Here is a 72,089-nt window from a genome sequence, read left to right as displayed (position 1 = left end):
GGTTGGATGGGGCATGTTAGATATACTGCCCTGCAGCCTGGCAGTCTGATTGGACGGGGCATGTTAGATATACTGCCCTGCAGCCTGGCAGTCTGGTTGGACGGGGCATGTTAGATATACTGCCCTGCAGCCTTTTTTAGTTACATGTTAGTTATGTTTTAGATACATGTTAGTTACATGTTAGTTCCATTTAGTTACATGTTAGTTACATGTTAGTTTACATGTTAATTACATGTTAGGTATGTTTTTAGTTACATGTTAGTTACATGTTAGTTCCATTTTAGTTACATGTTAGTTACATGTTAGTTTACATGTTAATTACATGTTAGGTATGTTTTAGTTACATGTTAGTTACATGTTAGTTACATGTTAGTTACATGTTAGTTACATTTTAGTTACATGTTAGTTACATGTTAGTTTACATGTTAATTACATGTTAGGTATGTTTTAGTTCCATGTTAGTTCCATGTTAGTTACATGTTAGTTTACATGTTAATTACATGTTAGGTATGTTTTTAGTTACATGTTAGTTCCATTTTAGTTCCATGTTAGTTACATGTTAGTTCCATTTTAGTTACATGTTAGTTACATGTTAGTTACATGTTAGTTACATGTTAGTTCCATTTTAGTTACATGTTAGCTACATGTTAGTTATACTGCCGTACAACGTTAGGCAGTAAGACAGGCTCCAGACTGGGGCCTGCTCCTCTTGTAATTGGCCACAGAGGATGAGGGGCCGAAGTAGTGGGTGGGACTGGGGGGCCAAAGTAGTGGGTGGGACTGGGGGGCCAAAGTAGTGGGTGGGACTGGGGGGCCAAAGTAGTGGGTGGGACTGGGGGGCCAAAGTAGTGGGTGGGACTGGGGGGCCAAAGTAGTGGGTGGGACTGGGGGGCCAAAGTAGTGGGTGGGACTGGGGGGCCAAAGTAGTGGGTGGGACTGGGGGGCCGAAGTAGTGGGTGGGACTGGGGGGCCAAAGTAGTGGGTGGGACTGGGGGCCAAAGTAGTGGGTGGGACTGGGGGCCAAAGTAGTGTTTGGGACTGGGGGCCAAAGTAGTGTTTGGGACTGGGGGGCAAAGTAGTGGGTGGGACTGGGGGCCAAAGTAGTGGGTGGGACTGGGGGGCCAAAGTAGTGGGTGGGACTGGGGGGCCAAAGTAGTGGGTGGGACTGGGGGGCCAAAGTAGTGGGTGGGACTGGGGGCCAAAATAGTGGGTGGGACTGGGGGCCAAAGTAGTGGGTGGGACTGGGGGCCGAGTAGTGGGTGGGACTGGGGGCCAAAGTAGTGGGTGGGACTGGGGGGCCAAAGTAGTGGGTGGGACTGGGGGGCCAAAGTAGTGGGTGGGACTGGGGGCCAAAGTAGTGGGTGGGACTGGGGGCCAAAGTAGTGGGTGGGACTGGGGGGCCAAAGTAGTGTTTGGGACTGGGGGCCAAAGTAGTGTTTGGGACTGGGGGCCGAAGTAGTGTTTGGGACTGGGGGGCCAAAGTAGTGTTTGGGACTGGGGGCCAAAGTAGTGGGTGGGACTGGGGGGCCAAAGTAGTGGGTGGGACTGGGGGGCCAAAGTAGTGGGTGGGACTGGGGGCCAAAGTAGTGGGTGGGACTGGGGGGCCAAAGTAGTGGGTGGGACTGGGGGCCGAAGAGTGGGTGGGAGTGGGGGCCAAAGTAGTGGGTGGGACTGGGGGCCAAAGTAGTGGGTGGGACTGGGGGCCAAAGTAGTGGGTGGGACTGGGGGCCAAAGTAGTGGGTGGGACTGGGGGCCAAAGTAGTGGGTGGGACTGGGGGGCCGAAGTAGTGGGTGGGACTGGGGGCCGAGTAGTGGGTGGGACTGGGGGCCAAAGTAGTGGGTGGGACTGGGGGCCAAAGTAGTGGGTGGGACTGGGGGGCCAAAGTAGTGTTTGGGACTGGGGGCCAAAGTAGTGTTTGGGACTGGGGGGCCGAAGTAGTGTTTGGGACTGGGGGCCAAAGTAGTGGGTGGGACTGGGGGCCAAAGTAGTGGGTGGGACTGGGGGGCCAAAGTAGTGTTTGGGACTGGGGGCCAAAGTAGTGTTTGGGACTGGGGGCCAAAGTAGTGTTTGGGACTGGGGGCCAAAGTAGTGGGTGGGACTGGGGGCCAAAGTAGTGGGTGGGACTGGGGGCCAAAATAGTGGGTGGGATTGGGGGCCAAAGTAGTGGGTGGGACTGGGGGCCAAAGTAGTGGGTGGGACTGGGGGGCCGAAGTAGTGGGTGGGACTGGGGGGCCAAAGTAGTGGGTGGGACTGGGGGGCCGAAGTAGTGGGTGGGACTGGGGGGCCAAAGTAGTGGGTGGGACTGGGGGGCCGAAGTAGTGGGTGGTTTGGGGGGCCAAAGTAGTGGGTGGGACTTGAGAGTAAAATAAGTGCCACACATCTGTCTCTAGACCTACTTCCCCTGTACACCGTAATATCTATGGGGCTTGTCCTTGCGTTGCGTTATTATCTTGGCATAGCACTTAACAGTTAGTGGAAGTGGAGACGCTGAGAGGTACATTAGCAGTGCTAATGAAGACACACTCCCACAAAGCAATGAACTGACTCGGTGTTAAAATACAATAGGTGTGAAAGAAGGAGGGAGGGAGGGGGGCAGGGAAGACTACAATGTGTGATTCTACGCCTGAGGCTGTGTGCTGCCGTACAGCAGAGGTGCAGCAGCTCACACCTGAAATGTCTACAGAGAATGAAGACAATCTTGATGGAAATGTGTGTCGACTGCAGTATGTCGCCGCCCACTAATGTCCAAGAAAGATCACAAACTCAGTGAACTCACACAACCACAAATTAAGTTAAAGAATGTCGCCTGTAAGGTCATGATTTCATTGTACATCATATCACATCATATTTCTTTTTTGTTTAGATATTTTTTTAATATTTTATCGTAGGCTATAATAATATTTGCATGCATCATCAATCAACACTATGTCAATGACTAGATCATTGAATTCAGGTAATAACTGAATTTTATTCTATTCTATAATAAAGGAAAGCCATTTAATGAGATTAACAACTATTATCGTTTTTTAAATTTTATTATCGGGTTTTATCTTGTGGAAAGATAGGCTACCATGACCATGTTCTCTCAGCTCTATGTTCCCTCAGCTCTATGTTCCCTCAGCCCTATGTTCCCTCAGCTCTATGCTCCCTCAGCTCTATGTTCCCTAAGCCCTATGCTCCCTCAACCCTACAGTATGTTCCCTCAGCTCTATGTTCCCTCAGCCCTACAGTATGTTCCCTCAGCTCTATGTTCCCTCAGCCCTACAGTATGTTCCCTCAGCTCTATGTTCCCTCAGCTCTATGTTCCCTCAGCTCTATGTTCCCTCAGCTCTATGTTCCCTCAGCCCTATGTTCCCTCAACCCTACAGTATGTTCCCTCAGCTCTATGTTCCCTCAGCCCTACAGTATGTTCCCTCAGCTCTATGTTCCCTCAGCCCTATGTTCCCTCAGCCCTACAGTATGTACCCTCAGCTCTATGTTCCCTCAGCTCTATGTTCCCTCAGCTCTATGTTCCCTCAGCTCTATGTTCCCTCAGCCCTACAGTATGTTCCCTCAGCTCTATGTTCCCTCAGCCCTACAGTATGTTCCCTCAGCTCTATGTTCCCTCAGCCCTACAGTATGTTCCCTCAGCTCTATGTTCCCTCAGCTCTATGTTCCCTCAGCCCTACAGTATGTTCCCTCAGCCCTACAGTATGTTCCCTCAGCTCTATGTTCCCTCAGCCCTACAGTATGTTCCCTCAGCTCTATGTTCCCTCAGCCCTATGTTCCCTCAGCCCTATGTTCCCTCAGCTCTATGTTCCCTCAGCTCTATGTTCTCTCAGCTCTATGTTCCCTCAGCTCTATGTTCCCTCAGCCCTATGTTCCCTCAGCCCTATGTTCCCTCAGCTCTATGTTCCCTCAGCCCTATGTTCCCTCAGCCCTATGTTCCCTCAGCCCTATGTTCCCTCAGCTCTATGTTCCCTCAGCCCTACAGTATGTTCACTCAGCCCTACAGTATGTTCCCTCAGCCCTATGTTCCCTCAGCCCTATGTTCCATCAGCCCTACAGTATGTTCCCTCAGCCCTATGTTCCCTCAGCCCTACAGTATGTTCCCTCAGCCCTATGTTCCCTCAGCCCTATGTTCCCTCAGCTCTATGTTCCCTCAGCCCTATGTTCCCTCAGCCCTATGTTCCCTCAGCCCTACAGTATGTTCCCTCAGCTCTATGTTCCCTCAGCCCTATGTTCCATCAGCCCTATGTTCCCTCAGCCCTATGTTCCCTCAGCCTTATGTTCCCTCAGCCCTATGTTCCCTAGGCCCTACAGTATGTTCCCTCAGCCCTACAGTATGTTCCCTCAGCCCTATGTTCCCTCAGCCCTATGTTCCCTCAGCTCTATGTTCCCTCAGCTCTATGTTCCCTCAGCTCTATGTTCCCTCAGCTCTATGTTCCCTCAGCTCTATGTTCCCTCAGCTCTATGTTCCCTCAGCCCTACAGTATGTTCCCTCAGCCCTAGGTTCCCTCAGCCCTATGTTCCCTCAGCCCTATGTTCCCTCAGCTCTATGTTCCCTCAGCCCTATGTTCCCTCAGCCCTATGTTCCCTCAGCTCTATGTTCCCTCAGCCCTATGTTCCCTCAGCCCTACAGTATGTTCCCTCAGCTCTATGTTCCCTCAGCCCTACAGTATGTTCCCTCAGCTCTATGTTCCCTCAGCCCTACAGTATGTTCCCTCAGCTCTATGTTCCCTCAGCCCTACAGTATGTTCCCTCAGCTCTATGTTCCCTCAGCCCTACAGTATGTTCCCTCAGCTCTATGTTCCCTCAGCTCTATCTTCTAAACCAGGGATCGGCAACACTAAAGAGAACCCTGTTTGAGAGGGGGAAATGGAAAAGAGGAGATTATAGACAAAAACTGGATTTTATGTGATGACAAATATATAACATACTGTATATTTTTCACACCTTTAATGTACCACAGGTCTTTTGGTGAGTTGATCCACTGTTGCATGAATGAATGAATAAGGACCATCAATAATATAATATAATAATATAATAATATATGCCATTTAGCAGACGCTTTTATCCAAAGCGACATACAGTCATGTGTGCATACATTCTACATATGGGTGGTCCCGGGAATCGAACCCACTACCCTGGCGTTACAAGCGCCATGCGCCATGCTCTACCAACTGAGCTACAGAAGGACCATCAATAACAGACGCATGTTTATTGTAACACGTAATTTTTCAACAAATGTGATGGTCAGGCCATATATAATACAGTTAGGGCATTACCTCCAATGAACATTTCCGGTCACAGTGACCTTGACCTTGTGCCAAGTACATATTCTTTAGAAATGTTTTGTCTGTCCAATTGGCATTGCTTATTTGTGCCAAATATGATTGAAATAGCTTCTGTAAATGGCGAAATTAATAACCACTTAATTAACTTAATTAACTCAGAAATGTGTTTCCGGTCACCAGTGATTAAATAGTTCAGTAGGTCCTAGGCCACATAATTGTACGTATTTAAGCCAATCGTTATAAAAATGTATTGAGTAGATGTTATATATATATATTTTTTATTTCACCTTTATTTAACCAGGTAGGCTAGTTGAGAACAAGTTCTCATTTGCAACTGCGACCTGGCCAAGATAAAGCATAGCAGTGTGAACAGACAACACAGAGTTACACATGGAGTAAACAATTAACAAGTCAATAACACAGTAGAAAAAAGGGGAGTCTATATACAATGTGTGCAAAAGGCATGAGGAGGTAGGCGAATAATTACAATTTTGCAGATTAACACTGGAGTGATAAATGATCAGATGATCATGTACAGGTAGAGATATTGGTGTGCAAAAGAGCAGAAAAGTAAATAAATAAAAACTGTGGGAATGAGGTAGGTGAAAATGGGTGGGCTATGGGTGGTATAAGGTGCTTTAGTGACAAAACGGATGGCACTGTGATAAACTGCATCCAGTTTGCTGAGGAGAGTGTTGGAAGCAATTTTGTAGATGACATCGCCGAAGTCGAGGATCGGTAGGATAGTCAGTTTTACTAGGGTAAGCTTGGCAGCGTGAGTGAAGGAGGCTTTGTTGCGGAATAGAAAGCCAACTCTTGATTTGATTTTCGATTGGAGATGTTTGATATGAGTCTGGAAGGAGAGTTTGCAGTCTAGGCAGACACCTAGGTACTTATAGATGTCCACATATTCAAGGTCGGAACCATCCAAGGTGGTGATGCTAGTCGGGCATGCGGGTGCAGGCAGCGATCGGTTGAAAAGCATGCATTTGGTTTTACTAGCATTTAAGAGCAGTTGGAGGCCACGGAAGGAGTGTTGTATGGCATTGAAGCTCATTTGGAGGTTAGATAGCACAGTGTCCAATGACGGGCCGAAAGTATATAGAATGGTGTCGTCTGCGTAGAGGTGGATCAGGGAATCGCCCGCAGCAAGAGCAACATCATTGATATATACAGAGAAAAGAGTCGCCCGAGAATTGAACCCTGTGGCACCCCCACAGAGACTGCCAGAGGACCGGACAGCATGCCCTCCGATTTGACACACTGAACTCTGTCTGCAAAGTAATTGGTGAACCAGGCAAGGCAGTCATCCGAAAAACCGAGGCTACTGAGTCTGCCGATAAGAATATGGTGATTGACAGAGTCGAAAGCCTTGGCAAGGTCGATGAAGACGGCTGCACAGTACTGTCTGTTATCGATGGCGGTTATGATATCGTTTAGTACCTTGAGTGTGGCTGAGGTGCACCTGTGACCGGCTCGGAAACCAGATTGCACAGCGGAGAAGGTACGGTGGGATTCGAGATGGTCAGTGACCTGTTTGTTGACTTGGCTTTCGAAGACCTTAGATAGGCAGGGCAGAATGGATATAGGTCTGTAACAGTTTGGGTCCAGGGTGTCTCCCCTTTGAAGAGGGGGATGACTGCGGCAGCTTTCAATCCTTGGGGATCTCAGACGATATGAAAGAGAGGTTGAACAGGCTGGTAATAGGGTTTGCGACAATGGCGGCGGATAGTTTCAGAAATAGAGGGTCCAGATTGTCAAGCCCAGCTGATTTATACGGGTCCAGGTTTTGCAGCTCTTTCAGAACATCTGCTATCTGGATTTGGGTAAAGGAGAACCTGGAGAGGCTTGGGCGAGGAGCTGCGGGGGGGGGGGGCGGAGCTGTTGGCCGAGGTAGGAGTAGCCAGGCAGAAGGCATGGCCAGCCGTTGAGAAATGCTTGTTGAAGTTTTCGATAATCATGGATTTATCGGTGGTGACCGTGTTACCTAGCCTCAGTGCAGTGGGCAGCTGGGAGGAGGTGCTCTTGTTCTCCATGGACTTCACAGCGTCCCAGAACTTTTTGGAGTTGGAGCTACAGGATGAAAACTTCTGCCTGAAGAAGCTGGCCTTAGCTTTCCTGACTTCCCTGAACAGTTGCATATCGCGGGGACTATTCGATGCTATTGCAGTCCGCCACAGGATGTTTTTGTGCTGGTCGAGGGCAGTCAGGTCTGGAGTGAACCAAGGGCTTTATCTGTTCTTAGTTCTGCATTTTTTGAACGGAGCATGCTTATCTAAAATGGTGAGGAAGTTACTTTTAAAGAATGACCAGGCATCCTCAACTGACGGGATGAGGTCAATGTCCTTCCAGGATACCCGGGCCAGGTCGATTAGAAAGGCCTGCTCACAGAAGTGTTTTAGGGAGCGTTTGACAGTGATGAGGGGTGGTCGTTTGACTGCAGCTCCGTAGCGGATACAGGCAATGAGGCAGTGATCGCTGAGATCCTGGTTGAAGACATCGGAGGTGTATTTGGAGGGCCAGTTGGTCAGGATGATGTCTATGAGGGTGCCCTTGCTTACAGAGTTAGGGTTGTACCTGGTGGGTTCCTTGATGATTTGTGTGAGATTGAGGACATCTAGTTTAGATCGTAGGACTGCCGGGGTGTTAAGCATATCCCAGTTTAGGTCACCTAACACAACAAACTCTGAAGCTAGATGGGGGGCAATCAATTCACAAATGGCGTCCAGGGCACAGCTGGGAGCTGAGAGGGGTCGGTAGCAGGCGGCAACAGTGAGAGACTTATTTCTGGAGAGAGTAATTTTCAAAATTAGTAGTTCGAACTGTTCGTGTATGGACCTGGAATGGGGTGAGTCTGTTTATTCCTCTGCATGCGGCGACATTGATAGACCGGTCGTGGGTTGCGGTTTAGCTCGATAGCTAGTTGTGAAGATCCAGCTGAAAAATGTTCCGTTTGCGGTGGGAATCCGGAGATAAAAAATAAATAGGTCAGTGTTGGAGGCCGTGGAGTCAATACCTCCACATCAAAAGGACTTCTTCAAACTACAGTGTTGGAGGCCGTGGAGTCAATACCTCCACATCAAAAGGACTTCTTCAAACTACAGTGTTGGAGGCTGTGGAGTCAATACCTCCACATCTAAAGGACTTCTTCAAACTACAGTGTTGGAGGCCGTGGAGTCTATACCTCCACATCTAAAGGACTTCTTCAAACTACAGTGTTGGAGGCCGTGGAGTCAATACCTCTACATCTAAAGGACTTCTTCAAACTACAGTGTTGGAGGCCGTGGAGTCACTACCTCCACATCTAAAGGACTTCTTCAAACTACAGTGTTGGAGGCCGTGGAGTCAATACCTCCACATCTAAAGGACTTCTTCAAACTACAGTGTTGGAGGCCGTGGAGTCAATACCTCCACATCTAAAGGACTTCTTCAAACTACAGTGTTGGAGGCCGTGGAGTCACTAGCTCCACATCAAAAGGACTTCTTCAAACTACAGTGTTGGAGGCCGTGAAGTCACTAGCTCCACATCAAAAGGACTTCTTCATTCTCCAGGAACTCCTGGTCAAAAATATGAGAACAGGAAAAATGTGTCCCTAATGTCTGATGAAACGGCAATTGAAAAACACCTAGATTACAACTGCGAAAAGGGACGCTTAAATTTAACCATCAAGGGGGATGTTGCTAATCAAGCAGAGGTTGTTATGGTTAGGAGTGTCACATCAAAGTGGGAACAGGAAATTATGTGACTGAGCTATGAGACGACTACATCACTATTTGTTTAACTTTCCTAAAATTCCACTCCATAATAAAACACTTAATTCACTTACCCCTGCCTTGTTTACATTTCCCCACGCAGGCATATGGCTATTCCCATTTACATTACATTTAAGTCATTTAGCAGACGCTCTTATCCAGAGCGACTTACAAATTGGTGCATACACCTTATGACAACCAGTGGAACAGCCACTTGCATCTAAATCTTGTTGGGGGGGAGAAGGATTACCTACCCTTACTTACCCTATCCTAGGTATTCCTTGAAGAGGTGGGGTTTCAGGTGTCTCCGGAAGGTGGTGATTGACTCCGCTGTCCTGGCGTCGTGAGGGAGTTTGTTCCACCATTGGGGGCCAGAGCAGCGAACAGTTTTGACTGGGCTGAGCGGGAACTGTACTTCCTCAGTGGTAGGGAGGCGAGCAGGCCAGAGGTGGATGAACGCAGTGCCCTTGTTTGGGTGTAGGGCCTGATCAGAGCCTGGAGGTACTGAGGTGCCGTTCCCCTCACAGCTCCGTGGCGAGCACCATGGTCTTGTAGCGGATGCGAGCTTCAACTGGAAGCCAGTGGAGAGAGCGGAGGAGCGGGGTGACGTGAGAGAACTTGGGAAGGTTGAACACCAGACGGGCTGCGGCGTTCTGGATGAGTTGTAGGGGTTTAATGGCACAGGCAGGGAGCCCAGCCAACAGCGAGTTGCAGTAATCAAGACGGGAGATGACAAGTGCCTGGATTAGGACCTGCGCCGCTTCCTGTGTGAGGCAGGGTCGTACTCTGCGGATGTTGTAGAGCATGAACCTACAGGAACGGGACACCGCCTTGATGTTAGTTGAGAACGCCAGGGTGTTGTCCAGGATCACGCCAAGGTTCTTAGCGCTCTGGGAGGAGGACACAATGGAGTTGTCAACCGTGATGGCGAGATCATGGAACGGGCAGTCCTTCCCGGGAGGAAGAGGAGCTCCGTCTTGCTGAGGTTCAGCTTGAGGTGGTGATCCGTCATCCACACTGATATGTCTGCCAGACATGCAGAGATGCGATTCGCCACCTGGTCATCAGAAGGGGAAAGGAGAAGATTAATTGTGTGTCGTCTGCATAGCAATGATAGGAGAGACCATGTGAGGTTATGACAGAGCCAAGTGACTTGGTGTATAGCGAGAATAAGAGGGCCTAGAACAGAGCCCTGGGGACACCAGTGGTGAGAGCGCGTGGTGAGGAGACAGATTCTCGCCACGCCACCTGGTAGGAGCGACCTGTCAGGTAGGACGCAATCAAGCGTGGGCCGCGCCGGAGATGCCCAACTCGGAGAGGGTGGAGAGGAGGATCTGATGGTTCACAGTATCGAAGGCAGCCGATAGGTCTAGAAGGATGAGAGCAGAGGAGAGAGAGTTAGCTTTAGCAGTGCGGAGCGCCTCCGTGATACAGAGAAGAGCAGTCTCAGTTGAATGACTAGTCTTGAAACCTGACTGATTTGGATCAAGAAGGTCATTCTGAGAGAGATAGCGGTAGAGCTGGCCAAGGACGGCACGCTCAAGAGTTTTGGAGAGAAAAGAGAGAAGGGATACTGGTCTGTAGTTGTTGACATCGGAGGGATCGAGTGTAGGTTTTTTCAGAAGGGGTGCAACTCTCGCTCTCTTGAAGACGGGAGGGACGTAGCCAGCGGTCAGGGGTGAGTTGATGAGCGAGGTGAGGTAAGGGAGAAGGTCTCCGGAAATGGTCTGGAGAAGAGAGGAGGGGATAGGGTCAAGCGGGCAGGTTGTTGGGCGGCCGGCCGTCACAAGACGCGAGATTTCATCTGGAGAGAGAGGGAGAAAGAGGTCAGAGCATAGGGTAGGGCAGTGTGAGCAGAACCAGCGGTGTCGTTTGACTTAGCAAACGAGGATCGGATGTCATCGACCTTCTTTTCAAAATGGTTGACGAAGTCATCTGCAGAGAGGGAGGAGGGAGGGGGAGGATTCAGGAGGGAGGAGAAGGTGGCAAAGAGCTTCCTAGGGTTAGAGGCAGATGCTTGGAACTTAGAATGGTAGAAAGTGGCTTTAGCAGCAGAGACAGAGGAGGAAAATGTAGAGAGGAGGGAGTGAAAGGATGCCAGGTCCGCAGGGAGGCGAGTTTTCCTCCATTTCCGCCGGCTGCCCGGAGCCCTGTTCTGTGAGCTCGCAATGAGTCGTCGAGCCACGGAGCGGGAGGGGAGGACCGAGCCGGCCTGGAGGATAGGGGACATAGGGAGTCAAAGGATGCAGTAAGGGAGGAGAGGAGGGTTGAGGAGGCAGAATCAGGAGATAGGTTGGAGAAAGTTTGAGCAGAGGGAAGAGAAGATAGGATGGAAGAGGAGAGAGAGTAGCGGGGGAGAGAGAGCGAAGGTTGGGACGGCGCGATACCATCCGAGTAGGGGCAGTGTGGGAAGTGTTGGATGAGAGCGAGAGGGAAAAGGATACAAGGTAGTGGTCGGAGACTTGGAGGGGAGTTGCAATGAGGTTAGTGGAAGAACAGCATCTAGTAAAGATGAGGTCAAGCGTATTGCCTGCCTTGTGAGTAGGGGGGAAGGTGAGAGGGTGAGGTCAAAAGAGGAGAGGAGTGGAAAGAAGGAGGCAGAGAGGAATGAGTCAAAGGTAGACGTGGGGAGGTTAAAGTCGCCCAGAACTGTGAGAGGTGAGCCGTCCTCAGGAAAGGAGCTTATCAAGGCATCAAGCTCATTGATGAACTCTCCAAGGGAACCTGGAGGGCGATAAATGATAAGGATGTTAAGCTTGAAAGGGCTGGTAACTGTGACAGCATGGAATTCAAAGGAGGCAATAGACAGATGGGTAAGGGGAGAAAGAGAGAAAGACCACTTGGGAGAGATGAGGATCCTGGTGCCACCACCCCGCTGACCAGAAGCTCTCGGGGTGTGCGAGAACACGTGGGCGGACGAGGAGAGAGCAGTAGGAGTAGCAGTGTTATCTGTGGTGATCCATGTTTCCGTCAGTGCCAAGAAGTCAAGGGACTGGAGGGAGGCATAGGCTGAGATGAACTCTGCCTTGTTGGCCGCAGATTGGCAGTTCCAGAGGCTACCGGAGACCTGGAACTCCACGTGGGTCGTACGCGCTGGGACCACCAGGTTAGGTGGTCGCGGCCACGCGGTGTGGAGCGTTTGTATGGTCTGTGCAGAGAGGAGAGAACAGGGATAGACAGACACATAGTTGACAGGCTACAGAAAAGGCTACGCTAATGCAAGGAAATTGAATGACAAGCGGACTACACGTCTCGAATGTTCAGAAAGTTAGGCTTACGTAGCAAGAATCTTATTGACTAAAATGATTAAAATGATACAGTACTGCTAAAGTAGGCTAGCTGGCAGTAGCTGCGTTGTTGACACTACACTAATCAAGTCGCTCCGTTGAGTGTAATAATTTCTACAGTGCTGCTATTCGGGGGCTAGCTGGCTAGCTAGCAGTGTTGTTTACGTTACGTTGAGTTAAAAGAACGACAATAGCTGGCTAGCGAACCTCAGTGAATTAAGATAATCACTCCAAGGCTACACACACTAAACTACACAATTATCTTGAAACAAAGACAGCTATGTAGCTAGCTAACACTGAACTAATCAAGTCGTACAGTTGAGTGAATAGCACTACAGTGATGCTAATCTGTGTGCGTTAGCTAGCGTTGCTAGCTCCTGGGCGAATAGCAGTGAAGGCTACGTTAGGGCGACGAAATACGAAATACGATAATTATGCAATTATCTCTGATACAAGGACGGCTATGTAGCTAGCTAAGAAGAATGGCTAAGATTATGTAGCTAGCTAACAGTAAACTAATCAAGTCGTACAGTTGAGTGAATAGCACTACAGTGATGCTAATCTGTGTGCGTTAGCTAGCGTTAGCTAGCTCCTGGGCGAATAGCAGTGAAGGCTACGTTAGGGCGACGAAATACGATAATTATGCAATTATCTCTGATACAAGGACGGCTATGTAGCTAGCTAAGAAGAATTGCTAAGATTAGACAAATCAACCGTTGTACTATAATGAAATGTAATGAAAAAGTTATACAACCTGCAGAGCGAAGTGCGAATGCGACCGCTCGCTCCAACCGGAACCGGAAAAAAATTCCCTAGCTAAGTCGGCAACGCAAGCCCAAGAGGCTGCTGATATTGCGGCTGAGGTAACAATGTCTATATACATACAACAGTTCAGTTCCATCACTACTATATATTTGGAATTTACAGTAATTACTTTAAACGTGACAGGTCATCAATGCAATCACCCTGTGATATGAAAATCCTTGGAACAAGTCTAAATGCTGAGGACGACACTGACGGAGCGCACTGCATCACCGTTGACGACCACACAATCCCCATCGTCTAGGATGTTCCTCACTAGGAACACTAGGAACACTAGGAACACGAGGAACACTAGGAACACTAGGAACACTGGGAACACTGGGAACACTAGGAACACTAGGAACACGAGGAACACTGGGAACTTGCCTCACAGGATAATGAGAAGGGTGTACTTGAAAGGATGCACATAACTCTGCAATGTTGGGTTGTGTTGGAGAGAGTCTCAGTCTTAAATAATTTTCCACACAGAGTCTGTGCCTCTATTTAGTTGTCATGTTATAGTGAGGGCCCAGAATCCACTGTCACATAGGTACATAGTTGCAAAGGGCATCAGTCTTAACAGCGCAATTTGCCAAGGCGAGAATCTCTGAGTGCAGCCCTATCCAGAAATCTGGCAGTGGCTTCTGATTAAATTAAATTTTCACAGAACCGCTTGTTGCAATTTTGATGCTCTCTTGTTCAGATATTGGTAAGTGGACTGGAGACAGGGCATGAAAGGGATAATGAATCCAGTTGTTTGAGTCATCCGTTTCGGGAAAGTACCTGCGTAATTGTGCACCCAGCTCACTCAAGTGCTTTGCTATATCACAGTCGACATTGTCCGTAAACTTGAGTTCATTTGCACACAAAAAAATCATACAATGATGGAAAGACCTGTGTGTTGTCCTTGTTAATGTAGACAGAGAAGACCTGTGTGTCGTCCTTGTTAATGTAGACAGAGAAGACCTGTGTGTCGTCCTTGTTAATGTAGACAGAGAAGACCTGTGTGTCGTCCTTGTTAATGTAGACAGAGAAGACCTGTGTGTCGTCCTTGTTAATGTAGACAGAGAAGACCTGTGTGTCGTCCTTGTTAAGGCAGACAGAGAAGAGCTCCAATTTCTTATTCATAGCCTCAGTTTGTCCCGCACATTGAATATAGTTGCAGAGAGTCCCTGTAATCCTAGATTCAAATAATTCAGGTGAGAAAAAATATCACCCAGATAGGCCAGTCGTGTGAGAAACTCGTCATCATGCAAGCGGTCAGACAAGTGAAAATTATGGTCAGTAAAGATTCATTTTTCTCTCAATTAAAAAATGTGTAAATAATTTTCCCCTTGATAACCAGCGCATTTCTGTATGTTTTAAAAGCTTTACATGGTCGCTGCCCGTATCATTGCACTGTAGTGTCCAAAACGTCTTTCAAGCTGTCAGGCATTCCCTTGGCAGCAAGAGCCTCTTGGTGGATGCTGCAGTGTACCCAAGAGCCTCTCGGTGGATGCTGCAGTGTACCCAAGAGCCTCTCGGTGGATGCTGCAGTGTACCCAAGAGCCTCTCGGTGGATGCTGCAGTGTACCCAAGAGCCTCTCGGTGGATTCTGCAGTGTACCCAAGAGCCTCTCGGTGGATTCTGCAGTGTACCCAAGAGCCTCTCGGTGGATGCTGCAGTGTACCCAAGAGCCTCTCGGTGGATTCTGCAGTGTACCCAAGAGCCTCTCGGTGGATGCTGCAGTGTACCCAAGAGCCTCTCGGTGGATGCTGCAGTGTACCCAAGAGCCTCTCGGTGGATGCTGCAGTGTACCCAAGAGCCTCTTGGTGGATTCTGCAGTGTACCCAAGAGCCTCTTGGTGGATGCTGCAGTGTACCCAAGAGCCTCTCGGTGGATGCTGCAGTGTACCCAAGAGCCTCTTGGTGGATGCTGCAGTGTACCCAAGAGCCTCTCGGTGGATGCTTGCACCCGCGTTACCACTCTACTATGTCTCCCTGTCATGGCTTTTGCGCCATCAGTACAGATACCGACACATCTTGATATCCTCACCTGTTGTCCTGGTTTCCAGTGGTTTGCAGAAGAGAGTGTCTTCCATAATTGACCCCCCCATACGTAACGGACCTATACCAGGAGCTGTGCCAGGCCACGCCTGTTGACTCATCCAGCTGTAACAGACATATACCAGGAGCTGTGCCACGTCTGTTGACTCATCCAGCTGTAACAGACATATACCAGGAGCTGTACCAGGCCTGCCACGTCTGTTGACTCATCCATCTGTAACGCATATAATTCACTGGCTTGTATGTGAAGCATTAATCGTTACGGAACATCTCCTGCCATGTCACTGATGCACCGTGAAACAGTGTTGTTTGATGAAGACATTGTCTGTATAGTTGTTTGGGCCTTTTCCCCCAGCATTGTCCCAGCCATATCCTCTGCAGCAGGAAGAATTAAGTCCTCCACAATAGTATGGGGCTTGCCTGTCCTAGCCACTCGGTAGCTCACCATATAAGACGCTTCTAGACCCTTCTTACTTGTCTTACTACTCGAAAGTCGTCTTTATTCTCGGTCAAAAAAAACTCATGTGGCTTATTTTTCGTTAAATTTAGTTTCAAAATGTCTGCGCAAGAGTGAAGGTGAAGAGTGAAGAGTGAAGGAGAGAGTACCGGTTAATGTGATTGGATGAGTAACGGTTAATGTGATTGGATGAGTAACGGTTAATGTGATTGGATGAGTAACGGTTAATGTGATTGGATGAGTAACCGTTAATGTGATTGGATGAGTAACGGTTAATGTGATTGGATGAGTAACGGTTAATGTGATTGGATGAGTAACGGTTAATGTGATTGGATGAGTAACGGTTAATGTGATTGGATGTTCATTATTTGACTAGGCTACCTGTATTTGACATTGTGTTATTATTTAGCTGAACACTAAATAGTTTCATTTTTTATTTTTTTGCCAGTGAAACGAGGCTACTCAGGCGAGTCAAAAAAACAACCAAATGTATAGCTCCGTTGGAAAATAAATGTGAATCACATTTTTATTTGGCGTACCCCCGACGGCATTGTGAGTACATATCCCAGTTTGGGAATACCTGATCTAGATGGTATAGCTAACTTCCTGTCTTACCTGACACTGGAAACAAAAAGTCAAGTCTAGAGCCCTCCCGCTTAGCAGCCATTTGACAACTGATTCCCCGAATGAGGGAATTATTGAATTAGACATTTTTCAGTTCTAGGTTACTGTTCTAATGTCATAATAGCCCCAGGAGAGTGTGCAGGCTTTTGTTCCAGCCCTACTCTAACACACTCAACTGTTCAACGGGAACTTGTTAAGCTGACTCGGGCGTGTCTGAGCAGTGCTCGATCAAAAGCCTGCACACCAGGTGGCCTAGCTGTCCCGTTGCAGAGTTGACCACGTGTTGTATACTGTAACAGTGCTGTCTATTTGACATTCTTCCACAGTGGTATTATTATTATTATGGTATTGACTCATTATACTAAGCTGGTATTGTTAGCGAATACAAAATGCTGAACACTTAAGAGTTTGTGATCTTGCTAATGACTAGCCCATTGGGTTAGACTAAACAAATGGCCAACTATAGCCTAGCCGCTACACTACTACGTCCATTAGCCATCTATAGCCTAGCCACTATGCTACTACATCCATTAACCATCTATAGCCTAGCCACTATGCTACTACATCCATTAGCCATCTATAGCCTAGCCACCATGCTACTACATCCATTAGCCATCTATAGCCTAGCCACTATGCTACTACATCCATTAACCATCTATAGCCTAGCCACTATGCTAGTACATCCATTAGCCATCTATAGCCTAGCCACCATGCTACTACATCCATTAGCCATCTATAGCCTAGCCACTATGCTACTACATCCATTAACCATCTATAGCCTAGCCACTATGCTACTACATCCCTTAGCCATCTATAGCCTAGCCACTATGCTACTACATCCATTAGCCATCTATAGCCTAGCCACTATGCTACTACATCCATTAACCATCTATAGCCTAGCCACTATGCTACAACATCCCTTAGCCATCTATAGTCTAGCCACTATGCTACTACATCCATTAGCCATCTATAGCCTAGCCACTATGCTACTACATCCATTAGCCATCTATAGCCTAGCCACTATGCTACTACATCCCTTAGCCATCTATAGCCTAGCCGCTACGCTACTATATCCATCAGCCATCTATAGCCTAGCCACTATGCTACTACATCCATTAATCATCTATAGCCTAGCCACTATGCTACTACATCCATTAACCATCTATAGCCTAGCCACTATGCTACTACATCCATTAATCATCTATAGCCTAGCCACCATGCTACTACATCCATTAGCCATCTATAGCCTAGCCACCATGCTACTACATCCATTAGCCATCTATAGCCTAGCCACTATGCTACTACATCCATTAATCATCTATAGCCTATCCACCATGCTACTACATCCATTAGCCATCTATAGCCTAGCCACCATGCTACTGTGGACAATGTGGACTAATTTCTGGGGAGGAACATTAGCAGGAGTGTGGTATGTGCAGATCCCAACATTTGTATTAAATTGTATTACAAGTGGCATTAAAAAGGTCTTTAAAAAATCTTAAATTCAACTTCATGGAACCTGCAGATACCCCGAACAGGCTACACAATAGGCCTTGTATAACTATATTTGAGAAGTAACATTTAAGAATAGCGTAATTTAACCGACAAAAACCAGCAGTGGGCGGCACACTGAAGATTCAGTCCAGCACCTTGGGCGAGCGCCACTGCACCTGTCAAGCATGTAAAACCTGTCAATGTTTCAGCAACTAGAAAAACAAAGTAGGTTATCTTATTGTTTTCAAGTGGCTTGTCATATTCGTTGTCGAACTATGGTAGTAGGTTATCTTGGTAAGTAAAACCCGATGTTTGCAAAGTTTTGCATTCTGCTTATTTTTTTGGGGGGGCGTCATCATCTCACTACGTGTTGTAGTAAGGAGGCCTACTAACAGTATCAAGTAGTGCCCATATGTACTGGTACTTAAGTATTTGGCTACACTTAGGCTCTTGTGCGTGTGGTGTCTCTGCCAAAAAAACTAAATCAGGCAGATACACTAGAACCATTGAAGCAGTCATTTAAATTGCTCATTAAAATTTAAAAACAATATTACATTTAAAAACAATATTACATTTAAAAACAATATTACATTTAAAAACAATATTACATTTAAAAACAATATTACATTTAAAAACAATATTTACATTTAAAAACAATATTTACATTTAAAAACAATATTACATTTAAAAACAACATTACATTTAAAAACAATATTACATTTAAAAACAATATTACATTTAAAAACAATATTACATTTAAAAACAATATTACATTTAAAAAGAAAAAGTCATGCACCCCCCACCCCAACACCTCCTCCTCCTTCCTTGACTTGTCCTAAACAAGTCTATAAAGCACAGTGTCATTGTTAGAAATCTTAATATCACAAACAAAACTGGAATTATAAGCAGTTTTAGGAGGAACAACTCTGGTGGACGGACGTTCCTGTAGGCAGCATGCCAATTTGCACGCTCCCTCAAAAACTCGAGACATCTGTGTCATTGTGTTGTGTGACAAAACTGCCAATTTTAGAGTGACCTTTTACTGTGCCCAGCACAAGGTGCACCTGTGTAATGATCATGCTGTTTGAACAGCTTCTTGATATGCCACAACTGTCAGGTGGATGGATTATCTTGGCAAGGGAGAAATGCTCCTTAACAGGGATGTAAACTCATTTACATTTTAGAGAAATACGCTTTATGTGCTTATTTAAAGTATCTGTTGTGATTTTTTTTTGTGATTTTTTTTCAACTCATGAAACATGGGACCAACACTTTACATGTTGCGTTTATATTTATGTTCAGTATAATTTCACACATAACAGATAAAAACCAATGAAGTAGAAGTATGATGAGTGAGGGGAAGTAGACCATGTATTATTATGTAATCACCAATTGTGAATGAATAACAAGGCAGGCCGTTCTATTGTATCGATCTATTCAAATTATAATATCAAAATAGTATGTACCCTATATCAGTCCACCGAATCCAAGTAGTCTTATCAGTCTACTTCTGGTTTACTGGTAGTGCACAGTGAGAGCGTGCGTAATTTACAATGGCAAGAAGCCCAAGCCTAATGGATGCACGTGCTGCTACAAAATCTGAATGAAAATGACTCCGATGGAAGAAATTAATCATGACATCTCTGATGATTATTCTTCTGATTCTGAATCTGAGCCTCAGCTTTGAACGTCCAAAACGCACAAAAAAAACAGAACCGTGCGCAATGAGCAGCTGCTCGTGCCACCACCAACAGGGTTGGGGAGTTCCCGATGACATGTAATCCGTAGCATATAAGGGATTACAACAAAACAAACGGTAACTGTAATCTGTTACATTACCAGCTAAAATAATGTGTTCAGATTACAGATACTTTTGAAAAACTAGATGTTTACTTCAATGATTACTTTTAAATTCAGAAAGGATGTTTGCGACTCTAAAAACGTTGACACTTCTCTGTTTTCTCAATGACATTGAAATCAGCATTGACAAAAAAAAGGCGCACAATTTAAATTTGTTCCACCTGAGTGAGTCAGACCACCAATCAGAGATCACTATGATGTCAGAGACCACCACTGTGATGTCAGAGACCACTATGATGACACACCAAATGTGTTTGCTGGATCGCGGCAAAATAGCAGGAATATACATTTTTTTAGGCTACAGTCCAAGCTATGCTTTCCAATGGTGCGACTGCTGTCTGCATCAAAGATTATCCAACTTGAATAAACGCTTGGAGGTAATGTACTGTGCATTGCGCATCTTACATAGCGCATTGATGTGAATCACACTGCTGCTCTCTCATCTAGCTCTTTGCGCCTTACGGATGGATGGATTGTGGTTGTTGTGGATGGCTGTGTATTGGAACCCAATATTGGTTGAATTCAAGAAGTTTAAACTGCGTATCAATTATTGTGTTTGAAACCAGTAGACAGCCAGTGCAAAAAAAATGGCTCTTGCAAAAACTGTATAGTGTGGATCCCAGCCTATAGAATAACAGCTGTATAGTGGGGATCCCAGCCTATAGAATAACAGCTGTATAGTGTGGATCCCAGCCTATAGAATAACAGCTGTATAGTGGGGATCCCAGCCTATAGAATAACAGCTGTATAGTGTGGATCCCAGCCTATAGAATAACAGCTGTATAGTGGGGATCCCAGCCTATAGAATAACAGCTGTATAGTGTGGATCCCAGCCTATAGAATAACAGCTGTATAGTGGGGATCCCAGCCTATAGAATAACAGCTGTATAGTGTGGATCCCAGCCTATAGAATAACAGCTGTATAGTGCAGATCCCAGCCTATAGAATAACAGCTGTATAGTGCAGATCCCAGCCTATAGAATAACAGCTGTATAGTGCAGATCCCAGCCTAGGGAACAACAGCTGTATAGTGTTGATCCCAGCCTATAGAATAACAGCTGTATAGTGTGGATCCCAGCCTATAGAATAACAGCTGTATAGTGCAGATCCCAGCCTATAGAATAACAGCTGTATAGTGCAGATCCCAGCCTATGGAATAATTTTTTATTTTTTTATTGCTCAATCTAATTCATGCTGTTAAAACAAATGGATGGTCAGTCCTGTATAGCCTCATAACATGGTTAAAACTATAATGTTGACATCATGGATCACCATCCTTGCATCCATAGCTCTGGCCCATCCCTAACTCTAACCCTAACCCTAACCCATCCATAGCTCTGGCCCATCCCTAACTCTAACCCTAACCCTAACCCATCCATAGCTCTGGCCCATCCCTAACTCTAACCCTAACCCTAACCCATCCATAGCTCTGGCCCAACCCTAACTCTAACCCTAACCCATCCATAGCTCTGGCCCATCCCTAACTCTAACCCTAACCCTAACCCATCCATAGCTCTGGCCCAACCCTAACTCTAACCCTAACCCTAACCCATCCATAGCTCTGGCCCATCCCTAACTCTAACCCTAACCCTAACCCATCCATAGCTCTGGCCCATCCCTAACTCTAACCCTAACCCTAACCCATCCATAGCTCTGGCCCAACCCTAACTCTAACCCTAACCTTAACCCATCCATAGCTCTGGCCCATCCCTAACTCTAACCCTAACCCTAACCCATCCATAGCTCTGGCCCAACCCTAACTCTAACCCTAACCCTAACCCATCCATAGCTCTGGCCCAACCCTAACTCTAACCCTAACCCATCCATAGCTCTGGCCCATCCCTAACTCTAACCCTAACCCTAACCCATCCATAGCTCTGGCCCATCCCTAACTCTAACCCTAACCCATCCATAGCTCTGGCCCATCCCTAACTCTAACCCTAACCCTAACCCATCCATAGCTCTGGCCCATCCCTAACTCTAACCCTAACCCTAACCCATCCATAGCTCTGGCCCAACCCTAACTCTAACCCTAACCCTAACCCATCCATAGCTCTGGCCCATCCCTAACTCTAACCCTAACCCTAACCCATCCATAGCTCTGGCCCATCCCTAACTCTAACCCTAACCTAACCCATCCATAGCTCTGGCCCATCCCTAACTCTAACCCTAACCTAACCCATCCATAGCTCTGGCCCATCCCTAACTCTAACCCTAACCTAACCCATCCATAGCTCTGGCCCATCCCTAACTCTAACCCTAACCTAACCCATCCATAGCTCTGGCCCATCCCTAACTCTAACCCTAACCTAACCCATCCATAGCTCTGGCCCATCCCTAACTCTAACCCTAACCCTAACCCATCCATAGCTCTGGCCCATCCCTAACTCTAACCCTAACCCTAACCCATCCATAGCTCTGGCCCATCCCTAACTCTAACCCTAACCCTAACCCATCCATAGCTCTGGCCCATCCCTAACTCTAACCCTAACCCTAACCCATCCATAGCTCTGGCCCAACCTAACTCTAACCTAACCTAACCCATCCATAGCTCTGGCCCATCCCTAACTCTAACCCTAACCCATCCATAGCTCTGGCCCAACCCTAACTCTAACCCTAACCCATCCATAGCTCTGGCCCATCCCTAACTCTAACCCTAACCCTAACCCATCCATAGCTCTGGCCCATCCCTAACTCTAACCCTAACCCTAACCCATCCATAGCTCTGGCCCAACCCTAACTCTAACCCTAACCTTAACCCATCCATAGCTCTGGCCCATCCCTAACTCTAACCCTAACCCTAACCCATCCATAGCTCTGGCCCAACCCTAACTCTAACCCTAACCCATCCATAGCTCTGGCCCAACCCTAACTCTAACCCTAACCCTAACCCATCCATAGCTCTGGCCCATCCCTAACTCTAACCCTAACCCTAACCCATCCATAGCTCTGGCCCATCCCTAACTCTAACCCTAACCCTAACCCATCCATAGCTCTGGCCCATCCCTAACTCTAACCCTAACCCATCCATAGCTCTGGCCCATCCCTAACTCTAACCCTAACCTAACCCATCCATAGCTCTGGCCCATCCCTAACTCTAACCCTAACCTAACCCATCCATAGCTCTGGCCCATCCCTAACTCTAACCCTAACCTAACCCATCCATAGCTCTGGCCCATCCCTAACTCTAACCCTAACCTAACCCATCCATAGCTCTGGCCCATCCCTAACTCTAACCCTAACCCTAACCCATCCATAGCTCTGGCCCATCCCTAACTCTAACCCTAACCCTAACCCATCCATAGCTCTGGCCCATCCCTAACTCTAACCCTAACCCTAACCCATCCATAGCTCTGGCCCATCCCTAACTCTAACCCTAACCCTAACCCATCCATAGCTCTGGCCCAACCCTAACTCTAACCCTAACCCTAACCCATCCATAGCTCTGGCCCATCCCTAACTCTAACCCTAACCCATCCATAGCTCTGGCCCAACCCTAACTCTAACCCTAACCCATCCATAGCTCTGGCCCATCCCTAACTCTAACCCTAACCCTAACCCATCCATAGCTCTGGCCCATCCCTAACTCTAACCCTAACCCTAACCCATCCATAGCTCTGGCCCAACCCTAACTCTAACCCTAACCTTAACCCATCCATAGCTCTGGCCCATCCCTAACTCTAACCCTAACCCTAACCCATCCATAGCTCTGGCCCAACCCTAACTCTAACCCTAACCCTAACCCATCCATAGCTCTGGCCCAACCCTAACTCTAACCCTAACCCTAACCCATCCATAGCTCTGGCCCATCCCTAACTCTAACCCTAACCCTAACCCATCCATAGCTCTGGCCCATCCCTAACTCTAACCCTAACCCTAACCCATCCATAGCTCTGGCCCATCCCTAACTCTAACCCTAACCCATCCATAGCTCTGGCCCATCCCTAACTCTAACCCTAACCTAACCCATCCATAGCTCTGGCCCATCCCTAACTCTAACCCTAACCCATCCATAGCTCTGGCCCATCCCATCCCTCAGCTTTTTTTTTACCAAAACAGAGGCGGGGCATCCGTGTTGTTATTGTTTCATCTGTGGATGGGCTCCCGAATGGAGCAGCGGTCTAAGGCACTGCATCTCAGTGTTAGAGACACGACAGACACCCTGGGTTGATTCCAGGCTGTATCACAACCGGCCGTGATTGGGAGTCCCATAGACCGGCGCACAATTGGCCCAACGTCGTCGTGCTCTTAATTGACTTGCCTGGTTTATTAATAAAGATTGAATTACAAATAAATAAATAAAAATAGTTTAATATTATCAACATATGAAAGTGTCACCAACAAAAAGGTCAACAATAGACCTACAGCAAATGCAGCATATGACATTCATTTTTCACATGTAAATATCACATTTCAGTAGGGCTCAAAGCAGGCCATTCCATGAGCCGCAGCATTTATTTTTCAACTGGAGTCAATGAGCCCAAATCAGTTGTCCATGACAACAACATCCTAAACAACAGAGTAGGGCTGGTTCTGGGGTCATGCTCAGGTAAAACAATTTGGCTCATTGTTTTACTTCCAAGTCCTATTCTTGGGGGATAACATTTATTGGAATGACTGGAATTAGGTTAGACTTCTGGTTTTTAAATGTAAAGATACAATGTAATAGTATGATTTATTACATGTAGTAGAAAACGATGGGTTAGAAGAAGCCTACATAACCAACCCATAAGGTCAAATGTAACATCCATATATGACCAGCTATGTAAACTTTAACATGGATTTATTCTCCAATAGATGTCGTTTAATTGGTAACATACATGTTTTTGTCTTCTTCTAAATGCCTCTTAAGGGGAAAGTCATCTAAAAAATAACTGAATGTAATCAGATTACGTTACTGAGTTTGGGGGGAAAATCCAAAAGTTACGTTACTGATTAAAACGTTGGACAGGTAACTAGTTAACGGTTTACAATTATAAAGTAACCTACCTGACGCTGACCACCAAAACGAAACGATGAAACAGTAATGAGGAAGTGACCGCACAGTTTTAGATAGAACAGACCGGTGAAAATAATACAGGCCGATTATCAAAATGTCTTCGCTGAGAGAGCAGGTCGTCAAGCAACAACGGACTCGCCAGCTTTCGTTGTTTATGTAACATGGACATGATCCAAATGATGACATTGTGTGAAGACGCACACCATGTGAGCACAAGCTGACATTAAAGTTCATTTCTTTTTTGTTTGTTTTTTGACTGCAGTCATATCAATACTTATATATATATATATTAATGCCGTTATTTATCAAGCACACTTGGTATGTATAATAATGTTCAGGCTAATGATGTTTTACAAATTTTTACCGTGTGTTTTACTGGTTGGTATTTTTTTATATATATATATATATATAAGATCAGCTTCCTGCACACGCCCACAGCCTCAGAACTGGAGAAGAAGAAGCTGAACACTGAGGAGATTTAGGTTATGTTTACTACAGAGGCGGGGTATATGTATATAGGATAGGGTAAGTAATCCTTCTCCCCCCCCAACAAGATTTAGATGCAAGTGGCTGTTCCACTGGTTGTCATAAGGTGTATGCACCAATTTGTAAGTCGCTCTGGATAAGAGCGTCTGCTAAATGACTTAAATGTAAATGTAAATGTATATATACATATAACAGACGAAGCTGTTACTGTGTTCCAACACACATGCTTTCTCCGTCATTGGGGTGCCAGGGTAGACTAGTGGTTAGAGTGTAGAGGCGGCAGGGTAGCCTAGTGGTTAGAGTGTAGAGGTGGCAGGGTAGCCTAGTGGTTAGAGTGTAGAGGTGGCAGGGTAGCCTAGTGGTTAGAGTGTAGAGGTGGCAGGGTAGCCTAGTGGTTAGAGTGTAGAGGTGGCAGGGTAGCCTAGTGGTTAGAGTGTAGAGGTGGCAGGGTAGCCTAGTGGTTAGAGTGTAGAGGTGGCAGGGTAGCCTAGTGGTTAGAGTGTAGAGGTGGCAGGGTAGCCTAGTGGTTAGAGTGTAGAGGTGGCAGGGTAGCCTAGTGGTTAGAGTGTAGAGGTGGCAGGGTAGCCTAGTGGTTAGAGTGTAGAGGTGGCAGGGTAGCCTAGTGGTTAGAGTGTAGAGGTGGCAGGGTAGCCTAGTGGTTAGAGTGTAGAGGTGGCAGGGTAGCCTAGTGGTTAGAGTGTAGAGGTGGCAGGGTAGCCTAGTGGTTAGAGTGTAGAGGTGGCAGGGTAGCCTAGTGGTTAGAGTGTAGAGGTGGCAGGGTAGCCTAGTGGTTAGAGCCTGTGGTTAGAGGTGGCAGGTAGCCTAGTGGTTAGAGTGTAGAGGTGGCAGGTAGCCTAGTGGTTAGAGTGTAGAGGTGGCAGGGTAGCCTAGTGGTTAGAGTGTAGAGGTGGCAGGTAGCCTAGTGGTTAGAGTGTAGAGGTGGCAGGGTAGCCTAGTGGTTAGAGTGTAGAGGTGGCAGGGTAGCCTAGTGGTTAGAGTGTTGGACTAGTAACCTGAAGGTTGCGAGTTCAAACCCCCCGAGCTGACAAGGTACAAATCTCTCGTTCTGCCCCTGAACAGGCAGTTAACCCACTGTTCCCAGGCTGTCATTGAAAATAAGAGTTTGTTCTTAACTGACTTGCCTGGTTAAATAAATAAAAAATAGTTGTATCCCATGAATACAATTGTTTGAACACTCCAATTTGTATTTATTGTTTTACATATAACCTACATTAACAAACTAATTAAAATGATATCGTTATTATTTAAAAATATATTTGTTTGTATTCACTGTCTTACCATCTTCATAAACACAGCCAAATTAGAATTTTCTTTTGCGATAACATATGTGAAATGTATGAATTCCACTGTTAGAATGATTGCTCATTAGCATGAAGGGAGATTGTACTAACAAATATAATTCAGAAAACATTTATGATTTTTTTTTACAAATTTATAAGTGTTTTTACATAATATAACCATATACAATTTCAGTAGCACAGACAGGTGTCACATGTCATAAAAAAAATATATATAATAATAATAACAAATATATATAATATATACATGCACACACATTTGCGACTTTATTAATCAATTTGCTTGTTTATGGGTTGCTGTTGAGTGTGTTCGTGTGTGTGTGTAAGGATTGGATGTGTGTAGAGTCAGTGCAAACAGTCTCTAAGGGGAAGGTCTGTGCAGGGAGACAACCAGGTTAGCTGTTTAGCAGTCTGATGGCCTGGTGGCCTGGTGGTAGAAGCTGTCTTGGAGCCTATTGGTCCAAAACCTGACACTCCGGGTACCAGATGGTAAGACAGTGAACAGCCCATGGGCTCGGTGAGGGCACGGCGCTCGTCCCCAATGATGTATTGGGCCGTGCGCATCACACTCTGTAGAGCATTTGCGGTTGAAGACGGTGCAGTTGCCGAACCAGGGAGGTCGGTCAAGATGCTCTCGATGGTGCAGCTGTAGAACATCTCGAGGATCTTTAGGGGCCAGATCTCTTCAGTTGCCTGATGTTGAAGAGACGCCGATGATGTGCACGAAGAGGAACTAAAACACTGTTTTAGTAGGCGAAGCAAACTTCTACCCTAATAACTTCTACCCTAATAACTTCTACCCTAATAACTTCTACCCTAATAACTTCTACCCATGCACACGTTATTTACCCTGCATGAAATCACACTTTATAGGGACAGCTTGACATGTGAAGGGTTTTGTGTGCGAGGTGTAGGAATGAATCTCTTTCTTCGGATCAGTTCTGTCTGAATTTCCCAAGGACTCTGGGTTAATAGCGGAGACTGCTTTTTCCGTTCTACAATTCTGACATGGATGGCCCTTGGAGATAATTGAAATTCTCTTGATAAATTCATTATTCCTAGAAAAATAAATAGGACATGAGTTTCATTTCATTGCTGCTCTGTTACTGAAGGAAAACAATTTGGACTTTGATGTGTTGCCCAAGCAAATCCGTCCGTTCCTTCCCCCTTTGCAGTTACCTCCCACTCACTCGTTTCTGTCCTGTGGGTGCTTTGCGGCGGTATGTCTGTCTCTCAGAATTTTTGGCGGTGGCACCACTAAGCAGTTTCCCCCCGCATATTGGAAGTGCTGGGTTATTGTGCCCCCAAGAACGCAGCTGAAATCTGCTCCAGTCAGAACCAGATGGCTGCGTTCACAGAACGGTCCATCACTCCTGTTATACCCACCATATGACATACACACATAGGGGAGCCAGAACCATCTCCACTACTCCCCCATGCCTGCCAAGACTGGGGCGCCTCCACTTTGGGTGACTACTCAATCAGCCAAGTCCCCAACGAGAAAAGGGCTTCAACAACAAAAAGAAAACAAAAAATGTATTATTTTGAGTAGTATAACTCAAATACAATAAAAAGGCGAGTTTTGTGGAATGGGTTTAAGTGGAATGGAAAAACCTTTGCCAAATGTACAAAGTGTATATTCCAGAAAACCTCAATTATGCTCGTGTTTGTGTGGGCAATATTTCTCGACGTGAAAATTAATTCACTGTGAAAACTGAAATTCCACCCAAATTGGCAAGCAAGTGTGTATCTGGATTTTGTTTGGTGCAGATGCCTTGAGAAAGTACACTTGTATTTTTAAGAAATCTTTTAATTTAATATATTTCTTAAAAAAAAAAAAAAAATAACTTTACAAATACAAGAGAGGGTGTTGGGTGGATTGGGATATAGGGAAAAGATGTGTCCCTGTGACAATTAAGTCATCCTCTACTTTTCCACAGTACTGGCGTCAGGTATACTTGGTTTCAGTGCCAGCCGTGATCCTGGCAGTGTTCTTTACCCAGATCCACGCCCCCACCCCTCACTAACTCAGTGGCAGCAATTCCGCGTCATCTCCTGCAGCGTGGACAGCTATGGCCTCATCCCCACTGTACATTGGAACTGGCGCTTCACAACGCGTACAAGTCCAGGTAACTTTCGACCAAAATCCCATTTTTTTAATCCCCCTTCCAGACATCCCAGTTGAAGGATAAATTAAATTAGGAGGGAATCCTCTAGTCGGAGTCCTCCGACGTGGGTTTATTTTGTCTATGTTAATAAAGCTTGAAGATACAGGCCCGGAAATTTAGACGGGAAGACTGAGGACAGGGATACAGCATAAAAAGTGAACAGGGAATCAAACCGCCAACTTCTGGGGCACGTGTGTTCAGAGGGTGGCGGCAGTAACCAACCAGGTTTCTGGGGCACGTGTGTTCAGAGGGTGGCGGCAGTAACCAACCAGGTTTCTGGGGCACGTGTGTTCAGAGGGTGGCGGCAGTAACCAACCAGGTTTCTGGGGCACGTGTGTTCAGAGGGTGGCGGCAGTAACCAACCAGGTTTCTGGGGCACGTGTGTTCAGAGGGTGGCGGCAGTAACCAACCAGGTTTCTGGGGCACGTGTGTTCAGAGGGTGGCGGCAGTAACCAACCAGGTTTCTGGGGCACGTGTGTTCAGAGGGTGGCGGCAGTAACCAACCAGGTTTCTGGGAAAACCAGACATTCTTGGGAAAGTTACCGGTGGTTCATTGACCTAATTTAACGTATACTACTGCACTACAGCTGGATTGTCTTATATTCCTCATGTTCTGGGGATGTATGTGATCGTTGCCTTAGAGACGTAAAGGACAAAGGCTAAGGTTCCTGAGTGCTACTTCCCAGGTAATATAATAATAATAATATATGCCATTTAGCAGACGCTTTTATCCAAAGCGACTTACAGTCATGTGTGCATACATTCTACGTATGGGTGGTCCCGGGAATCGAACCCACTACCCTGGCGTTACAAGCGCCATGCTCTACCAACTGAGCTACAGAAGGACCAAAAGGTAAGCTGTTGAGTTAACCCCTTTCTTAATACATTTTTTCCTCCCTTGATTTCTTGCATCCCTCTCTCCTCACCTTCTTTAAATACATTTGGAGAAGGTGTGAGGGGACTTTTGGCAAGCGAGTAGATGGGATGCAAGGACATCACAGAAAAACAAATTGAGAGAGAGCCTAAAATTTAATTTCGGGTTCCCTCGTTGTCATGGTGATGAACCTGGTTTGGAGAACACACATTCTCGGGTTTGTCTTTGTAAACCCATTCCCCATTGCCATAAGTTCTGGTGTTCCCTCTCTCAGGTCAGTTGAACTACCTGGGCTCCAGCCACCAGGTGTAGCATGTTCTGTTGATCGTGAGGTTCGACTGGTGGCACCAGGCTGCTCTCTTCATCTAGTCCCACCGACACAGCTTCCCCTGCACAGACCTCATCGTACATACATAGGACTGTCAATGGTAGACTACCCACTAGGAATGCCGACACTACTCACATCACACCTACAGTAGGGGACTACTGCCAAGATGACACAGAGCATGCCTCGGACTGTTGCCCCAAAGAGGGACGCAGATAAGCTTGAGATCCCACTTCTAGGACTACCCAGCCCAGAATACCTGCAGCACACCTAGGACTGCCCAGCCCAGAATACCTGTGGAACACCTAGGACTGCCCAGCCCAGAATACCTGCAGTACACCTAGGACTGCCCAGCCCAGAATACCTACGGACCACCTAGGCCTGCCCAGCCCAGAATACCTGCAGCACACCTAGGACTGCCCAGTATTGCACACCTAGGACTGCCCAGCCCAGAACACCTAGGACTGCCCAGCCCTGCACACCTAGGACTGTCCAGCCCTGCACACCTAGGAAGACACCTAGGACTGTCCAGCCCTGCACACCTAGGACTGTCCAGCCCTGCACACCTAGGACTGTCCAGCCCTGCACACCTAGGACTGTCCAGCCCTGCACACCTAGGACTGTCCAGCCCTGCACACCTAGGACTGTCCAGCCCTGCACACCTAGGACTGTCCAGCCCTGCACACCTAGGACTGACCAGCCCTACACGCCTGAGACTGACCAGCCCTACACGCCTGGGACTGCCCAGCCCTACACACCTAGGACTGCCCAGCCCTACACACCTAGGACTGCCCAGCCCTACACACCTAGGACTGCCCAGCCCTACACACCTAGGACTGCCGAGCCCTGCACGCCTAGGACTGCCCAGCCCTACACACCTAGGACTGCCCAGCCCTGCACGCCTAGGACTGCCCAGCCCTAAACACCTAGGACTGCCCAGCCCTACACACCTAGGACTGCCCAGCCCTGCACGCCTAGGACTGCCCAGCCCTAAACACCTAGGACTGCCCAGCCCTAAACACCTAGGACTGCCCAGCCCTACACACCCAGGACTGCCCAGCCCAGAATACCTGCAGCACACCTAGGACTGCCCAGCCCTGCACACCTAGGACTACCCAGCCCTACACACCTAGGACTGCCCAGCCCTGCACGCCTAGGACTGCCCAGCCCTACACGCCAAGGACTGCCCAGCCCAGAATACCTGCAGCACACCTAGGACTGTCCAGCATTAAGATTTCCTTTCACTGGAACTAAGGGGCCTAGTACAAACCATGAAAAACAGCCCCAGACCATGATTCCTTCTCCACCAAATTGTACAGTTGGCACAACGTAATGGGGCAGGTAGCGTTCTCCTGGCATCCGCCAAAACCAGATTCATCTGTCGGACTGCCAGATGGTGAAGCATTATTCATCACTCCAGAGAACGTGTTTCCACTGCTCCAGGTTCCAATGGCGGTGAACTTTACATCACTCCAGCCGACGCTTGGCATTGCGTATGGTGATTTTAGGCTTGTGTGCGTGCGGCCACGGAAAGCTCCCAACAAAATTGTATTGTGCTGACATTGCTTCCAGAGGCAGTTTGGAACTTGGCAGTGAGTGTTGAAACCGAGGACAGAGTATTTTTATGCAGCACTCGGTTGTCCTGCTCTGTGAGCTTGTGTGGCCTACCACTTCGCGGCTGAGCCGTTGTTGCTCCTAGACGTTTCCACTTCACAATAACATCAGTGCCCCATTGAAAGTCACTGAATTCTACTGCCAATGTTTGTTTATGGAGATTGCATGGCTGTGTGCTCGATTTTATACACCGGCCAGCAACAGGTGTGACTGTTTTTGAAGGTATGTCCACATATTTTTGTATATACAGTACCAGTCAAAAGTTTGGACACATACTCATTCAACAGTTTTTACTATTTTCTACATGGTAGAACAATAGAGAAGACATCAAAACTATGAAATAACATATGTAATCATGTAGTAACCCCAAAAATTGTTAAGCTAACCGAAATATATTTTATATTCTTCAAAGTCGCCACCCTTTTGCCTTAACAGCTTTACACAATCTTGACATTCTCTCAACCAGCTTCACCCAGAATGCTTTTCAGGTTCCCACATTTTCTGAGCACTTGTTGGCTGCTTTTCCTTCACTCTGTGGTCCAACTCATCCCAAACCATCTCAATTAGGGTTGAGCTCGGGTGATTGTGGAGGCCAGGTCATCTGATACAGCACTCCATCACTTTCCTTGGTCAAATAGCAACCAATGGGTGTGTTGGGTCATTGTCCTGTTGAAAAACAAATGATAATCCTACTAAGAGCAAACCAGATGGGATGGCATATCGCTGCAGAATGCTGTGGTAGCCATGGTGGTTAAATGTGCCTTGAATATTTTTTTTATTTTTTTAACAACTGAGTGTCACCAGCAAAGCACCCCCACACCATCACACCTCTTCCATGCTTCACGGTGGGAACCACACATGCCGAGATCATCCGTTCACCTACTCTGCATCTCACAAAAACACGACGGTTGGAACCAAAAAAGCACACCTGTTAATTGAAATGTATTCCAGGTACCTACCTCTGAAGCTGGTTGAGAGAATGCCAAGAGTGTGCAAAGCTGTCATCAAAGCAAAGGGTAGCTACTTTGAAGAATCTCAAATATAAAATATATTTTCATTTGTTTAACACTTTTTTTGGTTACTACATGATCCCATATGTGTTATTTCATAGTTTTGACATCTTTCACTATTTTTTTTTACAAAAAAGTAAAGAAAGACCCTTGAATGTGTTCAAACTTCACACACAAACACGAGACGTGTGGCAGGGTCTACAGTCAATCACGGATAACAAAAAGAAAACCAGTCGCGGACATTGATGTCTTGCTTCCAGACAAATTAGACAACTTCTTTGCTTGCTGAGGACAATGCAGTGCCACTGTCACAGCCCCCTACTAAAGCCTGTGGGCTCTCCTTCACCGTGGCCAACTTGAGTAAAACATTTAAACGTGTTAACACTCACAAGGCTGCCGGCCCAGACGGGCATCCCTAACCGTGTCCTCAGAGCATGCGCAGACCAGCTGGCTGGTGTGTTTATGGACATATTCAATCTCTCCCTATCCCAGTCTGCTGTCTCCTCATGCTTCAAGATGGCCAACATTGTTCCTGCTCCCAAGAAGGCAAAGGTGACTGAACTAAATGACTATCGCCCCGTAGCACTCACTTCTGTCATCATGAAGTGCTTTGAGAGACTAGTAAAGGATTGTAGGTGTGAGTGGAGAGGTGAGTGGAGGTGGAAAGATCATCGGCGTACACATGACGGACAAGCTGAAATGGTCCACAGACAGCATGGTGAAGAACGCGCAACAGCACCTCTTCAACCTCAGGAGGCTGAAGAAATTTGGCTTGTCATCTAAAACTTTTACAGATGCACAATCGAGAATAGCCTGTCGGGCTGTATCACCACCTGGTACGGAAACTGCACCGCCTTCAACTGCAAGGCTCTCCAGAGGGTAGTGAGGTCTGCACAACGCATCACTGGGGGCAAACTACCTGCCCTCTAGGACACCTACAGCACACGATGTCACAGGAAGGCCATAAAGATCATCAAGGACAACAACCACCCGAGCCACTGCCTGTTCACCCCGCTATCATCCAGAAGGCGAGGTCAGTACAGGTGCATCAAAGCAGGGACCGAGAGACTGAAAAACAGCTTCTATCTCAAGGCCATCAGACTGTTATAAACAGCCATCACTAACATAGAGAGGCTGCTGGCAACATACAGACTCAAATCTTTTGCTACTTTAATAAATGGACTTAAAAGGTATCACTTGTCATCTTAAATAACACCACTTTAATGTTTAAACTATGCTACTTAATATAATTTTACATACCCTACATTATTCATCTCATACGTATATACTGTACTCTATATCATCTACTGCATCTTTATGTAATACATGTATCACTAGCCACTTTAAACTATGCCACTTTAATGTTTACATACCCTACATTACTCATCTCATATGTATATACTGTACTCTATATCATCTACTGTATCTTTATGTAATACATGTATCACTAGCCACTTTAAACTATGCCACTTTAATGTTTACATACCCTACATTACTCATCTCATATGTATATACTGTACTCTATATCATCTACTGTATCTTTATGTAATACATGTATCACTAGCCACTTTAAACTATGCCACTTTAATGTTTACATACCCTACATTACTCATCTCATATGTATATACTGTACTCTATACCATCTACTGCATCTTGTATATACTGTATCTATATCATCTACTGCATCTTTATGTAATACATGTATCATTTAATGTTTACATACCCTACATTACTCATCTCATATGTATATACTGTACTCTATAATCTACATGTTGCATCTTTATGTAATACTGTATCACTAGCCAACTAGAAGCACTATGCCACTTTGTTTACATACCCTAACATTACTCATCTCATATGTATATACTGTACTCTATACCATCTACTGCATCTTTATGTAATACATGTATCACTAGCCACTTTAAACTATGCCACTTTAATGTTTACATACCCTACATTACTCATCTCATATGTATATACTGTACTCTATACCATCTACTGATCTTTATGTAATACATGTATCACCACTAGCCACTTTAATGTTTACTATGCCATCTTTAATGTATACATACCCTTTATGTAATACACATTACTCATCTCATATGTATATACCCTGTACTCTATACCATCCACTGATCTTTATGTAATACATGTATCACTAGCCACTTTATGACTCTGTTTTACATACCCTGTATCTCATTACTCTCCACATGCATGATATACTGTACCTAACCATCTACTGTATCTTGCCTCCATGCTGCTCTGTACCGTCACTCATCCATCTATTTACATGTACATATTCTTATTGATCCCTGTACATTTAATACAATATTGTCCACATTGACTTTGTTAGTATTACTCTGTCTAGATATTAGCTGCCACTGTGACTCTGTGCACAAGCACTTGCCACTTTAATGTTTACAACACTCATATGTATATACTGTATTATACCTCTGCTAACCATGTATCACTAGCCACTTTATATGTGACAAATCAAATGTGATTTGATTCGACTTCAGAGCCTTCGGAAAGTATTACGACCCCTTGACCCTTTCTAAAATAGATTTTTTTTTTAATCCTCAATCTACACACAATACCCCATTATAACAAAGCAATAACAGGTTTAGAGATGTTTGCCAATTTATTAAAAATAGGAAAACGAGAAATACCTTTTTTACATAAGTATTCAGACCGTTCGCTATGAGACTCGAACTTGAGCTCAGGTGCATCCTGTTTCCATTTATAATCCATGAGATGTTACTACAATTTGATTGGACATTATTTGGGAAGGCACACACCTGTCTATATGAAGGTCCCACAGTTGACAGTGCATGTCAGAGCAAAAACCAAGCCATGAGGTTAAAGGAATTGTCCGTGGAGCTCCGAGACAGGATTCTCTCGAGGCACAGATCTGGGGAAGGGTAAAAAACAATTCCGCAGCATTGAAGGTATCCAAGAACACAGTGGCCTCCATCATTCTTAAATGTAAGAAGTTTGGAACTACCAAGATTCTACCTAGAGCTGGCCGCCAGGCAAAACTGAGCAATCGGGAGGCCAGTCAGGGAGGTGACCAAGAACCCAATGGTCACTGACAGAGACTTTCACTGTGGAGATGGGAGAACCTTCCAGAAGGACAACTATGTCTGCAGCACTCCACCAATCAGGCCTTTATGGTAGAGTGGTCAGACAGAAGCCACTCCTCAGTAAAAAGGTACATGACAGCCCGCTTGGAGTTTCCCAAAAGGCACCAAGAGACGAAGACCGTGAGAAACAAGATTCTCTGGTCTGATGAAACCAAGATTGAACTCTTTGACCTGAATGCCAAGAATCACTTTTGGAGGAAACCTGGCACCAACCCTATGGTGAAGCATGTTGGTGGCAGCATCATGCTGTGGGGATGTTTTTCAGCGGCAGAGACTGAGAGACTATTCCGGATTGAGGAAAAAAATGAACAGAGAAAAATACAGAGATCCTTGATGAAAACCTGCTCCAGAGCACTCAGGACCTCAGACTGGGGCGAAGGTTCACCTTCCAACAGGACAAGGACCCAGCCAAGGCTACGCAGTAAAGTTTCTGAATGTCCAGATGAGCCAGATCCCGGACTTGAACCCGATCGCACATCACGACTGTCTTGGTGTGTTCAGACCATGATCGTTTGTTGGTGATGTGGACACCAAGGAACTTGAAGCTCTCGACCCGCTCCAATTCAACCCCCGTCGTTGTGAATGGGGGGTGTGTTAGGCCCTCCTTTTCCTGTAGTCCACGATCATCTCCTTTGTCTTGCTCATGTTGGGGGAGAGGTGGTTGTCCTAGCGCCACACTGCCAGGTCTCTGGCCACCTCCCCATAGGCTGTCTAATCATTGGTAATCAGGCCTATCACCATTGTGTTGTCAGCAAACTTGTGTGAACAGGGAATACAGTCGTAGGGAAACCCGGAGTACAGAAGGGGACTAAGCACGCACCACCCAAGGGGCCCCCGTGTTGAGGATCAGCATAGCAGATGTGTTGTTACCTACCCTCACCACCTGGGGGCAGCCCGTCAGGAAGTCCAGGATCCAGTTGCAGAGGGAGGTGTTTAGTCCTTAGCTTAATGATGAGCTTTGTGGGCACTATGTGGTTGAACGCTGAGCTGTAGTCAATGAACAGCATTCTCACATAGGTGTTCCTTTTGTCCAGGTGTGAAAGGGCAGTGTGGAGTGTGATTGAGATTGCATCATCTGTGGATCTGTTGGGGTAGTCTAGGGTTTCTGGCATGACAGTTTTGATGACCAGCCTTTCACAGCACTCCATGGCTATCAATGTGAGTGCCACTTGCCGGTAGTCATTTAGGAAGGTTACCTTTGCTTTCTTGGGCACAGGTACTATGGTGGTCTGCTTGAAACATGTAGGTATTAGAGACGCAGGCAGGGATAGGTCGAAAATGTCAGTGAAGTCACTTGCCAGATGATCAGCGCATGCTCGGAGTACACGTCCTGGTAATCCGTCTGGCCCTGCGGCCTTGGGAATGTTGACCTGTTTAAAAGGTCTTGTTCACATCAGCTTACAGAGTGATCACACAGTTGTCCGGAACAGCTGGTGCTCTCATGCATGCTTCAGTGTTGCTTGCATCGAAGCAAGTATAAAAAGACATTTAGCTCATCTGGTAGGCTTGCGTTACTGGGCAGCTCACGGCTGGGTTTCTTTTTGTTGTCCGTAATTATTTGCAAGCCCTGCCACATTTGATGAGTGTCAGAGCCAGTGTAGTAGGATACAATCTTAGTCCTGTATTGTCACTTTGCCTGTTTGATGGTTTGTCTGAGGGTATAGTATATCGCTTTATAAGCCTCCGGAACATATTCCAGTCTGTGCTAGCAACAGTCCTCTAGCATAGCATCCGTGTCATCTGACCACTTCCGGGTCACTGATATGTCCTGCTTTAGCTTTTTTTTGTAAGCAGGAATCAGGATGGAATTATGGTCAGATATTACAAAATGGAGGGCAAGATTTGTATGTGTCTCTACGTGTGGAGTGAAGGTGGAGTTTTAGCGCCCCCTGTATTTCCCTTTCTTCATGTGAATGGGATTCGGGCCTCGTCTGGGAGCAACATTATCTCCTTCCTGTCAGACTCATTAAAGAAGAAAAAAAAAATTGTCCAGGTGGAGATGAGTAATCGAGATGAGTAATCGCTGGTCTGATGTCCAATTTGTAAGTCGCTCTGGATAAGAGCGTCTGCTAAATGACTTAAATGTAAATGTAAATGTAATGTCCAGAAGCTCTTTTCAGTCATGAGAGACAGTAGCATCAATATTATGTACAAAATAAATTAAAAACAATGCTAGAAAAAAATAAACACAAAATTGAACAATTGGTCAGGAGTAAAACTGCAGCCATCCCCTCAGACAGACGCCATTCAATTGGTCAGGAGTAAAACTGCAGCCATCCCCTCAGACACCATTCTTTTTTCTTACATGTGGACTTTTATTGCTCATGAGTTATGAATAAAAAAATCAATATAGCTAGCAGAGGGCTCTGAAAATGTGCTTTACATGACTTTCCAAGGACGACAACACACATTTAATCAAACTTGTTTATTGCATTATTTAGACAGCAGTATAGCATGATAAATACAAAACAAGATTAACCTTAAATAAAAATGAAAACCACAGGGTTCCATAGGCTAGGTGAATAAGGCAGCTACGAGCTTTTTTCAGTCAAAGTTAATGTGCCAAAGGTTGGTACATATCGTCACTGTCTGAGAATCATCTCGTCTCCTAAACAAACTTTTCAGGAAATTAAAAAAAATATATAAATATATATATATATTTTTTTAATCCATATTTTTCCCCTTAATGAACATACAATTATGAAACTTCTAAAGCCATTTTGAATAGCTTCTTGATCCGAGTCATGAAATGTTCCGAGTAGACTGAGAGTTACTGCTTTCAATAGAATGAAAACTAATAATAATAATAATAATGGTGTTACGGGGTTATCAGACAGCGACATCCTTTCTGTAGCCTCAGATTCATAATTGCCAATGGAAGAGTCGACGCTGAAAGTGCATTAATTTAAACAATTTGGACACATGACCTGATTCTCAGTAGACTACAAGTAAATGGTAGGAGATTTGGCATGGTTTATGTTACCAAAGACAGAAGACTGTCTCAAGAGGTGGAAGTAGTCAGATATATTATATTCAATATCGCCATGTAGGGAAAAATGGGTTGTGTTTTTCCCCTTATTCAAAAATGATAATGATTATTATTTTTTATCCTTTTGAGGTAAAAGGTCACACTAAAACATTACTTATTGACAAGTTAAAAGTCTTGGAATTAAACCTAAAATGAAAAATCCTAAATAATTTTTAAAAAAGAGTCATCTTTAAAAAGACATTAAACAAACCCGAATGAATCCTTTCATTCTAGTGAACATATTGCAATAAAAAATCCCAACAAACTAAATTAGCTGTTATCTACTACTGTAAGTAGACAAAAAAAAATATATATATATATATATATATATAATATATAGAAATGAAAGGGTCTAAGAAGGGTGAAATGACAAAGTGATAAAGGCTCGGAAATGAATCACTCCGTTGACACAAAAGGCAATGTTAACCATTTGGCTAAGGAAATGGCTTCCGAGGTACTGTGCAGCAAGGCAGAGAATGTTTATAAGGCTTTATGGTGCTAAATTAAATCTTATTGGTAGATCACAATCTTTACAAACAACAACAAACAAGTGTTGTTTTTGCAGCAACTCAAGCGATCTGAAAACTGAGCAATCTTGTTGTTTGACAGTATGATCTTGAGTGAAAACCAAAAATCGATCTCCATGTCTCAGAGACACGCATTGCGACGCAGCATAAAAGGCTTGTCAGCTAACAGGTGACGGAAATTCATACAGAACCTGAAATCAAATTCAGCCACAGGTTTATGTTGGTTTTGTTAATCCCAAAGTCCAGGTATTCATGTATTAAAATATCCTTTTGGGGGGGAGCATTGGAAACACATTAGCGCAGTTGCCGATCGCGGTTAAATTTGGCTGGAAATAGAATCAACTACCACACCACCAAGCTAGTTGACATCCCTTGGAAGGGAATATCTCCCCGGGACTCCATAGGCTTGGTGTAACACAGCAGTGTGTGTGGCAGGAAGACTAGCAGACATTCACTGTTTGGAGGGGAACGGTGCAGCCACGAAAGGATCCAGCTCTACTGGCTGTGACGGCTGCTGTTCAGGCCCAGGCTGCTGTTCAGGCCCAGGCTGCTGTTCAGGCCCAGGCTGCTGTTCAGGCCCAGGCTGCTCCACCAGTACTGTGAAGGGTACCGCTCCAAAGTCATCCATGATGTTCCCATCCCCAAACGCATCATGGAGGGAGCTAGTCCGAGGCCTGCCATTGGCCGAACCCATGTCTGCCTTGCTGTCCCCCAGAAGTCCTTGGTACTGGTTAAGTCGGCTGCCATCCTGAGGACCAAAGGGATTGGCTCCGAAGGGGTCGACCTCATGAGGAAGGCTAGGCAGGGAAGCCCCTTTGTCTTTGTCGGCGTCTGCCATCGTTACGCCACCGACGCCGATGTTCTCCTTGGAGTCTGAGGTGCTGAGGAACTCGTTGGAGCTCTGGGAGTCCCTCCTGCCGACCTTCTTGTGCCGGCGGACGCGCTCGGGGGTTCGGAAGCCGGGCTTGTTGTTCTTGCGACCGCCAGTGGGCGTGCCGTGGTGGCGCTTGCCATTGCTGCCACCGCTGGTGCCACCAGAGAACTTCCTCTGACGCGAGGACAACTTCTGGAGGCTACGCTGCTTCAGCCTCTGCTGCTGGGGGCTGAGAGAATTCTCCAAGGCTGGACGGAAGATGTCCTCGGCACTCCTGGAGGTGGTTGGTGGCAGACCCGTGGGGCCGGGCTGGAAGGGAGAGAAGCCGAACGGGTCGATGCTTTCAGGGGACACAGGCGGAGTCCGACCCATAGAGAAGTCGCTGCTTCCAGTCTTGCCAGATTTGGAGAGGTTCCGGCTGAACGGAGCCTTAGTGAAGACGTCTAACTCGTCTAACTGGCTGGGCTGGTTGACTATGGCCTCCTGGCTCACCTGCCTGAAGGGAGCCGCGGAGAAGATGTCTGCGCTTTCTGTTGGAGCTGCCGCTGGAAGAAAGAAGGGCACAGCACCAAACACATCCTCACCAAACACGTCCACAATGCCACCGACACAAGGGGAAGCTCTAACAGCAACCATACCAGGTGACTCGGGAGGCGTAATTGTGATTAGTGTGTCTTCTGACTCCAATCTCGGACTTCCCTCATGGGTGGCAGTAGCCACTCCTCCTTTTAGCTTCCTAGTAAGTCCTTCCTTAACCTTCCTGGGTTCATAGTCTGAGTCGGAGCTGTGTTTGTCGTACTCTTCCTCAGCCTCTGAGTCCATCAGCAGAGGCCTATGTCCCAGCATCTCAGTTTCCTCCAAATCTTCCAGTTCGTTGAAGAACTCTCTATGCTCATTGTTCAGACCTTCGTTGTCGTCCGGGTCATCTTCCTCCTCGCTGCTCTTAGGGGAAGGAGGATCTGACTCAAAGTCACTGTCTGATTCGTCACTACCTGGTTTGCGAGTCGTTTGTGAGCCGCCAATAGGAGAGTTTCTCCTCCTACATGGTTTGTGCTCCTTTACCACCGGAGGTTGCAGCACTTCCTCAAGGGCTGGCTGGCCCACAGGAACAGGTACAGGGGCACCGACTGGGTTACTGAGCTCTTCAATAGGCTGATCAGTTATCAGACTAGAACCTGTTGGATTGAAGCAGACAAGAGAATGTTGTTAAAATTAAATTACCGGTACCAAGAAGCCTATACACCCAAAGCTATATTCAATGTCAGTAAACAAATATACAGTGCCTTGCAAAAGTAGTCATCACCCTTGGTGTTTTTCCTATTTTGTTTTTCATTACAACCTGTAATTGAAATGGATTTTTATTTGGATTTCATGTAATGGACATCACCAATTTGGACTATTTTGTGTAAGTCCAAAAAATGGTTTCAAGCAATTAAATAAATGAAAAGTGGTGCGTGCACATATGTATTCACCCCCTTCGCTATGAAGCCCCTAAATAAGATCTGGTGCCACCAATTACCTTCAGAAGTCCCATAATTAGTTCAATTATGTCCACCGGTGTGCAATCTAAGTGTCACATGATCTCACACACACACCTGTTCTGAAAAGCCCCAGAGTCTGCAACACCACCAAGCAAGCGGCACCATGAAAACCAAGGAGCTCTCCAAACAGGTCAGGGACAAAGTTGTGGAGAAGTACAGATCAGGGTTGAGTTATAAAAAATATCTGAATATTTGAACAATCCATAGAGCACCATTAAATCCATTATTATTTAAAAAAATGAAAAGAATATGGCCCCACAACAAACCCGCCCACAAACTAACAGACCAGGCAAAGAGGGCATTAATCAGAGAGGCCGCAAAGAGGCAAAGCTCCACAGCATAAATTGGAGTATCTGCCCATAAGACCACTTTAAGCCATAACACTCCACAGAGCTGGGCTTTACAGAAGAGTGGCCAGAAAAAAGCCACTGCTTCAAGAAAAAAATTAGCAAACACATTTGGTGTTTGCCAAAAGGCATGTGGGAGACTCCACAAACATTTGCAAAGTGGTACTGAGCTTTTTGGCCATCAAGGAACACACTGTCTGGCACAAACCCAACACCTCTCATCACCCCGAGAACACCATCCCCACATTGAAGCATGGTGGTGGCAGCATCATGTTGTGGGTATGTTTTTCATTGGCAGGGAAAATGGTCGGAATTGAAGGAACGATGGCGCTAAATACAGGGAAATTCTTGAGGGAAACCTGTTTCAGTCTTCCAGAGATTTGACACTGGAACGGAGGTTCACCTGCCAGCAGGACAATGACCCTAAGCATACTGCTAATGCAACACTCGAGTTATTTAAATGTTTCCCCTTAAACATCTTGGAATGGCCTAGTCAAAGCCCAGACCTCAATCCAATTGAGAATCTGTGGTATGACTTAAAGATTGCTGTACACCAGCAGAACCCATCCAACTTGAAGGAGCTGGAGAAGTTTTGCCTTGAAGAATGGGCAAAAATCCCAGTGGCTAGATGTGCCAAGCGTATAGAGACATACCTCAAGAGACTTGCACCTTTAATTTGCTCTACAAAGTATTGACTTCGGGGGGGGGGGGGAATAGTTACACACACACAAGATGTTTGTCTTATTTCTTTCTTTTGTTTCACTATTAAAAATATTTTGCATCTTCAAAGTATAAATTGTGTAAATCAAATGATCCCAGAATTTTTTTTTTTAAATAAGTCAGGCAACAAAATAGAAATTGGGGATTGACTTTCGCAAGTCACTAAACTATATTGTCTACGTTTTCTGTAACATTTTATTTGGTGGATTTAAGATACATTTGGAAAAATTGAATTGTTCATAAGTTTATTTCAATTGACTGATTTCCTTATATGAACTGTAACTCGTTAAAATTGTTGCATTTTGGGCTTCCCGGGTGGCGCTAAGGCACTGCATCGCAGTGCTAGCTGTGCCACCAGAGATTCTGGTTTTGAGCCCAGGCTGTCGCAGCTGGCCGCGCCCGGGAGGCCCATGGGGCGGAGCACAAATGGCCCAGCGTCGTCCGGGTTAGGGAGGGTTTGGCCGGCAGGGATATCCTTGTCTCATCGCGCACTAGCGACTCCTGTGGCGGGCCGAGCGCAGTGCACGTTAACCAGGTCGCCAGGTGTACGGTGCGGCTGGCTTCCCGGGTTGGATGGGCGGTGTGTCAAGAAGCAGTGCGGCTTGGTTGGGTTTTGTTTCGGAGGACGCATGGCTCTCGACCTTCGCCACTCCTGAGTCTGTACGGGAGTTGCAGCGATGAGACAAAAACAAACTACTACTACCAACTGGATACCACGAAATTGGGGAGAAAAAAAGGGGGTAAAATGGTTGTATTTGATATTTTATTCAGTATAAGAAGATTGAAACCTGGAAAATGTATTTGCTGATATTTTGGAAAAACTTAATTAGATTACAAAAGACCTTGTTAAAAGTTTCAAAAACAATGAATTAAAAAAAATACCAAACCCAGCAGGTCAAACGCTACCATATATGGGGATGGCAGTAATTTAATTTAACGTTTTGAATTATTATACCCATATATGGTAGCGTTACACCCACAGTTCCTCGCTCTCTCACACACACACACACCTTTTTTAGGACCCTGTCCTCCAAAGATAATTCATAAAGTGAACCATAAACAATGAAAGAACATGCACCTGTAGAACGGTCGTTAAGACACTAACAGCTTACAGACAGTAGGCAATTAAGGTCACAGTTATGAAAACTTAGAACACTAAAAAGGCCTTTCTACTGACTGAAAAAACAACAAAAGAAAGATGCCCAGGGTCCCTGCTCATCTGTGTGAATGTGCCTTAGGCATGCTGCAAGGAGGCATGAGGACTGCAGATGTGGCCAGGGCAATAAATTGCAATGTCCGTACTGTGAGACGCCTAAGACAACGCTACAGGGAGACAGGATGGACAGCTGATCATCCTCGCAGTGGCAGACCACATGTAACAACACCTGTCCAGGATCGGTACATCCGAACATCACACCTGCGGGACAGGTACAGGATGGCAACAACTGCCCGAGTTACACCAGGAATGCACAATCCCTCCATCAGTGCTCAGACTGTCCGCAATAGGCTGAGAGAGGCTGGACTGAGGACTTGTAGGCCTGTTGTAAGGCAGGTCCTCACCAGACATCAACGGCAACAATGTGGTTTATGGGTGAAAATCCAGTCACTGGATCTGGCAAAAAGTCGCGGTTTTGTCTCACCAGGGTTGATGGTCAGATTCGTGTATATCGTCGAAGGAATGAGCGTTACACCGAGGCCTGTACTCTGGAGCGGGATCGATTTGGAGGTGGAGGGTCCGTCATGGTCTGGGGCGGTGTGTCGCAGCATCATCGGACTGAGCTTGTTGTCAATCTCAACGCTGTGCGTTACAGGGAAGACAACCTCCTCCCTCATGTGGTACCCTTCCTGCAGGCTCATCATGACATGACCCTCCAGCATGACAATGCCACCAGCCATACTGCTCGTTCTGTGCATGATTTCCTGCCATGGCCAGCGAAGAGCCCGGATCTCAATCCCATTGAACACGTCTGGGACCTGTTGGATCGGAGGGTGAGGGCTAGGGCCATTTCCCCCAGAAATGTCCGGGAACTTGCAGGTCCCTTGGTGGAAGAGTGGGGTAACATCTCACAGCAAGAACGGGCAAATATTGTGCAGTCCATGAGGAGGAGATGCACTGCAGTACTTAATGCAACTGGTGGCCACACCAGATACTGACTTACTTTTGATTTTGACCCCCCTTTGTTCAGGGACACATCATTCCATTTCTGTTAGTCACAGTGTTCTAGAATCAAGATGCAACTGAATAATGGTGGTTTGAGACTTGTTTAAACCCCCAAAAAATATATGTTTATACCTTTATTTAACTAGGCAAGTCACTATTGCACATAGTGATCTTTAGGCTGGTGTGCGGCTGCTCGGCCATGGAAACTCATTTCAGGAAGCTCCCGACAAACAGTTATTGTGCTGATGTTGCTTCCAGAGGCAGTTTGGAACTCGGTAGTGAGTGTTGTTTTACACGCTTCAGCACTCGGCGATCCCGTTCCGTGAGCTTGTAGCCTACCACTTCATGGCTGAGCCGTTTTTGCTCCTAGACGTTTCCACTTCACAATAAAAGCACTTAAGAGCAGCTCTAGCAGGGCAGAAATTGGACGAACTGACTTGGTGGAAAGGTGACATCCTATGACGGTGCCACGTTGAAAGTCACTGAGCTCTTCAGTAAGGCCTTTCTACTGCCAATGTTTGTCTATGGAGATTGCACGCCTGTGTGCTTGATTTTATACACCAGTCAGCAACAGGTGTGGATGAAATAGCCAAATCCACTCATATATATATATATAAATAAATAAAAGTATACACAGAAGTATCTTTAAATAACTAATTCACACTCATTACCAATTCACATTTACAGAGCAGGAAGTGACTCCATAATAGATAGGGGTCTTTCCACTGCCACCAAACCAAACGTAGCTGTCCGTAGCTAACGAAGAGAGATACTCGTACGAGTTTCGAGATACATTCGCATGATAAAAATACCTCTTACCAAACTAGTAGGAGAAACATCGTGTAACATTCTACTGATCGTTATTAAGATATATTTTAGTTATATAATTTATTTTTTTGGGGGGTTGGGCTGCAGCTAGAATACACCTCTAAGTAAAAGTCCAACCACAAAATAATAAAACACATTTGAGGCAAATCTCCTCAATTAACATTTAATCTCAATTAGCTTTCGAGACTGAAGGCCACTGAAAACGATATCAACATGGCGAGTTTCAAATTAGTTTAATAAAGATAAATATAATTACAAAGGTCAACAACAACAAAAAATATATTTAGCATTTTCTCACTGCTAGTTTGTGACAAAACAAACCAGAAAAATCACTACTTTACCATCCTCTTCTTTAACGAGATGTGTTACACACCAACTGTTCAGCTTTAACTTGCTAATTATTTATATAATTATATATCCCATCTGACCATTGAAATCCTCTGTTGTCGCAGCAAAAGACTGCAGTTACGCAACACGGCCTGTATTCACAAAGCATCAAAGACTAGGTTGTGCTGATCTAGGATCAGTTTTGCCTTTTAGATCATAATGAATAATCCTATATTGTTCGGGGGGAGTGTGTGAACCTGATCTTAGATCAGCACAGCTGCTCAGATTTCACAACCTCTTGGGTTTATTAGGGTTTATGTGGGACAGAGCAGTGTGGTTTGGACTACAGAAGAGAGGGTAATTCCATACTACAGTGTTGGAGCAGGACAGGAAGGGGACTTGCCTGCACTAGACAGGAAGGGGGAGGAGCCAAACAGGTCTTCAGGGGTGATTGGCTGCAGCGGCCGGTCTGCCTCCTGGCTACTGGTTCTCTCCAGAGGTTTACCTGTTAAGACAGAGAGGGGAGAGGTGGCCGTTAGAGGGGGGGCGGCCGTTAGAGGGGGGGAGGCGGCCGTTAGAGGGGGGGGGAGGCGTTAGAGAGAGGGGGGGGAGGCGGCGTTAGAGAGGGGGGCGGCCGTTAGAGGGGCCGTTAGAGAGGGGGGGGAGGCGGCCGTTAGAGAGAGGGGGGGAGAGGCGGCCGTTAGAGAGAGGGGGGGAGAGGCGGCCGTTAGAGAGAGGGGGGGAGAGGCGGCCGTTAGAGAGAGGGGGAGAGGCGGCCGTTAGAGAGAGAGGGGAGAGGCGGGTTAGAGAGGGGGGCCGGCCGTTAGAGAGAGGGGGGAGAGGCGGCCGTTAGAGAGAGGGGGAGAGCGGCCGTTAGAGAGAGGGGGGAGAGGCGGCCGTTAGAAAGGGGGGGGAGAGGCGGCGTTAGAAAGGGGGGGGAGAGGCGGCCGTTAGAGAGGGGGGAGAGGCGGCCGTTACTAGTTCAAGATCTATCTAAAAAAACAATCAGTGTCAGAGATGGAATAGTAGAGGTAGGGGGAAGGTAAAAGACGGGACACTTGCTTGCTCTGAGGAGGTCGAACTCTCGGTCCAGCAGCTCCTCCTCCGTCAGTTTGGAGAAGTTGTCCTCTCCGAAGGGGTTCCAGCAGGACATGTCAGGAGGGTGGCTCTGGGGGGTGACCAGGCTCTGGGGAGGAGGGGTGGTCACCTTGAAGTCCACCAGAGGGCTTCTACTGGGGTACAAGGGGCAGGGAGGAGGGAGAGAGAGAGAGCGAGCGCAAGGGAGGAGTGAGAAAGAGAGAGAGAACGAGCGCAAGGGAGGAGGGAGAGAGAGAGAGCGCAAGGGAGGAGGGAGAGAGAGAGAGCGAGAGAGGGAGAAGGGAGGAGGGGGAGAGAGAGAGAGTGAGAGAGAGCGCAAGGGAGGAGGGAGAGAGAGAGAGAGAGAGAGAGAGAGAGAGAGAGAGAGAGAGAGAGAGAGAGAGAGAGAGAGAGAGAGAGAGAGAGAGAGCGCGAGAGAGAGCGAGAGAGCGCAAGGGAGGAGGGAGAGTGAGAGAGAGTGAGAGAGAGAGAGCGCAAGGGAGGAGGGAGAGAGAGAGAATTACTTGTGGTGTCTGTTACTAACCGACACATTACATAGATATTGCAGTAAAAACCCAGTGGAGGTTAAGTAGGTCGAGGGATGTTACCTGGTGCTAGTGGATGGAGGCTCCATGGGGGACATAGGCCCAGCAGGGTTATAGGAGCCCTGGGGAAGCTCCAGAGGATAGGGCTGCTGGGTGGGGTGTTGGTGTTGATGCTGTTGCTGTTGCTGCGCAAAAGCCCGTTGGTACTGGTGCATCTGCCAGGGAGAAGGGAAGGCGGTAACTAACGGTGACAGACGATCATAGACACCCTTCATTTGATCCATAGGAGTCTAAATCAAAATGGGAGAACTACCACTGGGAAGTATCAGCAGCAAAATGTTTTTTTTTTTAGATACTTTTTTAATTAAAAAGTTGATGATGACACCACGAAGGAAACACTGCAAGTGATTGACCTGGAATCTGCTCTTGTTGTGGAACGACACAGTTATTAACAGGGCCAAGATAGTAAACAGTTTCATGACATGTCCAAGATGCCCTAAAAAAAAAGAAAAAAAAAAAGCACAGAAACAAGACTCTCTGCCAAGATTTCCAAGTGCAAAACAGAAGTGTTACTTCATAGTAAACTTCACCCCCCCCCAAATCCTGTTGAGTTACCCTCTGTGGCCAAACATCAGCCCTCCACATACATACTTGTTAAGACAGAGGTACTTTTCTTGCTTGTTTTCCACCCAACGGTTACCATCGGTTACCATCGGTTACCATCGGTTACCATCTGCTTAATTTCAGCAGGAATCTGCTCCGTCCACACAGTCAAGAGGAGAGGGTGAACTCCACCGTGAGTGAGTGAGTGAGTGAGTGAGTGAACTCCACCTTGTTCAATGAGTGAGTGATGACCAAGTGAGGCTGTGTGAGTGAGTGATGACTGAACTCACCATAAGTGACTGAGTGTTTGAGTGACATGGAAAATGGTGGTGAAACACAGTGAGTGAGTGAAGAGTGAGTGAGTGTATGATGAACTCCACCGTGATGATGTGATTTGTGAGTGATGAACTCCACCGTGAGTGAGTGAGTGAGTGAGTGAGTGAGTGAGTGAGTGAGTGAGTGAGTGAGTGTCGCCTTGTTCAATGAAATTATACCAAGATCAGGCTGTGTTTGTCTGTTATACTGACCACTCATAACCACTGAGTGTTTAAGAAACATTAGAAAATAAAATGGGAAAAACACTGAACGTTGGAAGAAGATACATGTTATTTGTATATAAATATATATGTTATTTGTATATAAATATATATGTTATTTGTATATAAATATATATGTTATTTGTATATAAATGTTGGAGCATACTAACCTGACAGTTAAATTGTTGTTATGTTGTGTTGTTACCATGTTGTGTTGTTGTCTTTAGGTCTCTCTTTATGTAGTGTTGTGTTGCTACCATGCTGTGTTGTTGTCTTTAGGTCTCTCTTTATGTAGTGTTGTGTTGCTACCATGCTGTGTTGTTGTCTTTAGGTCTCTCTTTATGTAGTGTTGTGTTGCTGCTGTGTTGTTGTCTTTAGGTCTCTCTTTATGTAGTGTTGTGTTGCTGCCATGCTGTGTTGTTGTCTTTAGGTCTCTCTTTATGTAGTGTTGTGTTGTTACCATGCTGTGTTGTTGTCTTTAGGTCTCTCTTTATGTAGTGTTGTGTTGCTGCTGTGTTGTTGTCTTTAGGTCTCTCTTTATGTAGTGTTGTGTTGCTACCATGCTGTGTTGTCTTTAGGTCTCTCTTTATGTAGTGTTGTGTTGCTGCCATGCTGTGTTGTCTTTAGGTCTCTCTTTATGTAGTGTTGTGTTGCTGCCATGCTGTGTTGTTGTCTTTAGGTCTCTCTTTATGTAGTGTTGTGTTGCTGCCATGCTGTGTTGTTGTCTTTAGGTCTCTCTTTATGTAGTGTTGTTGCCATGCTGTGTTGTTGTCTTTAGGTCTCTCTTTATGTAGTGTTGTTGCCATGCTGTGTTGTCGTCGTCGTAAATAAGAATTTGTTCTTAACTGGCTTGCCTAGTTAAATAAAAGTTGGTTGCCAATTGCCCATATAAACTCCACAGAAGAATGCCACGCGGTGTTGACAGACAACTAACTGAACACCAAGTTTCCTCTTCAATCTGTGAATTTAATTGTCGGGAATAAAGATCAAAACGATTCTGTGACTACAAAAACAGGTCAAAATACTGTAAAAGATCCACACAAAAAAAACCACTAAGCACATTTCAGATAAAATACAACAACCCGATGTTTATCTCCCAGCAACAGCTAGCTAGCTAAAATGTCCATGAATGTTTGTTTTCGACCTGTCCCCAAATGAAAACATGAACCTGAAAACATGAACCTGAAAACGTGACCTGAAAACGTGACCTGAAAACGTGACCTGAAAACGTGAACCTGAAAACGTGACCTGAAAACGTGAACCTGAAAACGTGACCTGAAAACGTGACCTGAAAACGTGAACCTGAAAACGTGAACCTGAAAACGTGAACCTGAAAACGTGAACCTGAAAACGTGACCTGAAAACGTGAACCTGAAAACGTGACCTGAAAACGTGAACCTGAAAACGTGACCTGAAAACGTGACCTGGATGTCACGAATGTGTCTGGTGGGGATTCAACCAACAACATGGAGGCAGGTCGATCAGCATTGGAAAGTTGATAAACCCCACAAAAGGCTGAATTTCCTTTATAAAAGCTCAAATTAATAGACAATGGACGTGGCTCTTACCATGGCTGCGTAGTGAGTCTGTTGCTGCTGCTGATTCATGGGCTGCATCATCATCATCGGTTGTTGGAGAAGGGCCTGCTGCTGCTGCTGCTGTTGGAGCAGCTGTTGGAGCTGGATCGACTGCTGAAGGGCCTGCTGGTACTGTTGAAGGTACAGAGATAGTTTAGATTTCTCTAGAAGATATATATCTATATATCTTGTTAGATCATGTGGCTCTCTGTACAGTTCAGGACAACCCAGGACAGCCCGTCACCTTGCAGGGCGGTGTTAGTAGTAGTAGTAGTAGTAGTAGTAGTAGTAGTAGTAGTAGTAGTAGTAGTAGTAGTAGTAGTAGTAGTAGCAGTTAGTAGTAGTAGCAGTAGTAGCAGTAGTAGTAGCAGTAGTAGGGCGGTGTAGTAGTAGTAGTAGTAGTAGTAGTAGTAGTGGCAGTAGTTAGTAGTAGTAGTAGTAGTAGTAGTAGTAGTAGTAGTAGTAGCAGCAGCAGTAGCGGTAGTGGCAGCAGTAGTAGTAGTAGTAGTAGCAGTAGTAGTAGTAGTGGTGTAGTAGGTAGCAGTGGTGTAGTAGCAGTAGTAGTAGTAGTAGTAGTAGTAGTAGTAGTAGTGGTAGCAGTAGTAGTAGCAGTAGTAGGGCGGTGTTAGTAGTAGTGGGTGGAGCAGCTTTGACACTGATTTTGCGTGTTGCAAAACTTTTTTTTTTGTTGGTTTGTTGGTTGTTGCTACGGTGTCATCGGGTGACTCAGTAGTACCTGAAGGTATTGGAGCTGCCGTGGCTGGACAGGGTGACTCAGTAGTACCTGAAGGAATTGGAGCTGCCGTGGATGGACAGGGTGACTCAGTAGTACCTGAAGGTATTGGAGCTGCTGTGGATGGACAGGGTGACTCAGTAGTACCTGAAGGTATTGGAGCTGCTGTGGATGGACAGGGTGACTCAGTAGTACCTGAAGGTATTGGAGCTGCTGTGGATGGACAGGGTGACTCAGTAGTACCTGAAGGTATTGGAGCTGCTGTGGATGGACAGGGTGACTCAGTAGTACCTGAAGGTATTGGAGCTGCTGTGGATGGACAGGGTGACTCAGTAGTACCTGAAGGTATTGGAGCTGCTGTGGATGGACAGGGTGACTCAGTAGTACCTGAAGGTATTGGAGCTGCTGTGGATGGACAGGGTGACTCAGTAGTACCTGAAGGTATTGGAGCTGCCGTGGATGGACAGGGTGACTCAGTAGTACCTGAAGGCATTGGAGCTGCCGTGGATGGACAGGGTGACTCAGTAGTACCTGAAGGTATTGGAGCTGCTGTGGATGGACAGGGTGACTCAGTAGTACCTGAAGGTATTGGAGCTGCTGTGGATGGACAGGGTGACTCAGTAGTACCTGAAGGTATTGGAGCTGCCGTGGATGGACAGGGTGACTCAGTAGTACCTGAAGGTATTGGAGCTGCCGTGGATGGACAGGGTGACTCAGTAGTACCTGAAGGTATTGGAGCTGCTGTGGATGGACAGGGTGACTCAGTAGGTACCTGAAGGTATTGGAGCTGCCGTGGATGGACAGGGTGACTCAGTAGTACCTGAAGGTATTGGAGCTGCTGTGGATGGACAGGGTGACTCAGTAGTACCTGAAGGTATTGGAGCTGCCGTGGATGGACAGGGTGACTCAGTAGTACCTGAAGGTATTGGAGCTGCTGTGGATGGACAGGGTGACTCAGTAGTACCTGAAGGTATTGGAGCTGCTGTGGATGGACAGGGTGACTCAGTAGTACCTGAAGGTATTGGAGCTGCTGTGGATGGACAGGGTGACTCAGTAGTACCTGAAGGTATTGGAGCTGCTGTGGATGGACAGGGTGACTCAGTAGTACCTGAAGGTATTGGAGCTGCCGTGGATGGACAGGGTGACTCAGTAGTACCTGAAGGTATTGGAGCTGCTGTGGATGGACAGGGTGACTCAGTAGTACCTGAAGGTATTGGAGCTGCTGTGGATGGACAGGGTGACTCAGTAGTACCTGAAGGTATTGGAGCTGCTGTGGATGGACAGGGTGACTCAGTAGTACCTGAAGGTATTGGAGCTGCTGTGGATGGACAGGGTGACTCAGTAGTACCTGAAGGTATTGGAGCTGCCTGCTGTGGATGGACAGGGTGACTCAGTAGTACCTGAAGGTATTGGAGCTGCTGTGGCTGGACAGGGTGACTCAGTAGTACCTGAAGGTATTGGAGCTGCTGTGGATGGACAGGGTGACTCAGTAGTACCTGAAGGTATTGGAGCTGCTGTGGATGGACAGGGTGACTCAGTAGTACCTGAAGGTATTGGAGCTGCTGTGGCTGGACAGGGTGACTCAGTAGTACCTGAAGGTATTGGAGCTGCTGTGGATGGATAGGGTGACTCAGTAGTACCTGAAGGTATTGGAGCTGCCTGCTGTGGATGGACAGGGTGACTCAGTAGTACCTGAAGGTATTGGAGCTGCTGTGGCTGGACAGGGTGACTCAGTAGTACCTGAAGGTATTGGAGCTGCTGTGGATGGACAGGGTGACTCAGTAGTACCTGAAGGTATTGGGGCTGCTGTGGATGGACAGGGTGACTCAGTAGTACCTGAAGGTATTGGAGCTGGCCGTGGATGGACAGGGTGACTCAGTAGTACCTGAAGGTATTGGAGCTGCCGTGGCTGGACAGGGTGACTCAGTAGTACCTGAAGGTATTGGAGCTGCTGTGGATGGACAGGGTGACTCAGTAGTACCTGAAGGTATTGGAGCTGCCTGTGTGGATGGACAGGGTGACTCAGTAGTACCTGAAGGTATTGGAGCTGCCGTGGATGGACAGGGTGACTCAGTAGTACCTGAAGGTATTGGAGCTGCTGTGGATGGACAGGGTGACTCAGTAGTACCTGAAGGTATTGGAGCTGCCGTGGATGGACAGGGTGACTCAGTAGTACCTGAAGGTATTGGAGCTGCCGTGGATGGACAGGGTGACTCAGTAGTACCTGAAGGTATTGGAGCTGCTGTGGATGGACAGGGTGACTCAGTAGTACCTGAAGGTATTGGAGCTGCCGTGGATGGACAGGGTGACTCAGTAGTACCTGAAGGTATTGGAGCTGCTGTGGATGGACAGGGTGACTCAGTAGTACCTGAAGGTATTGGAGCTGCTGTGGATGGACAGGGTGACTCAGTAGTACCTGAAGGTATTGGGGCTGCTGTGGATGGACAGGGTGACTCAGTAGTACCTGAAGGTATTGGAGCTGCTGTGGATGGACAGGGTGACTCAGTAGTACCTGAAGGTATTGGGGCTGCTGTGGATGGACAGGGTGACTCAGTAGTACCTGAAGGTATTGGAGCTGCTGTGGATGGACAGGGTGACTCAGTAGTACCTGAAGGTATTGGAGCTGCTGTGGATGGACAGGGTGACTCAGTAGTACCTGAAGGTATTGGAGCTGCTGTGGATGGACAGGGTGAAGTGGATCTTGGTGTTGCAGACGCAGGTCCCCAGGCTGCAGCTGCTGGAGGACCCTGTTGGCTGTCTGTGGACAGGGTGACTCAGTAGTACCTGAAGGTATGCCCATTGGATGGGGGTGACTCAGTAGTACCTGACAATTGGAGCTGTGTGAGGACATGACTCAGTAGTTGAAGGTATTGGAGCTGCTGTCAAAAAAAAAGTAGTACCTGAAGGTATTTGTCTCCTTTTCTGGGTCGACTCAGTAGTACCTGAAAAATTGCCACCTGTGATGGACAGGGTGAAGCTTACCTTTAAGGTAATAATAATGGACAGGGTGACTTTAGCAGAGCTGCTGGACAGGGTGACTCAGTAGTACCTGAAGGTATTGCAGCTGCTTGGATCCATAGGAGCAGTACCTGAAATGGAGCTTGTGTCTCTAGGGTGACAGTAGTACCTGAAGGTATTGGAGCTGCTGTGGATGGACAGGGTGTCTCAGTAGCTACCTGAAGTAATACCTATGGACTGACTACTTACCTGTTTAGCTCTGTGGATGGACAGGGTGACTCAGTACCTGAAGGTAAAGCTGCTGTGGATGGACAGGGTGACTCAGTAATACCTGAAGGTAACTACTTCATGGACTAGGGTGACTCAGTAATACCTGAGCTAAATGCTTGTGGACAGGGTGACTCTAGTACCTGAAGGTATTGGAGCTGCTAGCTAACTAGTTCATGTTTGGAGCTGCTGTGGAACAGTAATACCTAAGGTAAGCTGCTTGGATGGACAGGGTGTTTAGCTCCAACAGGTCCCCAGGCTGCAGCTGCTGGAATGCTGTCTGTGGCGTCACCGGATGCCCATTCCCTGGGGTGGTCGCTATGACAAAGTAATATTTCATAATTTTGTCAAAAAAAAAAATAACTGCTTGTGTGTCTAGTATCCAACAGTAATACCTAGCTAACTGCTTGTGTGTCTAGCTCCAACAGTAATACCTAGCTAGCTGCTTGTGTGTCTAGCTCCAACAGTAATACCTAGCTAAATGCTTCATGTTTAGCTCCAACAGTAATACCTAGCTAAATGCTTCATGTTTAGCTCCAACAGTAATACCTAGCTAACTGCTTGTTCTAGCTCCAACAGTAATACCTAGCTAACTGCTTGTGTCTAGCTCCAACAGTAATACCTAGCTAACTGCTTGTGTTTAGCTCCAACAGTAATACCTAGCTAACTGCTTGTGTGTCTAGCTCCAACAGTAATACCTAGCTAACTGCTTGTGTCTCTAGCTCCAACAGTAATACCTAGCTAACTGCTTGTGTTTCTAGCTCCAACAGTAATACCTAGCTAACTGCATGTGTGTCTAGCTCCAACAGTAATACCTAGCTAGCTGCTTGTGTGTCTAGCTCCAACAGTAATACCTAGCTAGCTGCTTGTGTGTCTAGCTCCAACAGTAATACCTAGCTAACTGCTTGTGTGTCTAGCTCAAACAGTAATACCTAGCTAACTGCTTGTGTGTCTAGCTCCAACAGTAATACCTAGCTAACTGCTTGTGTGTCTAGCTCCAACAGTAATACCTAGCTAACTGCTTGTGTGTCTAGCTCCAACAGTAATACCTAGCTAACTGCTTGTGTCTCTAGCTCCAACAGTAATACCTAGCTAAATGCTTCATGTTTAGCTCCAACAGTAATACCTAGCTAACTGCTTGTGTGTCTCTAGCTCCAACAGTAATACAGTGCAGTAGTGTAATATAGACATATTATATATAGCTATATGCTTGTGTGTCTAGCTACAACAGTAATACCTAGCTAGCTGCTTGTGTGTCTAGACAGTAATATCTAGCTAGCTGCTTGTGTGTCTAGAACAGTAATATCTAGCTAGCTGCTTGTGTGTCTAGCTCAGTAGTTATATAAATGCTTCATGTTTAGCTCCAACAGTAATACCTAGCTAAATGCTTCATGTTTAGACAACAGTAATACCTAGCTAACTGCTTGTGTCTAGACCAACAGTAATATAGGATGGTAGCAGTAGTAAAGGATGGTGTGTCTAGACAGTAGTACCTATAGGAACTGGTGTGTCTCAGACAGTAATATCTAGCTAGCTGCTTGTGTGTCTAGCTCAACAGTAATACCTAGCTAACTGCTTGTGTTTCTAGCTCCAACAGTAATACCTAGCTAGCTGCTTGTGTCTAGCGCCAACAGTAATATCTAGCTAGCTGCTTGTGTGTCTAGCTCCAACAGTAATATCTAGCTAACTGGTTGTGTTTAGCTCCAACAGTAATACCTAGCTAGCTGCTGTGTGTCTAGTACAACAGTAATACCTATAACTGCATGTGTGTCTAGCTCCAACAGTAATACCTAGCTAACTGCATGGTGTGTAGCTCCAACAGTAATATCTAGCTAGCTGCTTGTGTGTCTAGACAAACAGTAATACCTAGCTAACTGCTTGTGTTTAGACAGTAATACCTATATTCATGTCTAGGAGCTAACTGCTGTGTTTAGCTCCAACAGTAATACCTAGGAACTGCTGTGTATAGACAGTAGTAATACCTAGCTAAATGCTTCATGTCTAGCTCCAATAGTAATACCTAGCTAAATGCTTCATGTCTAGCTCCAACAGTAATACCTAGAATGCTTCATGTCTAGCTCCAGTAGTTATATAGCTAACTGCTTCATGTTTAGCTCCAACAGTAATACCTAGCTAACTGCTGAGTATAGACAGTAGTTACCTATAAATGCTTCATGTCTAGCTCCAACAGTAATACCTAGCTAACTGCTTGTGTCTCGCGCCAACAGTGCAGTAGTAATAATATAGACATATTATGTATAGTTATATAGGATGGCGTGTATAGACAGTAGTTATATAGGATGGTGTGTATAGACAGTAGTTATATAGGATGGTGTGTATAGACAGTAGTTATATAGGATGGTGTGTATAGACAGTAGTTATATAGGATGGTGTGTATAGACAGTAGTTATATAGGATGGTGTGTATAGACAGTAGTTATATAGGATGGTGTGTATAGACAGTATAGACAGTAGTTATATAGGATGGTGTGTATAGACCGTATGGATAGAAAAGGTGTGGACAGCAGTAGTTATATAGGATGAGCCTAGACTAATATACAGTATATACACATATGAAGTATGTAAACATTAAAGTGACTAGTGTTTAATGACCATGTACATAGGGCAGCCGTCTCCGCAGGGTAGAGTACCGGGTGCCGGCTAGTCACCGCCGGCAGAGTAACCGCTAGTAACCGTGACTAAGTTTCAGGGCAGGGTACTGGGTGGTAGCCGGCTAATAACCGCGACTAAGTTTCAGGGCAGGGTACTGGGAGGAGTCTGGCTAGTGGTGACTGTTTAACAGTCTGATGGCCTGGAGAAAAACAGCTTCTATCAGTCTCTCGGTCCCAGCTTTGATGCACCTGTACTGTCTCGGTCTGCTCGATGGTAGCGAGGTGAGGTAAGGGTTTCAGGCGCTGATGATCTGAGGACCTTGATGATCTTCTTGGCCTTCCTGTGACATTTGTAGAAGATTGTGAGGGTCTTCGGGCACGAGGCACATTTCCTTCAGACTGGGATATGGAGAGATTGAATATGAATAACACCCCAATTGAGCATGCTCCGAGGACACGGCTTGGGATGCAGTCGAGGCTGGCAAGGGTAAACACGTTTAAATTACTTCCTCACGCCAGGCCACAGAGAACAAAAGCACTAAGTCCTCTTCAGTGTCGATGTTGATTTCCTCAAAGCAGGAAAATAATAGTGTTTAGCCCGTCCGGGAAGCGTAAGCTATTCCCCCCCACAGTGAGATGCACAGTGTCAGCCAAGGTGCAGTGCCCATGGGGGTGTCCCTTAAGGGTTTCAGTGCCCATGGGGGTCCCTTAAGGGCTTCAGTGCCCATGGGGGTGTCCCTTAAGGGTGTCCCATGGGGGGTGTCCCTTCAGGGTTGCAGTGCCCATGGGGGTGTCCCTTAAGGGTTTCAGTGCCCATGGGGGGGGTGTCCCTTAAGGGCTTCAGTGCCCATGGGGGGGCGGGGGCCCATGGGGGGTCCCTTAAGGGTTTCAGTGCCTTGCTCAAGGACACAAAACGGCAGATAAAGAAAACACACAAAGTAAAATTTGAACGCTCACCTTTCTGCCCATTGCTGACAGGTACAGAAGGCTCAGCTGTAGGGGTGACGATGGGCGTGGCAGCGACCGGGGTGCCGATGGGCGTGGCAGCGACCGGGGTGCCGGCTGCTACAGGAATGGGTAGCACATAACTGCTTGTAGCTTTGGGTCTCTGTCTCGGAGTGATGGAAGTTGCCGTCGGCCCCACGGACTCTGTGATTCTGGACCAGAAGAACACGTTTAGGTTTGGGGACCTTAAAATGGTCTCTCTTTCACATAACCTTCATTTTATTACATCCCTTTTTGCTAGAGACCTGAGATTTACATTCCAGAATATCTATAACGCACGGTGACATACCTGGCTTTCGTCATACTCTTCCTGGCAGCGAATTGGCTGGCTGTGAGCGGCTCAGGAAGTGACGTGGGGAGAGGAGAGTTCTGTAGGAGACAACGTGATGTTACACAACCATCATCTCAACCGAACTAACTCAGGGTGCATTGTGGGGAGAGGAGAGCTCTGTAGGAGACCACCGGTTGCCCATTCCCTAGGGTTGTCGCTATGATAAAGCGTAGAGATACAATTTGATCAGGAATACAGTGTAGACATTGTTAATGTTATAAATGACTATTGTAGCTGGAAACGGCTGATTTTTTAATGGAATATCTACATAGGCGTACAGAGGCCCATTATTAGAAATGTCCTTGTTTTAGAAAGAAAAACACATTTTTTTGTCCATTAAAATAACATAAAATTGTAAATGACTATTGTAGCTGGAAACGGCAGATCTACATGGGATTGTGTGGATTATCTACATAGGCGTACAGAGGCCCATTATCAGCAACCATCACTCCTTGTTCCAATGGCACGTTGTGTTAGATAATCCAAATGTATAATTTTAAAAGGCTATTTGATCATTAGAAAACCATTTTGCAACGATGTTAGCACAGCTGAAAACTGTTGTGCTGATTTAAAGAAGCAATAAAACTGTCCTTCTTTAGACTAGTTGAGCATCTGGAGCGTCAGCATTTGTGGGTTCGATTACAGGCTCAAAATGGCCAGAAACAAAGAACTTTCTTCTGAAACTCGTCAATGTATTCTTGTTCTGAGAAATGAAGGATATTCCATGCGAGAAATTGCCAAGAAACTAAAGATCTCGTACAACGCTGTGTACTACTCCCTTCACAGAACAGCGCAAACTGGCTCTGACCAGAATAGAAAGAGTGGGAGGCCCCGGTGCACAACTGAGAAACAAGAGGACAAGTACATTGCGTGTCTAGTTTGAGAAACAGACACCTCACAAGTCCTTAACTTGCAGCTTCAGAAAAATAGTACCCGCAAAACACCAGTCTCAACGTCAACAGTGAAGAGGCGACTCCGGGATGCTGGCCTTCTACGCAGAGTTGCAAAGAAAAAGCCACATCTCAGACTGGCCAATAAAAAGAAAAGATTAAGATGGCCAAAATAACACAGACACTGGACAGACTAATGTATATTTTGAGGTGTTCGGATCACAAAGAAGAACATTCGTGAGATGCATAAAAAATGAAAAGATGCTGGAGGAGTGAACCATCTGTCAAGCCTGGGGAGGCAATGTGATGGTCTGGGGGAGGCAATGTGATGGTCTGGTGGAGGCAATGTGATGGTCTGGGGGAGGCAATGTGATGGTCTGGGGGAGGCAATGTGATGGCCTGGGGAGGCAATGTGATGGCCTGGGGGAGGCAATGTGATGGTCTGGTGGAGGCAATGTGATGGTCTGGGGAGGCAATGTGATGGTCTGGGGAGGCAATGTGATGGCCTGGTGGAGGCAATGTGATGGCCTGGGGGAGGCAATGTGATGGCCTGGGGAGGCAATGTGATGGTCTGGTGGAGGCAATGTGATGGTCTGGTGGAGGCAATGTGATGGTCTGGTGGAGGCAATGTGATGGTCTGGTGGAGGCAATGTGATGGTCTGGTGGAGGCAATGTGATGGTCTGGTGGAGGCAATGTGATGGTCTGGTGGAGGCAATGTGATGGTCTGGGGGAGGCAATGTGATGGTCTGGTGGAGGCAATGTGATGGTCTGGTGGAGGCAATGTGATGGCCTGGTGGAGGCAATGTGATGGCCTGGGGAGGCAATGTGATGGCCTGGGGGAGGCAAAAGTGATCTTGAACTGGGGGAGGCAATGTGACTCCTGGGGAGGCAATGTGATGGCCTGGGGAGGCAATGTGATCCTCCTGGGAGAGGACAATGTGATGGCCTGGGGGAAAATGTGCATAACCTGGGGAAGCAGTGCTGGTATTCTGGGGGAGGCAATGTGATGGTCTGGGGTCAGGCAATGTGATGGTCTGGGGGGCAATGTGATGGTCTGGGGCCCAGGCAATGTGATGGTCTGGGGGAGGCAATGTGATGGTCTGGGGGAGGCAATGTGATGGTCTGGGGGAGGCAATGTGATGGTCTGGGGGAGGCTATGTGATGGTCTGGGGGAGGCTGTAAGTGGATGTGATGGTCTGGGGGAGGCTATGTGATGGTCTGGGGTAGATTTGGTGGTGGTAATGTGATGGTCTGGGGAGGCAATGTGATGGTCTGGGGGTGATTTGGTGAAAATGTGAATCTTAGGCAATGTGATGGTCTGGGGGTGCTTTGGTGGTGGTAAAGTGGGAGATTTGTACAGGATAAAAGGGATCTTGAACAAGGAAGGCTTTCACTCCATTTTGTAACGCCATACCCTGTGGACGGCGCTTAAATGGAGCCAATATCCTCCTACAACAGGACAATGACCCAAAGCACAGCTCCAAAATATGCAATAACTATTGAGGGAAGAAGCAGTCAGCTGGTATTCTGTCTATAATGGAGTGGCCAGCACAGTCACCGTATCTCAACCCTATTGAGCTGTTGTGGGAGCAGCTTGACCGTAGGGGCCCATTAAGCCAATCCAACGGGTGGGAGGTGCTTCAGGAAGTATGGGGTGAAATCTCTTCAGATCACCTCAACAAATTGACAACTAGAAAGCCAAAGGTCTGCAAGGCTGTAAGTGGATTCGTTGACGGAAATTTATTATTTTTTTATCATTATTTATAAACCTTGTCAACGTCTTGACTATATTTTCCTATTCATTTTGCAACTCATTTCATGTATGTTTTCATAGAAAACAAGAATTTCTATTTGATCCCAAAGTTTTGAACATCTGTCACGATGGAAGAACAGCAACTTACAAAGAGATTTGGCACAGGACACTCCTTTCCAGCTAACTTGAAGGCAAAGTAGGAGACTTGATAGATGTCTGGTCTCTTCTCATGGTCAGGCTCAAGCATATATCCTGGAGGAGACATGGGAGGAGAGTGGACATATAGTTTAATATAGCCTGGAGTAGAGGGGACATATAGTTTAATATAGCCTGGAGTAGAGGGGACATATAGTTTAATATAACCTGGAGTAGAGGTGGGAGTAGAGGGGACATATAGTTTACTATAACCTGGAGTAGAGGGGACATATAGTTTAATATAGCCTGGAGTAGAGGGGACATATAGTTTAATATAACCTGGAGTAGAGGGGACATATAGTTTACTATAACCTGGAGTAGAGGGGACATATAGTTTAATATAACCTGGAGAAGAGGGACATATAGTTTAATATAGCCTGGAGTAAAGGGGACATATAGTTTAATATAACCTGGAGTAGAGGTGGGACATATAGTTTAATATAACCTGGAGTAGAGGGGACATATAGTTTAATATAACCTGGAGTAGAGGGGACATATAGTTTAATATAACCTGGAGTAGAGGGGACATATAGTTTAATATAGCCTGGAGTAGAGGTGGGAGTAGAGGGACATATAGTTTAATATAACCTGGAGTAGAGGGGACATATAGTTTAATATAGCCTGGAGTAGAGGGGACACATATAGTTTAATATAGCCTGGAGTAGAGGGACATATAGTTTAATATAACCTGGAGTAGAGGGGACATATAGTTTAATATAACCTGGAGTAGAGGGGACATATAGTTTAATATAACCTGGAGTAGAGGTGGAGTAGAGGGGACATATAGTTTAATATAACCTGGAGTAGAGGGGACATATAGTTTAATATAACCTGGAGTAGAGGGGACATATAGTTTAATATAACCTGGAGTAGAGGTGGAGTAGAGGGGACATATAGTTTAATATAGCCTGGAGTAGAGGGGACATATAGTTTAATATAACCTGGAGTAGAGGGACATATAGTTTAATATAACCTGGAGTAGAGGGGACATATAGTTTAATATAGCCTGGAGTAGAGGTGGAGTAGAGGGGACATATAGTTTAATATAACCTGGAGTAGAGGTGGAGTAGAGGGACATATAGTTTAATATAGCCTGGAGTAGAGGGGACATATAGTTTAATATAACCTGGAGTAGAGGGGACATATAGTTTAATATAACCTGAGTAGAGGGACATATAGTTTAATATAACCTGGAGTAGAGGGACATATAGTTTAATATAACCTGGAGTAGAGGGGACATATAGTTTAATATAACCTGGAGTAGAGGGGACATATAGTTTAATATAACCTGGAGTAGAGGTGGGAGAGAGGGGACATATAGTTTAATATAACCTGGAGTAGAGGGGACATATAGTTTAATATAACCTGGAGTAGAGGGGACATATAGTTTAATATAACCTGGAGTAGAGGGACATATAGTTTAATATAACCTGGAGTAGAGGGGACATATAGTTTAATATAACCTGGAGTAGAGGGGACATATAGTTTAATATAACCTGGAGTAGAGGGGACATATAGTTTACTATAACCTGGAGTAGAGGGACATATAGTTTAATATAACCTGGAGAGGTGGGAGAGGGGACATATAGTTTAATATAACCTGGAGTAGAGGGGACATATAGTTTAATATAACCTGGAGTAGAGGGGACATATAGTTTAATATAACCTGGAGTAGAGGTGGGAGAGAGGACATAGAGGGGACATATAGTTTAATATAACCTGGAGTAGAGGGACATATAGTTTAATATAACCTGGAGTAGAGGGGACATATAGTTTAATATAACCTGGAGTAGAGGGGACATATAGTTTAATATAACCTGGAGTAGAGGGGACATATAGTTTAATATAACCTGGAGTAGAGGGGACATATAGTTTAATATAACCTGGAGTAGAGGGGACATATAGTTTAATATAACCTGGAGTAGAGGGGACATATAGTTTAATATAACCTGGAGTAGAGGGGACATATAGTTTAATATAACCTGGAGTAGAGGGGACATATAGTTTAATATAACCTGGAGTAGAGGGGACATATAGTTTAATATAACCTGGAGTAGAGGGGACATATAGTTTAATATAACCTGGAGTAGAGAGGGACATATAGTTTAATATAACCTGGAGTAGAGGGACATATAGTTTAATATAACCTGGAGTAGAGGGGACATATAGTTTAATATAACCTGGAGTAGAGGGACATATAGTTTAATATAACCTGGAGTAGAGGGGACATATAGTTTAATATAACCTGGAGTAGAGGGGACATATAGTTTAATATAACCTGGAGTAGAGGGGACATATAGTTTAATATAACCTGGAGAGGTAGAGGGGACATATAGTTTAATATAACCTGGAGTAGAGGGGACATATAGTTTAATATAACCTGGAGTAGAGGGGACATATAGTTTAATATAACCTGGAGTAGAGGGGACATATAGTTTAATATAACCTGGAGTAGAGGGGACATATAGTTTAATATAACCTGGAGTAGAGGGGACATATAGTTTAATATAACCTGGAGTAGAGGGGACATATAGTTTAATATAACCTGGAGTAGAGGGGACATATAGTTTAATATAACCTGGAGTAGAGGGGACATATAGTTTAATATAACCTGGAGTAGAGGGGACATATAGTTTAATATAACCTGGAGTAGAGGGGACATATAGTTTAATATAACCTGGAGTAGAGGGGACATATAGTTTAATATAGCCTGGAGTAGAGGGGACATATAGTTTAATATAGCCTGGAGTAGAGGGGACATATAGTTTAATATAACCTGGAGTAGAGGTGGGAGTAGAGGGGACATATAGTTTACTATAACCTGGAGTAGAGGGGACATATAGTTTAATATAACCTGGAGTAGAGGGGACATATAGTTTAATATAACCTGGAGTAGAGGGGACATATAGTTTAATATAACCTGGAGAAGAGGTGGGAGTAGAGGGGACATATAGTTTAATATAACCTGGAGTAGAGGGGACATATAGTTTAATATAGCCTGGAGTAGAGGGGACATATAGTTTAATATAACCTGGAGTAGAGGGGACATATAGTTTAATATAGCCTGGAGTAGAGGGGACATATAGTTTAATATAGCCTGGAGTAGAGGGGACATATAGTTTAATATAACCTGGAGTAGAGGGGACATATAGTTTAATATAACCTGAGAGAGGTGGGGAGAGGGGACATATAGTTTAATATAACCTGGAGTAGAGGGGACATATAGTTTAATATAACCTGGAGTAGAGGTGGGAGGGGGGACATATAGTTTAATATAACCTGGAGTAGAGGGGACATATAGTTTAATATAGCCTGGAGTAGAGGGGACATATAGTTTAATATAACCTGGAGTAGAGGTGGAGTAGAGGGGACATATAGTTTAATATAACCTGGAGTAAGAGGGGACATATAGTTTAATATAACCTGGAGTAGAGGTGGGAGTAGAGGGGACATATAGTTTAATATAACCTGGAGTAGAGGGGACATATAGTTTACTATAACCTGGTAGAGGTGGGAGAGGGGGACATATAGTTTAATATAACCTGGAGTAGAGGGGACATATAGTTTAATATAACCTGGAGTAGAGGGGACATATAGTTTAATATAACCTGGAGTGGGGAGGGGGGACATATAGTTTAATATAACCTGGAGTAGAGGGGACATATAGTTTAATATAACCTGAGTAGAGGGGACATATAGTTTAATATAGCCTGGAGTAGAGGGACATATAGTTTAATATAACCTGGAGTAGAGAGGGGACATATAGTTTAATATAACCTGGAGTAGAGGGGACATATAGTTTAATATAACCTGGAGTAGAGGGGACATATAGTTTAATATAACCTGGAGTAGAGGGGACATATAGTTTAATATAGCCTGGAGTAGAGGTGGAGTAGAGGGGACATATAGTTTAATATAACCTGGAGTAGAGGGGACATATAGTTTAATATAACCTGGAGTAGAGGGGACATATAGTTTAATATAACCTGGAGTAGAGGGGACATATAGTTTAATATAACCTGGAGAGAGGTGGGACATATAGTTTAATATAACCTGGAGTAGAGGGACATATAGTTTAATATAACCTGGAGTAGAGGTGGGAGTAGAGGGGACATATAGTTTAATATAACCTGAAGTGGGAGAGGGGACATATAGTTTAATATAACCTGGAGTAGAGGGGACATATAGTTTAATATAACCTGGAGTAGAGGGGACATATAGTTTAATATAACCTGAGTAGAGGGGACATATAGTTTAATATAACCTGGAGTAGAGGGGACATATAGTTTAATATAACCTGGAGAAGAGGTAGAAGGCATGTACATTTTTACATTGGTTAGGAGGACATATAGTTTAATATAACCTGGAGTAGAGGGGACATATAGGTTAATATACACCTGACCAGGTGGAGCTGGACATATAGTTTACTATAACCTGGAGTGAGGAGGACAGTCTGAGTTTACTATAACCTGGAGGTCAGAGGGGACATTAGTTTAATATAACCTGGGTGAGAGGGGAGATATAGTTTGACAGCTTTGTGCCTGGTGTGTTGCTGAGGGACATATAGATTTAATTGAAGCTAGTGGGGAATATAGTTTAATATAACCTGGAGTGGAGATTGACATTTTACATTGTAATATAACAAGGAGTGGACCGGACATACGGTTTAATATAACCTGTTGCTAGAGGGGACATATAGATTTAATATTGACAGCTTTGTGGGTGATGTGTTGCTGAGGGACAAGGAAGATGGACTGACTGATTGACAGCTTTGTGGGTGGTGTGTACTGACAATATAGATTTACTGACAACCTGGCAGAGACAAGGGAGATGGACTTACTGATTGACAGCTTTGGAGTTGCTGAGGGACAAGGAAGATTAACTGATTGACAGCTTTGTGGGTGGTGTGTTGCTGAGGGCAAGGAGATGGATGTGGATTATATAACCTGGACTTACTGATTGACAGCTTTGTGTGGTTGTTGCTGAGGGACAAGGCAGATGGACTGACTGATTGACAGCTAACCTGGTGATGTGTTGCTGAGGGACAAGGTTTAAGATGGACTGGACTGATTGACAGCTTTGTGGGTGTGTTGCTGAGGGACAAGGGAGATGGACTTACTGATTGACAGCTTTGTGGGGACATGTGTTGCTGAGGGACAAGGAAGATGGACTGACTGATTGACAGCTTTGTGGGTAACTGAGGGACAAGGGAGATGGATAGTGACTGATTGACAGCTTTGTGTTGCTGAGGGGACAAGGATATGGACTTACTGATTGCAGCTGGGGAAGAGGTTCCCTCACATATATGGAGGGACAAGGCAGATGGACTGATTGATTGACAGCTTTGTGTTGCTGAGGGACAAGGCAGATGGAGCCTGACTGATTAAGCAGTTTGAACACAGAAACACAGATAGAATTGTCAAACTACAAAGGTTTGATGTTGTACTCAACCCCAAGAGAAGCGACACAGTTGTACAACAAGCAACCAAGAGCCTGAAACACAGAAACACAGCTTGACAAATGCAACCAAGAGCCTGAAACACAGAAAACACAGCTTGTATAACAAGCAACCAAGAGTCTGAAACACAGAAACACAGCTTGTACAACAACCAACCAAGAGCCTGGAAACACAGCTTGTGGAACAAGAACCAAGAGCCTGATTGAAACACAGCTTTGTGTTGCTGAGGGACAAGGCAGAGCCTGGAACACTGAAACACAGCTTGTACAACAAACTTCAACCAAGTGCCTGAAACACAGAAAACACAGCTTGTACAACAAGGCCAGAGCCTGGACTTACTGATTGACAGCTTTGTGGAGTGAAACACAGTGCTTGCTACAACAAGCAACCAAGAGCCTGAAACACAGAAACACAGCTTGTGCAACCAAGAGCCTGAAACACAGAAACACAGCTTGTACAACAAGCAACCAAGAGCCTGAACACTGAAACACAGCTTGTACAACAAGCAACCAAGAGCCTGAAACACAGAAAACACAGTTGCTGAGGACAACCAAGAGCCTGGAACACAGATTGACAGCTTGTACAACAAGCAACCAAGAGCCTGAAACACAGAAACACAGCTTGGCCAACAAGGAACCAAGAGCCTGATTGACAGAAACACAGCTTGTACAACAACAACCAAGAGCCTGAAACACAGAAAAACACAGCTTGTACAACAACCCAAGGGACACAGCTTGTACAACAACCAACCAAGAGCCTGAAACACAGAAACACAGCTTGTACAACAAGGAACCAAGAGTCTGAAACACAGAAACACAGCTTGTACAACAAAACCAACCAAGAGCCTGAAACACAGAAAACACAGCTTGTACAACAAGGCAACCAACCAAGAGACTGAACTGAAAAACACAGCTTTACAACAACCAACCAAGAGCCTGAGGAAACAAGCTTGCAACAAACCACTGAGCCTGAAACAGAGAAACACAGCTTGTACAACAACCAACCAAGAGCCTGAAACACATTAAACACAGCTTGTACAACAACCAACCAAGAGCCTGAAACACAGAAAACACAGCTTGTACAACAACCAACCAAGAGGCTGAAACACAGAAACACAGCTTGCTGAGGGAACAAGCAGGCAGATGGAACACAGAAACACAGCTTGACAGCTTTGAGTTGCACAGAAATCACGGACAAGGAGATGGAACTTACTGATTGACAGCTTGTGGGTGAGCCTGTGAAACACAGCTTGTGAGGACAACCAACCATGAGCCTGAAACACAGAAACACAGCTTGTACAACTGAACAACCAAGAGTCTGGACACAGAAACACAGCTTGTACTGCAACCAAAAACACAGAACACAGCTTTGCAACTTGAACCAAGAGCCTGGAAACACAGCTTGTCAACAACCAACCAAGAGTTCCCTCACAGATGGCACACTTGACAACAAGCAACCAAGAGCCTGAAACACAGAAACACAGCTTGTACAACAAGCAACCAAGAGCCTGAAACACAGAAACACAGCTTGTACAACAAGCAACCAAGAGCCTGAAACACAGAAACACAGCTTGTACAACAACCAACCAAGAGCCTGAAACACAGAAACACAGCTTGTACAACAAGCAACCAAGAGCCTGAAACACAGAAACACAGCTTGTACAACAAGCAACCAAGAGCCTGAAACACAGAAACACAGCTTGTACAACAAGCAACCAAGAGCCTGAAACACAGAAACACAGCTTGTACAACAAGCAACCAAGAGCCTGAAACACAGAAACACAGCACAGCTTGTACACAGAAACAAGCAAAACCAAGAGCCTGAAACACAGAAACACAGCTTGTACAACAACCAACCAAGAGCCTGAAACACAGAAACACAGCTTGTACAACAAGCAACCAAGAGCCTGAAACACAGAAACACAGCTTGTACAACAAGCAACCAAGAGCCTGAAACACAGAAACACAGCTTGTACAACAAGCAACCAAGAGCCTGAAACACAGAAACACAGCTTGTACAACAAGCAACCAAGAGCCTGAAACACAGAAACACAGCTTGTACAACAAGCAACCAAGAGCCTGAAACACAGAAACACAGCTTGTACAACAAGCAACCAAGAGCCTGAAACACAGAAAACACAGCTTGTACAACAAGCAACCAAGAGCCTGAAACACAGAAAACACAGCTTGTACAACAAGCAACCAAGAGCCTGAAACACAGAAAACACAGCTTGTACAACAAGCAACCAAGAGCCTGAAACACAGAAACACAGCTTGTACAACCAACCAAGAGCCTGAAGAGTCTGAAAACACAGAAACACAGCTTGTACAACAACCAACCAAGAGAAAACCTTGTAAACACAGAAAACACAGCTTGTACAACAACCAACCAAGAGCCTGCACAGAAAACACAGAAAAACCACCAGCCTGAAACACAGAAAACACAGCTGTACAACAAGCAACCAAGAGCCTGAAACACAGAAAACACAGCTTGTACAAACAACCAACCAAGAGCCTGAAACACAGAAAACACAGCTTGTACAACAAGCAACCAAGAGCCTGAAACACAGAAAACACAGCTTGTACAACAAGCAACCAAGAGCCTGAAACACATTAAACACAGCTTGTACAACAACCAACCAAGAGCCTGAAACACAGAAAACACAGCTTGTACAACAACCAACCAAGAGGCTGAAACACAGAAACACAGCTTGTACAACAACCAATAGTAGAGGTGACCATTTTGACAAACTAAGACGTCTTAAAAACAGTATATTTCTAATCTTCTCCTTGTAGTGAAGTGCTAACATGGAATATGAGTTAAAATAATGAGTCTAAATGTCTCTGGTTGAAAAGTAAAATAAATTTAAAGTTTCATAAAAGCTGTTCCATGTCATCGCTAGAAAACAGTTTGTTCAAACGCAGCCAGCACACCCCCCACACCCCCCACCCCCAGGTTTCCCTACCCCCCCAGGTTTCCGTACACCCCCCCCCAGGTTTCCGTACACCCCCACAGCTCTAAACTCACCCATATATCAGCCTTGGTGGTAATGGCCTTCCCTGCGTACACGTTGATCATCTCTGGAGCTCGATAAGACAGGGTCGTGTACCTACACACAGGAAGTGGTCAGGGTCAAAGGTTATTTATGCAGTTATGGTATGTATGTAAGAGTGGTACTACTGCTGAGAAGGATGGCACCCTACGTAGTGCACTACTGCTGAGAAGGATGGCACCCTACGTAGTGCACTACTGCTGAGAAGGATGGCACCCTACGTAGTGCACTACTGCTGAGAAGGATGGCACCCTACGTAGTGCACTACTGCTGAGAATTAGTCCCTATGTAAGAGTGACCGGCCAAGTGGATTGATGGAACAGAGCAGTGGTGTCCTCCACTGAGTAGAACTAAGCATTAAGGCACCTCTGGGGGTTGTATATGACCAATATACCGGTTCTTAGACACGGCATCGCAGAGTGCCCGGATACAGCCCGTAGCCGTGGTATATCGGCCATATCACAACCCCCCACCAGAGGTTGCCTTAATGCTATTATAAACTGGTTACCAACGTAATTAGAGCAGTAAAAATACATGTTTTGTCATACGGTCTGATATACCACGGCTGTCAGCCAATCAGCATTCAGAGCTCGGCTGTCAGCCAATCAGCATTCAGAGCTCGACCCATACAGTTTATAAAAGCAAAAAGATTTGTTGGTCCAGCAGCCACTGTGGCAGGTAGGTATATAAAATCTACCAGCCACTCAGAATTATTTTATTATCAAGCCAAAATATTTTGTTGCCACTAAAATTACACCAACAAAATGAATGAGTATGTTTTCTAAAACAAATGTATTACTAGCAAGAAGTAAAGTGGTTTTTATATTGTTTAATTACATTTTTTTCATGACTAGAATATTTTTAAACAAAAACAACACACACATTGTCACCTGCCCCTTTAAGGGCGGGAGGTTACCGTGGGAGGTTACCGTGGTAACACTGTGCCCTGTGAGATTGAGAGTCTGAATAGCGGCAGTGTCCGTCTTCTCTTCACCAGCGGTTAAAAACTCAAACATTGAAGAAAATCAACCTGGCTTGAACAATACAACATAAACAGACCAGAAACACGAGGACAAAGCCTCACTTCAGTCGACTTTCCTTTACATAAATTAGACCAACTTGTATGGCTGTGTACCACGCTTCTAAACAACAACGAATAATCTTTCACTCAGCCCTTCACGTGCTCAGCCCCACCCCCAACCAGGCAGGAAGGTGTTCTTAATGTTTTGTCCAGTCCTAACTGGAACTAAAGCAAATAGGAGGGGATCCGTGGGACAGTTCACATGCCGTGAAATGGGGTGCGCTCTAGCTACACAGGCACATGGAAGACAATCACCTGGGTTCACACACAGGTCACCTCACTCCCCCACCGAACTCACGTCACCCCCTCCGCACTCACGTCACCCCCCCCGCACTCACGTCACCCCACTCACTCACCCACCCCACGTCACCTCATCCTCCCCACTCACTTCCTGATTTCGTCCTCCACAGCGGTCACTCCGTCTTTATGTGGAAGCAGCACTTTGAGAGAAGCACTTCCAAAATCACACAGAACATAACTCCCATTATCACTCAGGAGGATGTTCTCTACCTGGAACAGAGGAGGGAGGAGAGAGAGGAGACAGAGGAGAGACAGAGGGGAGACAGAGGAGGAGAGAGAGGAGACAGAGGAGGAGAGAGAGAGGAGACAGAGGAGAGAGAGAGAGGAGACAGAGGAGGAGAACAGAGGGAGACAGAGGAGAGAGAGAGAAGAGAGAGAGGAAGAGAGAGGAGAGAGAGAGAGAGAGGAGAGAGAGAGGAGAGAGAGAGGAGACAGAGGAGAGAGAGAGAGGAGACAGAGGAGGAGAGAGAGGAGACAGAGGAGAAGAGAGACAAGAGGAGGAGAAGAGAGAGAGACAGAGAGAGAGAGAGAGAGGAGACAGAGAGGAGAGAGAGAGGAGACGAGATGAGGAGAGAGGAGACAGAGAGGAGAGAAGAGGAGACAGATGAGGAGGAGCAGAGGGAGGGAGACAGAGAGAGAGAGGAGACAGAGAGGAGGAGAGAGAGAGAGAGAGGAGACAGAGAGAGAGAGGAGACAGAGAGAGAGAGAGCAGAGGAGAGAGGAGAGAGAGGAGAGAGGAGGAGAGAGAGAGAGGAGACAGAGGAGAGAGAGAGGAGACAGAGGGAGACAGAGAGAGAGACAGAGAGGAGAGAGAGAGAGGGAGAGAGAGGAGAGAAGAGAGAGAGGAGAGAGGAGAGAGAGAGAGAGAGAGAGAGAGAGAGGAGAGAGAGAGGAGAGGAGAGAGAGAGGAGAGAGAGAGAGAGAGAGAGGAGACAAGAGGAGAGAGGAGAGGGAGAGAGAGAGGAGAGAGAGAGAGAGAGAGAGGAGAGAGAGAGAGAGGAGAGAGAGGAGACAGAGGAGAGAGAAGAGAGAGAAGAGACAGAGAGGAGAGAGGAGAGAGAGAGAGAGGAGAGAGAGAGGGAGAGAGAGAGAGAGAGAGGAGAGAGAGAGAGAGAGAGAGAGAGAGAGAGAGAGAAGAGAGAGAGAGAGAGAGGAGACAGAGAGAGAGAGAGAGAGGAGACAGAGGAGAGAGAGGAGAGAGAGAGAGACAGAGGAGAGAGAGAGAGG

The 72,089-nt window shown here is 45.9% G+C and overlaps 1 protein-coding gene and 1 long non-coding RNA gene across 7 annotated transcripts; one reads left to right on the top strand and one right to left on the bottom strand.

The window, feature by feature from the left end:
- Positions 1-37,946: 37,946 nt before the first annotated feature.
- Positions 37,947-61,043, bottom strand: LOC118381152 (BMP-2-inducible protein kinase-like). Of its 3 annotated transcripts, none has more exons than XM_052460923.1 (10): positions 60,925-61,043; positions 58,091-58,170; positions 57,754-57,953; positions 54,472-54,503; positions 53,569-53,724; positions 50,219-50,359; positions 47,575-47,726; positions 46,952-47,121; positions 46,293-46,394; positions 37,947-41,140 (listed from the first exon to the last, which is right to left on the bottom strand). In XM_052460923.1, exons 1-10 carry the CDS (start codon positions 61,039-61,041, stop codon positions 39,543-39,545), a joined length of 2,748 nt encoding a protein of 915 aa, XP_052316883.1. In that variant the 5' UTR covers positions 61,042-61,043; the 3' UTR covers positions 37,947-39,542. The 3 variants fall into 3 exon arrangements, with proteins under 3 accessions (XP_052316883.1, XP_052316884.1, XP_052316885.1); XM_052460924.1 differs by having other exon boundaries at positions 46,952-47,118; XM_052460925.1 differs by having other exon boundaries at positions 53,617-53,724.
- Positions 51,549-53,327, top strand: LOC127907148 (uncharacterized). Of its 4 annotated transcripts, XR_008063459.1 has the most exons (8): positions 51,549-51,689; positions 51,739-51,882; positions 52,075-52,170; positions 52,367-52,414; positions 52,511-52,558; positions 52,659-52,754; positions 53,047-53,190; positions 53,239-53,327. It is a non-coding gene; the product is annotated as an uncharacterized LOC127907148 (long non-coding RNA). The 4 variants fall into 4 exon arrangements; XR_008063462.1 differs by lacking the exons at positions 52,075-52,170; positions 52,367-52,414; positions 52,659-52,754; XR_008063460.1 differs by lacking the exons at positions 52,367-52,414; positions 52,511-52,558; positions 52,659-52,754 and having other exon boundaries at positions 52,075-52,122; positions 52,999-53,190.
- Positions 61,044-72,089: the final 11,046 nt, after the last annotated feature.

Source organism: Oncorhynchus keta, chromosome 14 (genome assembly GCF_023373465.1).
Source record: "Oncorhynchus keta strain PuntledgeMale-10-30-2019 chromosome 14, Oket_V2, whole genome shotgun sequence".
Classification (NCBI taxonomy): Eukaryota; Metazoa; Chordata; class Actinopteri; order Salmoniformes; family Salmonidae; genus Oncorhynchus; species Oncorhynchus keta.
Note: the sequence above shows the minus strand (reverse complement) of the source record. Positions and strands in the feature narration are given on the sequence as shown.

Coding starts and splice junctions, on each gene's coding strand:
- LOC118381152 (XM_052460923.1), bottom strand. CDS start 61,041: ATGTCTCCTCCAGGATATATGCTTGAGCCTGACCATGAGAAGAGACCA. Junction 47,727..50,218: donor AGACTCACTACGCAGCCATG/GTAAGAGCCACG, acceptor TCTCCCTGGCAG/ATGCACCAGTACCAACGGGC. Junction 41,141..46,292: donor CCCCTTCCTGTCTAGTGCAG/GCAAGTCCCCTT, acceptor TCAATCCAACAG/GTTCTAGTCTGATAACTGAT.